The sequence below is a fragment of the Pezoporus flaviventris genome, unplaced genomic scaffold (assembly GCF_033815535.1).
Source record: "Pezoporus flaviventris isolate CSIRO_AGI_PZ_B2104156 unplaced genomic scaffold, CSIRO_AGI_Pfla_v1 ptg000063l, whole genome shotgun sequence".
Classification (NCBI taxonomy): domain Eukaryota; kingdom Metazoa; phylum Chordata; class Aves; order Psittaciformes; family Psittacidae; genus Pezoporus; species Pezoporus flaviventris.
The window spans coordinates 7,460,009-7,514,128 of NW_026892611.1; the positions used below are offsets into that span (position 1 = coordinate 7,460,009).

Below are 54,120 nucleotides of genomic sequence, written 5' to 3' on the forward strand. Positions count from 1 at the left end.
CTGAGGCGCTGGCACAGGGTGCCCAGAGAAGCTGTGGCTGCCCCATCCCTGGCAGTGTTCAAGGCCAGGTTGGACACAGGGGCTTGGAGCAAGCTGCTCTAGTGGAAGGTGTCCCTGCCCGTGGCAGTGGTTGGAGCTGGATGAGCTTTGAGGTCCCTCCCAACCCAACCCAGGCTGTGATGAAAACACGATGGGCACCGACGGGTCCCTTTCCGTGCAGGGCCGCTCTGTGCTGCCGAGGGGCGGGCGCCGGACACGGAGCATCCCCGCTGCCCCCCAAGCTCGGTGCGGTGCGGGGCTGCCCGCGGGAGGCGGCGCTGGGCGCGGGGCGGGGCGGGACGGCGGGCGGAGGCGGGCCCGGTGCGGGCGGAGAGGTGCCGAGGCAGCTCCGTGTGAGCGGCGCCGCGTGTGCCCCCGCCGAGCAGCCGCCGGGCCGGGCCGGGCCGGGGCATGGAGGCGGCGCACAGCCTCCCGGTGCTCGACGTCCTCCGCCGCTTCGGCGTGAGCGAGAGCTGCGGGCTCAGCCCGGAGCAGGTCCGCCGCAGCCGGGAGAAGTACGGCCGCAATGGTTAGTGCGGGACGGCGGGATGGGGCAGCCCGAACGGGACGGTGCGGCGGCTGGGACGTTCCGTCGGGACCGGGAAGAGCCGGGGTGAAGATGGGGCCGGGGGTGCAGAGACTCCCTCCGCGCCCCGGAGGAGCCGTGGGGATGTGCTGTGGGATACCTGTTGATTAGGGGAACGTTTGCCGGCTTAATTCAATTACCGAGTTACCGGCGTATGGGCGGCCGCCGGCGCTGGAAATTAGCGGGGTAGTAATTCCTCTGGCGGAATGGCGGAGGGACACGGGTATGCGGCGAGGGAGAAGAGGGAGAGGTGCCCCCGTTGCCTGTGGGTAAAAGAGGGAAGCCCCAAAATAGAGGCAAGGGGTATTGCGATGGGGGGGGGACACCCCGCTCCCAGCTCGCCATAGCCCTAGCTGGGCCCTGGGTGCTGCTGCGGAAGAGGAAGGGGTGGCAGGGGGAGATAGGATGATGCGATGTGCAGCGGCCTCGCTGCCTGCTCCTCTGCCCCGGGGAGCCCTCCTTGAGCAGCTGGACATCTTCTAGCCTGGATAAGGGCGGCTTTTAACCTCGTGGTTTGCAAGTGCTCAGTGTGCACGGGAGGGACTTACAGGGATGCCTGAACCTACCCAGTCTGATTGCCGTTGGTCAGGCTGTGGCAGGACGTAGTTTTAGGGTGAGTTTGCTCCAGTGCTTTGGGGTAGCAGGTCCTGTCTCAAAGTTGTGCAAGGAGATAAGTGTGTAAACTGTCTCCTGACTTGGAGCTTTTTGCATCTGCTTTTTGTTTGATCCTTAAGGATGAGGCTGAGGAAACCCCGAGCAGATGCTGGCAGGATTGCTGTCTGCATGTTTATTCATTGAGAGGGCTGTGTGGACTCCAAACAAGCCCTGTGAGCATCAGTCCTGTGTGCTGGGCTGTGCTTGGGGTCCCCCTTCCTACCAACACTCCCCATATCAGGTAGTTTATGCTTTGCTTCCTGGGTTGGTGTGGTCAGGACTGCATTTGAAAGCTCTTACCATGGAGCACTCTGCAAAAGGTGTAAGCAATGGAGCATCTACCGTATCTGCCCTTGTATGACCTGGTTTTGGAGGAAGGCAGCTGGGGACCTGTCTCATTAGTAGGGAGGGGAGGGGAGGGGAGGGATCCTTCTGCTTTGGGGGCTGAATGCAAAATGCATCCTTAACAAACAGGTGAGCGGCCTGATTTCAAGGTATAGTTGCTCCCAACATTTCTGCGCCGTCCCTTGGCCCCATGAGAATGTGATGTGTGCTCTGTGCCATGCTGCACCATGTCACCTATGGGCATCACCATTGCGGGGCTCATGGTGGCTTCATCCTTCTGTTTGTCCAAGTGAGTCATCGTCGCTGAGTCAGGCACATTGGCTGCTCGGTGACACTGGGCTCTCCTTGAGGAAGGTGGCTCGAATGTCTGATGTAGGTGGAAAGCAAAGGGTTAACAGTAGCAGTTAAGTTTGTCTTTTTATTTGTCTTCCTTCCTCCATGAAGGCGAGCTCTGTGCTTGGCTCTCTGCAGTTTTGCTTCTCGTAAAGTTCAGTGTTGGGTTTCTTGCAGGCTGTTGATTCGCAAGAGCTTTTGACTTTGGGATGTCCTGTGGCTTTTGCCTTCGAAGCAGAGGTCTGCATCTCCTGCACAGTACACCTCACAGTGATGTGCATGGACATTGAGAGCAGTAACACGGGCAGTGTAACAAGCAGTGAAAATGTGAAGATTTTCTTTTAAGAATTCTGAATTGTTGCAATTTTTGTGCTGTATTTACATTTTTCTCATGGCACGGATGAGATTTCGGCACGTTAGCACAGCTTAAAATCACACAGAATGGGACCCTTTGTGATTTGCTTGGTTTAGAACCTTGACGTTAAGCAAATAGCCTTTTTTTTTCAGCATGGTGAGAACTTGTAGGTTGTGTTGCAGCAGCAGGAGCCAACCTCCTTGGCTGTGCTGGGGTACCTTTGCACGCCCCATGTGGGAGAACTGCTCCAGGGAGCAGTGTGGGGTGGTGAGCTGGGCTTAAAAATGACCTGTATTAAATTGCATTTTAATTTAGGCTTAATTAAACTCCAGCAGCGGAAGTGTGGGGCCGTTCGGTGACACGGTTGAGCTTGTGCAGAAGGGGGAAGAAGATTCTAAGCTTGGGTGGCTTGAAGGGCAGAGCAGCCCTTTGGCTCCAGCTACTTTCATTTTCACAGCCTCCCGTCTTGCATTCATTCATTTCACCTGAAATCAAGCTGCCAGTGTGGTCATGAATCACAATCTAAAATACATCATCCTTCTTAAAATCTGCCTCCTGACATACTTCAGAGCTTCTCTCTGCTGCTTCTTTATTCTATTGATGCATTTTAAATGCTGGAGCAATGAGCTCCAGCATTAAGTGAGAAGCAGCGGCTGTTGGTGTGTTTTATATTAAAAATATATATATTTTAGGGGGTGAGTGTTCTTTTGGAGCCTACGATTGCTTTTTCGGCTCCAGTGCTCGTATTTACATTTGCAGGAGGAAACGGAGAGCAATACTGATTATTTAATATCTCCAATTCGTGGCTTGGCAGCCAAGCAGTGAGATGTAGATTGCTGGACTGGAAGAGGATATTTCTCCTTTTAAGAAGAGCTCGTGTTCCAGTTTCAGCTCTATCATGGCTGTTTTGTTTGCCAAGGAAGCTGGAGAAGCGGCAGAACATTTAGGTCTCACTATGGCAGTTCTTAAAAGGCTTCTGAATCTCCAAAGTCAGTTTTAACTAATAAATGCTTTGGATGCTCCACGTGTGCCAGGCGGGTGCTTCCCTGTACTTCCTCCCATCTGCCAGCACTGAGCTCCACAGGTTGCTTTTACACTACACCACTTCAAACCCACTAAAATACAAAAGCAATAAATGAGCAGGGGGAGCAAGGGGGGGGCAGATATTATTCTTTCTAAACGTAAAACCAGGGGCACAATTTACCCTGAAATGATTCCAGTTTTGCTAAGGAATGACAGATGTAAACAGGAGCTGCCCCATGGATGGTGAAGTGATTTTTCTGTTTTAAATATAGCTCTGATTTCTCTTGTCAATGGATTTCCATGTGTAAATGAGCGTGCATGTCAGGCAGGATATTGCTAGCATTAATGCATGTGCATAATTTTGTTTGCTTTGTCAGTGACCTAAATGGACTGTGAATGTCAGTAGAGTCAAGTGCTCAGCTGTTAGCAGCATAGGGGCCTTTATCTCTTCTTGCATTTCATCTCTCTTTGGACTCCCAGGCAGAAGCCCTGCTGCTGTCTGGGGTTGGAAATGCCACCGGGCTGGATCAGCTCTCCTCCAGGTCTTGCCCATCCTCACCCTTGCTGCTCCTGGGGCTGACCCCAGTGTGGTACTGATGCTCTTCAAACCCTCCTTTGCCTGCCTGCAAGGTGCAGTGGTAGCAGTATTTACGTGGTGGTTGTTTTAAGAGTTACTCAAGCCGGCTTCAACAGGGTGAGCTCAGACCCCATGGGTAGATTGCTTTTCTTTTATAACACACCTCTCCACATCTCCATAAGCTTTATTTCAGGATCTCGGAGCTCTCGTGTGTGTGTTTGCACGCGTGTGTGCCCAAGCCCATGTGGGTGGGCGCAAGAGATATCCCCAAGCCCACATCCAGCCTGTGATGTGTTGCCACCCTCCGGAAACCCACCGAGGCTCATTCCCGAGTTGCTTCTTGCTCTTTGACGCGAGCACACCTCCAAGCCCCTGTTTTGCTAGAAGCAGCAGCAAACCCCACTGATGCATTGTTTATTCCCAGCCTGTACCGGGGGCTGTGTGTCCATGTGCGTGTCCGTGTGTATGCACATCCATCAGCACACGCATGCAGGTGCCCCTGTGTGTACTCTAAGTGGGGCTCGCTGCCGGCAGTTGCTACCCAGCCAAGGTTACGCTCCAGCTCCCTCCTGACAATAAGAAAAGAAAGAAATACAATTTCTCTTCCACGCTGCAATATTTGCGATGCCGGCGAGGAGAGGAAAAGCAGCATTTTGTGACTCATCTAACTCTTCCTCTGCGCATCGCCCACCTTTTCCACCCCCGAAACACACGCTTCGCAGGCTGATTCATAAACATGCTATGTTTTTTTTTTCCCTTCTCCTCCTCCCAGTCCTCTCCCTTAGGAGAAATGCTGAGGCATTAAAACCTTGCGAGCGTCAGATTTAGGGAGAGACGACACCAAATTTTCCCAATTGGCCAAGAGGGAAGTCGGGATGTTCATCCCTGCGGTGTCCTGTGAGGTTACCCGCTTCCCTACCTACCTCCGCAAACTGTGAATGAACAGCAGTGTTCAGAAAGGCTGATCCCTGTGCTTAAAATGCTGCAGGAACCAGGGAGGGGAGATTTCCACGGTGAGGAGAGGCTGGGGCTGTCCTGGTGGGAAAGGTTTTCACACCCATGGCTTGTGGTTTCCCCCCTCTGGCGCAAGTGTTATTTCATTAACACTTTTATTTCGTGGCTGGTTTTAAAGCTGGGGGTGCTGGAGCTGGTGCTACAAAACACTGGTATAGGAGGATGCACTGTGGATGCCCAGAAACTGCTTAGGATGTGCCGTTTCCATAAGGGGGCTGGAGTGGGTCCTCCAAAACCACCATGAGCAGCAAAATACCCCTTTTCCCCCAGGCTAATCTTCCCCAGTGTTTCAGGTGCTGACTTGGCCCTCCCTACTCCAGCAGAGTGGTTTTGGCCAATCTCATGCAGCCCTTGCCATTGCTGTGTAGAAGCACATCTGCTCTTTGCCTTTGCAGTGGCTTTGGTCTTTGTGCCTTTTCTAATCACGGGATCTGATTTGAAGCTGTTGAGTCCTGTTTCCATGGTCATCTTGCCCCAGGGCAGATCTCTGAAATACTGTTGGTGTTTATGTTGCAAGTGAGGGTTTGGGTTTTTTCCTTTTTAAAGCTTCCCCTAAACCCCATTTCTCTTGCCTTGAAAGCAGCACCCAGCGCCTGGGGTTGCTTTTGCTTCCTTCCTACCAAGGGGAATTTTAATTTTTGAGAAGCGGCCAAGTCGCTGCCTTTTCACTTTGCATTTGATCTCCTCCTGCAAAAGGGATGGTGTGAAAGCAGGAGGCTCCTGGCTGCTGCTGCATCACCCCTGTCCCGTGGGTCTGGTCTGTCCCGGCACATCCACAGCCCAGCGAATGCTTTGGCACAGACCCTTGTGGGACCTCCCTGCTGGATGGCCAAAGCTGTGGCGAGAAGCGGGGCTGAGCACATGCAGCTTCAGGCAATGTAAAGCAGGTGGTGGTTGTTTTCTGGTGGTGAGAGCTGCCCTGTGCAGCACTCAAGCTGGGGTGAGCGCAGCTGACCCACACCATCCCCAGTGCTGATTATCAAAAGGCATCAGCAGTGTTGTGGGGCTGGTGGGGTTCCACGCAACCCTGAGATGCTCTCGTTGTCACGGCCCTGAAAAGAGGTGGTTGGATGCTTTTTCATCTGTTCACATCTCTGGAGGAGCCAGCTTTGATTTTTCTTCTACATGTACCTTTTGTAGAGTCAGTTGGGATGTTGATGACCTCCAAAGGTTATTCTTTGTAAGCCATGAACCAGATACAGGGTGTTGCACCCTGTGCATCTCGCCCAGTTGGTCCAGCCCTGCTCCCAGGGAAGCAGCTCCTTGCTGAGAGACACCACTTGTGTCCAGAGCAGCCACAAAATCCTCTTCGTACATCGAGTTCATTGGTGTGTCAGTGGATGCCCCATCCCTGTTAATGTTTCCAGGGCTATTAAAAGGAGCACGAAGAAGTTATGAGCAACACCTAAGCTGTATTGCATGGGGAATTAAGGCGTTAAAAGCAGAATAGCAAACCTCTCTCAGCAGGTAACATCAGTTGCTGACATTGCACAAGGATGCTCTAAACCTCCTGTTTATTTTTCTTCCCTGGGAAAAGCCCATTTGGGCAGCTCTGGCACACAGGGCAGCGCTCCCTGCCCAGCCTGCTGCCTCACTCTGCTAATCACAGCCAGTGATGGTGTGAAGATGAGGACATTGTCTCCTGAGCTGGCTGGTTTGATGTGGGTTAGTTCAGTAACCGGCTGCAAAGCGGTCCAGAGGCGTGTGGGAGTGGGATGGGGACTGGAAGCTGAGCTGCTGGGCTGATGTTTTCCAGGAGCATTGCTGGTTCTTGTGGTCTCAGTTACAGGGTGGAAATATTAAGGCAGGTTATGATTATCAGGAGATGGATTCGGTTTTCTGCTTGCTTTTCGTTTCATCTTTTCTTTCTTTCCCTTCCCTTCCCCTGGTTCTCACGTAGCAATCATGGATGACCTCCCATTGCATCTCAGGTGGGGTGAAGGCAACGAAGGCAGCTCCTCCTGGCCACTTGGTGCACCTCAGGCAGGAGAAACAGCTGATGCTGGGCAGACTGGGAGCACTGGGAAAAGTGGAAGGAATGGATGGAGGAGAGGGGCCTGCAGCTGCTGTGGGTGTGCAGGCAGCAGCAGGACGGGGCTGTCTGGGGCTTAGTCCAACCTGGTGCAATACTAATACCCAGAAAGCACCGACCCCTCAGCCCACCTCCATTTATTGCTGTGCATCTGGTTATTGTTGGTTTTCCTTGTATTGTGAATCACAATCTTTTTTTATCTCTCGGTGTTGGTACTATTGGAGGTAGAAGGTATAACGGTAACGCTCGAGCTGCTCTCTGTGTACCAATTACCTCTCTGGGAAACAGGTAGCAGAGATCTGGGCTGGAAGTGTAGAAGCGTTGAAGAACCAGAGCCAAAAAAGCAATAGAGAAAATTGTGGTTACTTGAGTATTTCCATGACGTGAGTGTGCGCTCAGGCTCCTCAGTGGGTGGTTAACCCCTCGCAGGCAGCTGCCTGCTCCATTGGCATCCAGCAATGACTGCAGAGGTGGTGATGAGCAATGCTGGGACAGGAGATTCATTATTCCTGTTAGGATTAACGCAGTTAATGCTAATGGGTCACCATGGCTTGGTGGGTGACTTGCACCAGTTGACCCAGTCATGTCGTGAAAGGAGGGTCAGATTTGAGTGCAAAGTGTTTCCTCTTTTGCAGAGGTGTTGAATTAATCCTTGCCAGCAGTAAACCTCATGCCTATATCTAGTATTTGCTGGTTTTCTGTGGGAATCTCCCAGGTTTTGAGGTTTGGCTGCTTGTTGTCACTCAGTAGAAGCTTTTTCTCACCCACAGAGGTGCTAGGTCTGTGGTTTGGTAGTGATCCCATCTACCTCCCAGGACATGGTCCGTGCCCATGTGCAGCCTGGTCCAGCACATCCCAAGGCATCAGGCTTCTTCAGGCCATGTGGTGGCATCTCTTTGTGACACCCGTGGTGGCTGTAATCTGAAATGTACATCTTTTTGAAGCCTAAACCTATAGGACCTTTAAATGTAGGTGTCTCGGGTCTGGTCATCAAAATCCTCCTAAAATTTACATCTTCAGCAACCTGCTGGATATGCTGATGTAGGTCCTGGCTTTGTCACCTGTGCTCCCACATGAACCCATCTGAGATTTCTATTTTTATATATGTGTATATATAATACATATATATGTCCCATTTGAGATTATATATATATATGTGTCACATTTGTGGTTGGAGCTAGATGATCTTTAAGGTCCCTTCCAACCCAAGCCATTCTGTGATTATGTATAATATATATGTGTGTCCCGTTTGAGATTATATACAATATATGTATGTGTGTCCCATTTGAGATGATGTATCTCTCTCCTTTGAGATTACTTATATAACTGTATGGGTTTTTTAACCCACACTGACCTTTCCAAGTCACCACGAGCCACCTTTGAATGAAAGACCCCTTTATGGAGGGGAAGGAAAACACAGGCAACAAAAAGCTGGGGGTTTCCCCTTTTGAGAGCTGTCAGTCCCATGCTGACGGGTGAAGGCACTCGAGGGCGAGGGACACGGCAGTGACGGCCCAGCCCAGCCGGTGGCAGGGTCACCGTCACCATCAGAGGTGCGATGTTTTGGGGAGGAAATCCGCTTCTTGCTCTTGCACGTCCCCTGTGCCCCTGGGTTCCTGTCCGTGGTATTTTTGCCTCGGGTGTTTCCTGCTATTTAGCCACTATGTGTATTTTAAACCAGTGTGGGGGGAGGCGGGGAAGGGTTGTGAGTTAATTCAGACCCAAGGGCAGGGCTGTGTGGGGTGGCTGTGGGAGCAGTAGGGCAGCCCCAGCGCCGAGGGGTTTTCTCTCTCCATCCTGATGAAACCACCTCCAGCACAGCCGTGTGGTCCCCAAAGCTACCAGCCATGGTCGTACTGCTCCTAGGAGCTGGGTGCAAAGCTGACCCTTGTGCTGGGGCTGTGTCCTCCTGGGGATAGAGGGCCAAAATGCCGTTCTCCTCCTCGTTTTAGTGGATGCTATCCATGGAGTCCTTGCAGAGTCACCCCCCATGCGAACGCAAGGGCTGCTTTTTATGTGAAATATTTGCTTTATTACACGGGGGTTTGTTGGTTTGGGGTTTTTTTTTCTTCTCGTTTGAAAACAGTTTTTCTTGCGTTTGTTGCTGATAAAAATCAGTTGGGTTTTGGGAGGGGTGTGTGGGTGGGGGAGACTCTCTTCTGCTTCCTTCGCCGTGGGGAGTGAAAGCACAGAGATCCTCGAGCGGAACTCAATTAGCTGAGCAGTGACTCCACGGCCGAATCCCCAGGGATTTGCCCTCTAACACATCTGTCAGCTCAGGTGGAGTTTGCCTGTCCCCAGGCGCCGGGCAGCCGAGGTCGGGATAACCCTCCCCTTACCTGCCTGTTTGCGCTGTTCTGTTTCCATCCTGCAACTTCCAAGTCAACAGAAGGGCTAAAATAAGAAAAATGTGGGGAATGAGTGGAAAACCAAAAATAAACCGGGGTGGCCGAGGCGTGCGGGGTCGGAGACGGGAAGCGATGGAGCTGTGTCCATGGTCTTCTCGCTCCGGGCACTGCTGAGGGTTCCCCTCCAGCCACTGTGTCCTTTGGGGTTTGGCAGGTTTTTGGGGCTTCTGTGTGCTTTAGAGGTCAGGGCCCTTCTGTTGCCAGCAGGTAAATGGAGACCCATTGGAGGAGCAGTAGTGTTTTGATGTGTTCCTCTTTGGAGGATAGTCCTGCAGTGACCTGGGGCTGCTCTGCACCATGGCTCAGGCCTCTTCTGGTGCTCCTTTTGGTTTATAAAAGCCTAATTCAAATGATTCTTCCCTTTTTCACCCTTTTTTGACGTAAATGTATGTAGGTATCTATGTATACACCCATGTATATAAAAGATCTGATTCTTAAATGCAATGTATATAGGTATTGTGTGTATATATATATAGATAGATAATATTCCATCCTTAGACACACACAGAGGTATCATACATAGTTGGAAGGGGATAATGGAAAAAGCCTAGATGAGACTCATGTTTCCAGGGATCTCCATGTATCTCGCTCCAGGAAAGGAGCTGCTTCAGCTGCGCAGACATGTGGGATCCCCAGGGAGTTCATCCATGAACAGTATTAATTGTCCAGCTCGCCCCTTTTTCCTCCAGAAGAACAGATCTGTTCTATCCTACAGAAATTTTTTTCTTCTGATCTAATCTAAACCCAGGGCAGTGTAGCCTTCATTTTCCATGAAAACCCATCCAAGAGGACTGCTGAAAATAGCCTGTGCTCTGAGAACAGATACCAGGAAAAGCAAATGTGTGTGTGGGGGGGGAGCCGGGTCAGCCAGGGCATGGAGTTCTGCACAGGAATTAATAGTATTAATCTCAGTCTGAGCTCGTTGAGTGGAAAAGCAGCTCACTGGCACCCATTGGAGGGTGCACTGCCCTATGGATACGCTGGCTGTGTTTTATCAGCCTGATTTTCTTTACCAGCAGATGGGAGATGGGTTGAGATCTCGCATTCAAACCTTAAATTTCACAAAGGCTTGCTGTGGTGGAGGCATTTCCTCCACAAAACAAACACTCGGGGAAGGAAAATGCAGCCCGCTGCCTCTAGAGCTCTGTTTTTAGGATGGAGTTGGCTCCCTGCAGCCCTGAGCTTGGGGTAGGCTCTTCTTCCAACTCAGCATGCAAAGTTTGGGCTTTCCTGGTCTCTGAATACACAGCAGGTTGTATGCTGTAGCTTGGCTACAGGTGGCAGCAGGATCAATTAAAACATCTCAGTTAAACATATTGATCAAAGCATCAGCTTCTGGAGGGGTGAGAATGGCAGGGAAGGCGTGAAAATGTTGTTTGGATTTAAAAGCAATATGTTGTAGTTCTCTTTTTACATTGATGTTACTGGTTTGGGGCTTTGCTTTTGAGGGCTTTCATCTGGCAACCCCCCATAGGCTGGCTCTTGCAGGTGTCTCAAGAGGTGGGTGCACACCAGTTGCAGTTCAGTCCAAAACCTGCCAAATTGCAAGATGTTGAGCAAAAGGAGTAACAAAGCCAAAAGTTTGCTGGGCTGTGCCAGGGGTGCTGCAGTGAGCCCTTGTCTGGGGGAAAGGAAGGAAGATTTATGCAGTTTAAGACACTGGGGCTACAGCAGGGGGAAGGTAACCCCTTTCTTCCCTGCTTGTTTTCTCCTGGGGTGGTGGGTACTGGGTCTTCTAATGCTGAGAGCCCCTGGACCAGCTAGTCCCTGTGGGGCGATGGAAGAAGTGTCCTCTAGGCAGGGATACTGCCAGCATCTGGGCTGCTGGATGCAGCAACCGGGAGCCTCCCTCACTTTCCATAGCACTTGGCTAGTGGAATAGAATCACAGAATCAACCAGGTTGGAAAAGACCTTCAAGCTTGTGAAGTCCAACCATTCCCCAGCACTGCCAAGGCCACCACTAAACCAGGCTTACAACCTTATCAAAGATGCTTGGCTCAGTATTAACACTCACCAGATCCTCAGGGAGGCAGTTTTGGGGGTTGCTATTCACCACACTGAGCCCCAACAGCCCTTTGCTGCATTGCTGAGCATCATCTCTCCTCCATCCAGGTATAAGCGTCTCCGATGTTGGAAGTGCATCGTAGTCTCATTTTCTTACCTGCCTTTTCAGCCCTAATATTCCCAGTGAGCCAAAACTCTTCCAACCCAGCACAGGGTGGCATTTGGGCATCTCACTTGGCGTGGGGGAGCAGGCTGCTGCAGAGCCCAAAAGGGTGAAAAAGCACTCCTGGGCATTGCTTACCACTGGGGCATCAATGGGAAATGAATTGAAGAAAATAGTTTTAGAGCAATAAAGGAGGAAATAAAATGCTATTCGTAGGGTGAAGGAAGAAGATATACTGAAATTGCAGCGTGTGTCTTGGTTGGGGTTGTGGCATTCTGGCAGAAGGTTCACAAATAGAGCAGAGTCATCCTGTGCCTTTCCTTGGAGTTATGGAAAGGGTCTGCTGGAAGCAGCGATAAGGAAAAGCTAAACCAAAAACCTGAAATAACCCTAATCCTAAAAAAAACCCACCCCGGCTTAAGCTTTATTTTATTCAAGCTCCTGTAGTGGTTTTACTTTTTTTTTCCTTTTCCCAAAACCTGTTACTATTTAAATGCAGATTTTTAGCTTTTCCACCCAGGAGCCAGAGCTGGAAATTCTTTCCACTGCGTTGGTGCAGGAGGGAACAAACCGCTGCTTTTAGTTTGCTCAAGTAATGCATCCCAGCCTGGAGCCATGGGTTTCCTCTGCCCGGCTCCCTCCCACTCCCAAAATGGTCCTGGGGATCTGCTTGGTGCCCATGAGGACAGGGATGGGGGGGGGGGGGGGAAGACCACAATTCCATAGGGATTTCCCCAAAATTTTCCCTATACTTTATCCTTGCAAACACCACGTAGGCACTGGAGCTGCCTGAGAGGTGGCTTCATTTAGGGGGGGGCAAAATCTCCCCTTATTTTCCTAGCCTTAAGAAAAGGAGGTGGGTTATTGCAGGGAGCTGATTTGCTTTTCACCGTGGCATGAGAGGAAGATGCTTCATGGCTCCATGCTAGGACCCCCTGCACCATGGCAGAGGGAAGCTTGTGCTATCCAGTGTTTTGGAGATGAACCGTTTCCAAGAGTAAGGGAAGGGAAGTTTGGGTAGGATGGGCAAGGTTATCCTTACTTACTTCATGCAGCTTCTTGGACCACCAGTCTGATGCCATATTCCCACCTCCATCCCTGTTTCTTTCTACCTGGAGACTGCAGGATGTGGTGGTGGTGGCTTATCCATCAGCATGGGGATGTGCAGATTTTCCAGACAGAAAGAGGTAGCGCAGGGTTGGATTTGCTGAGGGGGCACATCCAGGATAACTGTGTTTCCTAGTCCCTGACCTGCTGAGATAAGCTTTGCTGGCCAGAAAAGGTGCAAATGAGCTTTCCAGCTTCTCCCTTCTGACCACAGCTGTGGGTCGGGTGCTTGAATGTGCCTATTCTCCCCTGGGGCCCTGTCACCATCCTGGAGGGACTGGTGGTGCTAGGTTCTGCTCAATACTGGTGGGTTTGGAAGAGCAGGGTGAGGGTAGGAGAAGCAGTCGGACTGGAGCCTTTTCTGCCACAGGAAGCTTTGAGACCCAAACCAGAAATGTTTGGGGCTGATTTTATTGCCAGCCATTCGCAGCATCTGGGTGCCAGCCAGAAAACGAGTTGGATCATTTCACCCTAAAGCATTGCCTGGAAAACAGCAAGGACATTCCTATCCCTTAAACCTCCGCCAAGCATCCTCCTGTGCTGCCCTGTGAGCCGTTGCCCACCCCAGGCTGCTGCCATCCCCAGCACTTCCTCCTGCCTCAGATTTGCTCATCCTGGGGGGCTGTGGATCCCCCAGCCAGGAGGGGGCACTGGGGTTTGCAATGCACAGGGCAGGGTTCATTCAGGGACAAGTGCTGGGGAGTTGGAAGAGCAGCAAACTGCTGGTGTTTGCGATGGGAGGGGGGCTGTATCTCGTTCCTTTTCTCTTCCTGCTGCCTTCTGAAGCAGCTCTGAGCAGCCGGTGTGTAACCAGAGCTCACCCCGTGTGCAGGAAAAAGCAGCTGTGAGCAGTAAGCAAATAAGGTGCTGGGGGTGGAGGTGCTTCCCCCAACTCACAGCACAGCCAGGGCCACCACTGCCTTCACTCGGGAAGGAGACACAAGTGGGAGAGCACCCGTGGCTTTGGAACCAGCTCCTCGGGGTGATGGAGGATGCAGGAAAGAGCCAGATCCTCCTGGCGTGGGTTGCGGTGCAAAGCAGAGCTTGTCCATGGCCACCTGGCACAAGGCTGTGCTTAGCTCCCCATCTTGGTGCAACAGCACATAGTGTCCGTGGACTCCAGGGTGTCAGGGTAGGCAGAGGGTTAAGACCACCTCAGCCATGCAGAAGTTGAAGCATGTTCTAAAGTCCCTTTAGCTGCATCCCAAAGGTCCCACTCTTCCTGAGCGGAGCAGAGTCCTGCGTGGTTGGAGCTTGGGTGAGATGCAAGGTGCGGGACGGGCTCCAGGGATGTAGCAGTGTTTGGGAAGCTCAGGTGTGAAGCTGTTCATAAAAGCAGAGCTGTGTGGATTAATCTGAGTCCTACACAGCTGAGGCACTTAGATGTGGTTTGTCCTCTGTGACCATCAGGGAGCATTAGCACCGTTAGGCTTTGAGTGTTTGTCATCCCAGATCACACTAAAACACCCGGGATTAGTTTGCAAACGCTGGTTCTTCACAGTTCTGCAGCTCAGGGGCAGGGTGATGAGCAGCTTCATGCCTCCATCCCCAGGCAGGATTTACACCCAGCAGGTGATGTTAAAACAACCTGGAAAAGCCTTTCCTGTTGTGCAGTCTGGCTGTTGCGCAGAGCGCCGGTGATGTGGAGCGGGGCTGGCTGTCAGCAGGGATGAAGCAGAGCAGATATCCCTCCGGGATGGGATCCTTCCAGTGCAGCCGGCCCTGGGAAAGGCAGCCGGTTAAAATAACAGTTTATTCTGCCTGGTGTCGTGTGGGATGATGGAAGGATCCCAGAGCAGCCCTGCCGGGGCTCCTGCTTTATGTCATGGGAGGGGGCTGCTCTCTCAGCTGGGGATGTTCTGGGTTTTTCTTACCCTTTTCGCTACTTACTTGGGCCCTTTTCCCTTCCTGTCATCAGAGTCCAGGAGCTGGCTGTGTCCCTTGTTTTGCCTATCCATTTCCCTTTACCTGCATATGGAAAAAGAAACTAAAGGCAGGGGGGAAAGAAGTAAAATTAGTTTACAACATAAAAAATATGGCTCGAAGGAAGTTATTTGGAGCAGAAAGCTGGGCCCAGGTGTGATGCTCATCATTATCCCCCGCAGTAGGCACCGTGCCATTATCCTTCCCACATCACTTGGTGGCAGAAGTGTCTCCCATAAGGGAAATCTGAATTTATCCTAGGGAAGCTCCTGAAATGCTGGGCAAAACAGGGTTTCGGTGTTCACCCTGCCAGGTATTTGCTGTTGTGGGTCACGCACCGGGTATGAGCAGGGGAGTGTCACCTCGTGCCTCAGTTTCCCCAGAGCAGAGTGGGATGTGATACCTCACTGGAGACGCACCGGCTGCCACAGGGCTGTGCTGGTCTGGGAATTTCTGACCCTGGTTCAGCTGGAGAAACCCAAACATTTCCTTCAAGTGACCCCAGCGCCACCCCGTTGCATGCGATGTGTTTGCTTTGGCCTCCAGCACACGCTCTCCTTGGGGACATGAAGGCTGCGTAGAGCCCGGGGGCAGCAGCCTGCACCTCGCTCCTGGGTGGCACCCGTGTTTATTTACCTTTTCATCCCCTGATTCCCATGCCCTGCCATGCTGCAGGCGCCAGCGCGCGGGCTGCCAGCCCTGTTTGAGTTGGCAGGAGCTGGAGGTGAACCTCCAGCTCAAATAGCCCGACGCCAGCCCTGCGTCTCCCCGGGCTTGTTGCGTGCCCTTAGGGTATCTTGTATCGGTATTTTGCAGCCCAGCTTGGGCCACAGTCACTGGGCCGTGATGGCACAGCGGGGAAAGAGGTCATGATGTGACAAGCTCTGCACGAGCTGTAACTCCTCAGCAGTTCCAGGAGCCTGCTGTGTTTTGTGTCCCTGTGGATCAGTGGAGCCAGGACTGTCGGCACCTCTCCACTCAGTGATCCAGAGGAGATCGCCTCTGGGATCACTGTGGTGGGAGTGGTCCTGTGACATCCAGACACCCATCACCCTGCTGTGGCATCTCTGCTTTCTTGGCTGTGGCTCTCCGAAGCCACGATGCAGAAGAGCAGGAGCAGAGGAACTGCAGATATGTGTCCGCAAGCTGCAGGTCCCACAATGGGGAACTGCTCACTTGGGAAGCTGAAAACTTAAGGAGCAAGAGGGTGGCCCCTTTTTAGGATGCTCTGAGCAACCAGTGTCACTTTCTGCCCTTGGTGGTGTTACTGCATCTGTCTCCTGGCTGTGTTGGGGAGCTTGGGCACAGAGCAGCATGTCTGGGCTGAGCTCTGAGCCATCAGCCAAAGAAAGGGGCCATTCAGGTGCCAGCCAGGAGTTTGTATTTCAGCCTCACTGCTCACTGTGTTATCCCAAAGGAGCTGCAGATTGGGGATCGTCCTGGTTCCCTGTTGCCATAGGACATGGCAGTGCTGCAGCTCAGCAGCACCACCTCTGCTGCCCTCCTCAGTGCCATGCCACGCATCAAACGTGGGTTTTGGTGGGTACTAAACCATTTCATCTCTAGTAAGATTTTGGAAGGAGAGGGAGAGGCTTCAGCCCCAAAACTTCTGGTGAGTTTTGATTGATTCAGATCCAGAAATGTGGGCTTATTGTGACTTTCTGCCTTTTTTTGTCTGGGTATTTGGTGCAGAATGGGCACTAAGCTGCCATGCGAAGGGCAGTGGAAGGAGCCGCTGATGGCAGGGCAGGTGCCTGGTTCTCAGTATACTCAGAATTGTTTTTTTGGGAGGTGCCTGCAGCAGCGTTGATGATGGTTGAGGTTTGGTGACAGCGGTGGCAGTGTCACCGTGCCACCAGTGGTATTTCGTCTGGCTGCCCCGGTGCACGTGTTTCCTCCCGAGCTCACAGAAACCTGTTTTCCCTGCTCTGCAAACAGCATCTCTGTAGCTCTTCATGCACACCCCATGGGGGAGAAGCACTAAGAGGACCACGACATTTTGGGTGGCTCTTGGGGTGGAAAGTCACCCCTGGGCACCCCAAGAGCCAAAGCCTGCAAGGAGCCCCATCCACCTCCGTTGTGGCACCCGTCTGCCTCCAGCCCTCTCACCTCACGTGTTTGCACCCTCAGAGTGGAGCCTGGATGGAAATAGCTGCAGCACATCTCTTCTGCTTTTAATTGTGGTGGCTCTTTGGGCTGGGGAGAGGAAGCTGGGGGTGGAGAGGAGCCGGCTGCAAAAGGGGGAAGAGCCGCTTTCCTTCTGACACGCTCTGTGGGGTGATCTTAACATTGAAGCTGCTCCAGGGTTACACTTACACTTCTCTGCCGTAAGAATAATTATAGGTGTCACGCACTGGTCTGTTTCTCAAGATGCAGGGCATCAGAGTACCCTTATCTAAGAGGTACCTGGGTTTAAAACCACTTGTAGTGAGCGTGTCTGAGCACTGAGAAGCTGGCGCAGTTTGCAGCATAAACACGTTCAGTCTTCTTGTTTTCACCAGTTTGTTCAGTGAAGGTGGGTTTGGGGTTGGGGTTGGTTGTTGGTTGGGTTTTTTTATTGCTCTGAATGAAAACAGACGACGGAAAACAGCCGAGCAGGTTTCACTTCCTGCCCTTGCTCAGGGCTATGTGCTGGGGGTGCTTGGGGACAACCCCACATTTGGTCTAGTGGTGGGGCATCAAGTGTGTTTGCCTTGGGCCAATTCCTGTTGGACTTCAGCTGGTCCCTTATTCCCCCCCAGAAACTCAAGGGTTTAGAGGAGGATCTTGTTGTATAATCACCCCATGGGGTGTAGAAGTAGGTGGCAGACACCAGAGGCTTTGGGACAGCTCTTTGGGAAGGTCTGATTGAAGTTTTCTCTGCTGGGAGGTTTTCTACCCAGACTCACTGGTGCTGGTACCTTGTCACCTCAGTGCTAGGACCCTGCTGTATCCTCTGTGTGCTCTGTGATGCCTTTGAGCCAGAAGCTCAGCACTCCAGAGGGTTTGCTGCTGCATGGCTATGGCTTGAGTTTCTCCAGCAAGCTCTGCTACGCTCAGCAAATCCTGGATTTCCTTTTCTGTCTGCATTTCCCCACCTTGGGCAGCTGGCAGAGGGTTTGGTCTGACCGTGCTCTGTGGGCAGCCAAAGGATTCACCCTGAATGCAGGAACAGTGAGTGCGAGTGAAGATGAGCACCCCTCAGCAGCCAAAACCAGGGGGGTCACTCCTGAGTCCTCCCTGGGTGCAGGACCTTGCAGTCCTTGGCCAGACCTTGTCATGGCAGTGCCAGCACCTCAGTACTGCATGGGTGAGGATGCAGGAGCGATGCCCTAGGTGAGTACTGGGGTTTGTTCATTGCCCAGTGTCCTTGGGACTGTTCAGCACATGTGGCATATGAAGGTCCTGATCATCCATGGGGATGTGGCAGTCTTGGAGAGACAATGGTGGTGGTCAGGAGCTCTTGGGGGTTTTTCAGGTTGTGCAGGTGGTTGGGAGCAGTGTGGATGGAGGCTCTGCACCCACCAGGCTGGATTCAGGAGGATGGCTTGGACCAGCTAAGCATTAGCTTTGGATTTCTTTCCAGGAGCATCGCAGGCTGTAAAGTACAACTGATGAATAGGGAATGTGGTCTGAAAGTTACAGTCCCCAGGGGGTCCCTATTGGCTTTCTGGCAGGGCGTTTTGCAGGATGGTTTGACCACTGTGTCCTGGATTTGGAGAGGGCAGCTCCTGAGGAGTATATTTTAGGCAGGCTGAGTGCAGCAGTGAAAGCTACAGGAGCTGCTTGCAGCAGGGAAATGTGTGGGTGGTGTCGGGAGCATCCAGTGCCGCTTGCTTGGTGTCAGACAGAAGTTTGAGGATGAGCTGTCTTGATGCGGGAACGTGTGTGGAACAAATTGCATTTTGGGGTACTGAATGGACTGCTGGGGCGTGAGGGTTGTTGGTCTGGGCCCAAATCACTAATTTATCTTTTTATTTTATCATTTTCTACTTTGTTTTGCTCGCTGGGCTGTCAATGAAAATGCACAGAGCTCCCTGCAGAAGAAGGTAAGTTGTGGGCTAGAGGTGAAGGTGGGTACATGCTTTGAGTCTGCGTGGAAGGACAAAGAGAAGGGGGTCTGTGGGGTCTTTTGATGTTGGTTTTAATCCCAGAGAAAGCTGGGCTGACAGCAGTAGCTTTCCTGTGATGACAAAGCTGCCAGCTGTGCGTGGAAACACAGAGGATTTAGTTTCTGTAGTTAAAACCAGACACAGTTTACATTGCCAGGGCAATGCCAGAAATGAAGGTGTTTAACAGTAGAGAGAAAAATTCCCCACTGCAGCACTCAACATTCTTACTAGTGCCCACGGGCAGTGGGCACTGGAGCAGCTCTGCTGCGACCAAGGGACGGGCTCCTGTTGGTCTGAGTGGCCTTAGTGGTATAAACCCCTGTGGCCTTGGGTTATTTTGAGCACTGACTGTGCTTGGCTTCGTGTTTTGCCACCAGGAAAGTCCCTCTGGGAGTTGGTGTTGGAGCAGTTTGAAGATCTCCTCGTCCGCATCCTTTTGATGGCAGCTTTTCTGTCCTTCGTAAGTACCCTGGGCTTGGGGTGGGCACCTTCCAGGGCACAAATGGACCCAGGTGGCAGCCAAAGAGCAAAGGAGCTGGAGGAAGGTGCATGGTGGATGAAGGAGATGTAGCAGCAGTGCTGGAGGGTGTTTCGGTGTTGGTACTTGTTTCAGTCACATTGTGGTCCTTCTCTTCTCTTGCCCACCAGATCCTGGCCTGGTTTGAAGAAGGAGAAGAGACCACGACAGCATTTGTGGAGCCTGTTGTCATTATTATGATCCTGATCGCCAATGCTGTGGTGGGTGTGTGGCAGGTAAGCTGTAGCTCCCCTCAGCTGCCCTGCTGGTCTCTGCTCCACATGGCTGAGACACTTCGTTTGAAGGTCTGGTTGCTTCTTGCCATTAGAAACTCATTTTTCCAAGGTTCAGTTCAGCCACTGATGCTCCTCTTCTTGTATATATTCAGCTTAAGGACATTTATTTATCTGCAGTGTGATCTGAGGTGGGTTTGCTGTATGGGGAAAAACATCCAGCTGTAGTGACAGGACAAGGGGTAGCGGGTTAAAACTTAAACAGGGGAAGTTTAGGTTGGATATAAGGAAGAAATTCTTTCCTGTTAGGGTGGTGAGGCACTGGAATGGGTTCCCCAGGGAGGTTGTGAATGCTCCATCCCTGGCAGTGTTCAAGGCCAGGTTGGAGGAAGCCTTGGGTGGCATGGTTTAGTGTGAGGTGTCCCTGCCCATGGCAGGGGGGTTGGAACTGGATGATCTTAAGGTCCTTTCCAACCCTAACTATTCTAGGATTCTATATGGGTGGGATATGCTGCTTCCCAAACCAAGAATGAGAACATCAGTGCCCAAGACCTGGTGCGATTTAAGCCAGTGGGGACCATTTCAGAGCAGCTGAAGAAAACATGGCATTTGCCCCATCCATGGTGCAAATGGGTACCAAAGCCAGGGCCATGGTTTGGGTGCTCTGTCTTTGCAGCAGGTGGGGAAGGAGCCTGGTGCCACCACTGACAGCTCTGCTCCTCCTCCACTTGCAGGAGAGAAACGCCGAGAGTGCCATCGAAGCCTTGAAAGAGTATGAGCCCGAGATGGGGAAGGTGATCCGCGCTGACCGCAGTGGGGTACAGCGAATCCGCGCCCGGGACATTGTCCCTGGGGACATCGTGGAGGTGGCAGGTAGGGTTCCATCACCTTAGGGCACAGGGTGGGATGGGGAGGTAGCACTGAACAGGAGGGCTTTGGTGATGGACACCCTGCGGTCCTTGTGGCAGTGCCATACTGTCCGTGTGCATCTCCTCTGGAGGCATGGCCACCTTGTTGGTGTACACTTGAGATCTTAGTTTCCCTTCAAATGCAGAGAGGTGAAATGAGCTGGGACAAAGCTGGGGCTCATCAGCCTGCTGAGGCTTCGCCCTGAGCATGAGGCAGTAGAGAACAGCAGGAAAGGGAAAAAAAGTGTGTATTTCTGGCAGAGGTTTTGCATCTCGGGGAGGGGGGGGGGTCCCCGTGTTCTAGGAGAACTGGAAGAACATTCAGTGTTCCGCCAAGATTCCCTCTTTCTGGAAGCAGCTCTCCCACGTGCATCCCCCGGACAGGGCTGGTGCTGGGTGCTGCGTGGTGGTGCCAGGCGAGCGCTGCCACCAGCTTGGAGGGGTTTCAGTGCTGCAGGCAGTAGTGCTGGTCCTGCCTGTGTGGGCAGGATTTCTTGGGAATGGGAATTTGTTATTTGGGAAGGGCGAGAGGCAGAGGGGACCAGCTGCAGGGTGTTCCTTTCTAATGGGGTTTTGCATTCAGCAAAGGATGTCTGGGGTCTCCTGCCTGCCCGCAAGACCTAAGGAAGATGCATTTTGCTTATCCCATTTTGTTTGTTCATTAAATGATGCTGTAAATCCCCAGAGCCACAAAACTAATCCTCTCCTTTCCTCCTTGTGGCCTTGCTAGTGGAAACATGCTGCAATCCCTCCTGCGCCCAGCCAGCTCACTGTTATTTATGTCTTCCATTTGGGTTTCAGCTGGAAGATGAACATAAGAATAATGCAGGGAGGATCAAGCACCGGCCAGAGCCTCAGCTGGGCGAGCTGGCAGTGCTCCCAAGCCAGCTCTGGAAATACACTCCAGCTGCTGACCTAGCCTTTAATTAAATTAATTAATTAATAATTGATTAAATTCTGCCATCTTCCCCCAAATTGAGTGCTTGCTGCCTGCCCGCTAGCAGCTGAATACTGCTTTGTAATGGCACAGTCAGCAGCACGACTGGGAGGGAAAGAGCTGAGCTCCCTGGAGGGGCTTGCAAATGATTAGCAAGTTAACTGGGTTTAGGAGGTTCTAGGAAGCGGGGAGGATGCAGTCAGGCTGCCTGATAGGGAAGTGCACCAGGAGCAATAGCTCTGAACATGCAATGACCATGGGGTGACATCCTGGGGACAGAAGGGACAGTGCTCGCAGGAGGGGACTGGCTTCTGCTTGTGCAAAGGCAATAAATTGGGCAGCAGGGAGCGGAAAACCTGCTACACTAAGAGGGGGATGATAGAGCCTTGGTTGCCATGGTCTAGGGTGAGGCATCCCTGCCCTTGGCAGGGGTTTGGAACTAGGTGATCATAAGATCCATGAATTTATGATTCTATGATGGTTGCACGTTGGCGAGCTGTTTAAATCCAGCTCCCAGCTGATTTTTGCTCTTCTGTAACAAGGCAGTCGAGGTGAGCCCTTGTGCAGGTATCTGTATATGGACTAAACCCAGCTGCAGCACCAGCTTTTTTTGCCTTACCCCAAAAGAGCAGGCAGGGCATTGCTGAGGGAGCTCCAGCAGGTGCTGCACCACCTGCCTGCTCCTGCTTTGCTCCAGCAGTGTCTGTTTCCTCTCCTTTCCTTGGCTTCTGGCACAGGGGAGATTTGCCCTGCTCAGGTGATGTGTTCAGTGGCTGGCTGATGGCAGCCTCCAGGTCTGTACAGGAACTCTGTTCTGTGCCATGCAAGCCTTCTGGGATGCTATCCGCTATCCACCCTGGAGCAGAAGGCACTGGTGCCCGATGTTGCAAATCTCCCCTCTGTCAGTTTACAGCCACCCCTCTTGTTTGGTCACCATATTCCTTTGTAAAAAGTCCTTCTCCAGATTTCTGGCATGTATTGAACCTCACAAAGGACCAGCCTCCCTCCTCATCTGCCCATGAGTTGTATTCAAAAGGAGGGGACAAGGACACCTGGCTTTGCTATCCCACTGCCAAGTTCCCCGAGTAGTGGAGCTCTTTGCTCCCATTAAGATGCTCCAAAGTCTGCGTGCATGAAGTGTACATTCTGGGGGCTCTGTGGGTCCCTGTGTTTAACCACTCCCCCCCAAACCCAGCTGCAGTGTGGATCAGGGCAGGTCTGCCCTGACGGCAGATGTTTCACGCCGCATCCCAGCGCGCCGGGATGTGCAGCTGGAATAAGTGGTTGGCGATGGAGCCATGCCAGCCCCATCCCGCTGTGCTCAGGGGTTGTTTTACGAGCCCCGGGAGGAAGTGCTTGTTAAAGTCTGGGATCTGAGACGCTCCTTAGCAGCCAGGCCGGCAGTGTTGTGTAAGGGATGTGAGCGCTCTGAGCCAGGGCTCGCTCTGCATCAGTGTTTCCGAAGCACCGGAGCGCGGTTGTGGCCAGCCGATAAGGGAGCAGGAGGAAGAAACCCAGCGGGGAAAGGAGCTTTAAATGGGTTTTTTTAAGGAAGCACAGGCGTCTGGGAGGGTGGTGATTGGTGGCTGTGAGTTGATGGGGCTGCTTTCACCCGTAACCACCCTGCTGGGCCAGGAGACCCGTGGATGGCTGTTTGTTACGCAGCCAGGAAAGGTCATCCAGTGTCAACGGCTTCCAGTCAGCCCACGGAGCCCTGAAACAGGGTTAAGAGTGATGTCGGGAGGCTCAGGCTGCTCTAAAACTGGGGTGTTTGGGTGTTTTTGCAGGGAAGAGGGAAGATGGAGGGTGCTGTAGGGGTTTTGCAGGGAAGAGGAGAGCTGAGATGTGGTGGGGCCAGCAGTGCAGGGCAGGGGACAGGGCTATGGCTTGGTTTGGGTGCCCCATGCAGAGCTCCTCCTTTGCTACATGTCCTGGCAAACCTGGCTCAAACCACAGCAAGTTTCACTCGGGTGGCAGCTGGGGAAGGTGATGGGCAGGGCTGGGGGCACCTGATGGAGCTGCTCTTGTCTTGTCCTTGTAGTTGGTGACAAGGTGCCAGCGGACATCAGGATCATCGAAATCCGGTCCACCACCCTGCGGGTTGACCAGTCCATCCTCACGGGTACGTGCACGTTTGATGGGGCAGAGGCGGCTGCTGAGCGCAGAGCTTTCCCTCTGGAGCCAGATCTGGGGACTGATCCTGGGCTGAGTGCTTTGCTGGGGTGGGAAATGGGTGGGAGAACAAAATGGGGAGGTCCCAGCATCATGTAAAAACCACGGCATAGGCGAGGTGAGCCTGGTGCTTGGGCATCCCTCCTGCAAAGCACAAAGCATGGAGCTTTCCTGTGCAACACAAGGGAGGAGGTGCTCAGTTCCTGCCCATTCTCCCCCAGTTCAGCCATTGCATGATGACCACTGGTGCACGAGGCCTCATGACTTCAGGGAGAGGTGACAATATTTGGAGCTTTCTTTTCTAAGCAAAAAAAGGCCTCTGGAAAAGCCTGTAAAGCTGATAATCTGTGATAGTTCAGGAATAATCTCTCTCTGCTGTCAAGGAAGGCCAGGAGGTTTGAACTAGATGATCTTTAAGGTCCTTTCCAACTCAAACCATTCTGTGATTTGATGAATGATAAGATGACAAAAAGGGCTTTCCAGTGTTTCAGCCCTCTAGCATGATTTTGGAAATGCATCAAGTTAGGAGATGACAGCAGGGAAGGAAACCAGAAAAACTGTTAAAAATATGAGGAAAGGAGCCCAGTCTCCTCAAAACATGGCTTTGCATTAACTTAGTTCTCCGGGGCAAAAGGAACTGCAAAAAAAAAGGGGAAATCTGCAAAAGACAAAATATAAACCTTCAGTAGAATGGCTTGCATAGAATCCCAGGCTAGTTTGGTTGGAAAGGACCTTAAAGCTCATCCAGTTCCAGTCCCCTGCCATGGGCAGGGATGCCTTCCACTACTGCTCCAGGCCCCATCCAACCTGCCTTGGGGCACCTTTCCCGTTGTGCTGCCCTACAATCCCCATCTGACCTGCGGGCTCCCTGGCACAGGGATGTGGCACCATCCCATTGGGCTGTATAGGAGCTTGTGTCTCCTAGTGCTGTGCACAGCTTGTTTCTGTGCAGCCCTCATCTTCGGAGCACCTTGGCCCAGCTCTGACATCCTCATGACGGATGGTTTGATGGCCAAATGCTGCTTTAGAAAGGCTCAGGGCAAAGGCTGGAGAGGAAACGTGTGGTTCATCTTTCCCTTCTTGTCTTGGCAGGGGAGTCTGTGTCAGTGATCAAGCATGCTGACCCCATCCCTGACCCCCGGGCTGTCAACCAGGACAAGAAGAACATGCTTTTCTCTGTAAGTCCTTTACTCCTGTCCCCACCTCGCCTGTGGTTTTCCAAAGAGCCACCAAGTGAAGAGGGTGATGGAGGTGGGAGATCTCTGAGCAGAGAAAGGGAGTGCATGTATGAGAAAGTCCTAAATCCATAAGAGCAGCCCCAAATACATAAAAATAAGGACCTGCTTTGTTTGGGCTATGACACCCTTAAATGCCTTGGGCAACCACTGTGGGTTTTCCATCGGGTAGGATGCATTATGGGTGGGGAAAAGGTTTGTGGTTGAGCCTGGAGCTATTGCATTTGAGCTTCCTCCTCCCTCATGCTCCTCTCAGACAGCAGTCAGGTCCTCAGGGGGTGAGAGAGCTCTCAGGAGGGATGTCCAGCTGCTTCAGGTTGGGTTTATGTAAAACCCCAGAATGTCTCATTTCCCCTTAACCAAGACCTTATGTTCTCCTTTCACAACAAGCACCCCATTTGCCTGCTCAGGCTGAAAGGTTTCATGCCCACATACCCACTCTGTCCCCTTTCTTCCCTCCCAGGGCACCAACATCGCCGCTGGGAAGGCCGTCGGGGTTGTCATTGCAACAGGAGTGTACACCGAGATCGGGAAGATCCGAAACCAGATGGTGGAGACCGAGCCTGAGAAGACGCCCTTGCAGCAGAAGCTGGATGAGTTCAGCCAGCAGCTCTCCAAAGTGATCTTCCTGGTGTGCATCGCCGTCTGGGTCATCAACGTCAGCCACTTCAGCGACCCGGTCCACGGCGGCTCCTGGTTTCGGGGGGCCATCTACTACTTCAAGATCTCAGTGGCGCTGGCGGTGGCTGCCATCCCTGAGGGCCTCCCCGCTGTCATCACCACCTGCCTGGCGCTGGGCACGCGGCGCATGGCCAAGAAGAATGCCATCGTCCGGAGCCTGCCCTCCGTGGAGACCCTGGGCTGCACCTCCGTCATCTGCTCCGACAAGACCGGCACCCTCACCACCAACCAGATGTCCGTCTGCAGGGTGAGCGCTGGGTGCTCAAGGGTTTGAGGTGCAGGGGGAATGCTCTGTAAGCCCCCAGGCACTCTGCGTTGCTCCATCCCCATCACTGGGGTGTTGGGCTTTGTTGTCCTCACCTGACTTGTTTCATATCGGGACTGTGAAGGTGAGAAGATGGTTTGTAGGAAGCTCTGAGCTTCCTCTCTGCCTGAGCAGGGTCAGTAAGGCTGATGGCTTCTCTTGGCAGGGTTGTTATTTGAAAACTGAGGGACTCTTCATTAGGGACTGTAGTGACAGGACAAGGGGTAACGGGTTAAAACTTAAACAGGGGAAGTTTAGGTTGGATATAAGAAGGAAATTCTTTCCTGTTAGGGTGGTGAGGCACTGGAATGGGTTGCCCAGGGAAGCTGTGAATGCTCCATCCCTGATGGTGTTCAAGGCCAGGTGGGACAAAGCCTCGGGTGGCATGGTTTAGTGTGAGGTGTCCCTGCCCATGGCAGGGGGGTTGGAACTGGATGATCTTAAGGTCCTTTCCAACCCTAACTATTCTATGATTCTACAATTCTAAGTCATTTTTTTGAGCACACCAGGTTGGAGATGCCACGTTGCAGATTTACTTCAGGGCTACCTCTCAGAGAGCATTTCTTCCTGCTGGGCTGTGGAGTTGAGACAGAGCTCCTGGAGATGCCAGCACAATTGGCCTCCTCTGCCCTCTTGCCCATTTCCCCCTGTTTTGACCAAACCAGGGAGAAATTACAAAGCCTGGACCCATGAGATCAAAACTTGTAGGGTCACTGCAGTGCGTGAGTTTGTGACAAAGCTTGCGTAGAAATCCGTGGGTTCAGAGAGGATGGCCATGACCTGGTGAAAAGGTGCTTTGGTTATTGTCCTCTGCTGGTGGAAGGTCTCCCATCAGCAGATGTGTGCAGATGGGCTTGGACTGAAAAGCTCTTCTGGCCAAGGGAGCACTGGAGTTGTTTGGCAAAGAGATTGAAGGCTCCCGGTCTACCAGAGAGCTTTGTTGCTGCCTGCCTGTCTGCATGGAGAGGTGACTTGTTAGGAAAGCCTGGACCATCCAAGTACTTCTCAGTTTCCCCATTAATGCTCAAGTCTCAGGAAAGCTTTTCTTCATGGCCTTGGCATGTCAGTTTTATAGGAGAACCTTGGAAAATGTGTTGCTGTGGGGAAAAATGGACCTGGCCACCATTCCTCCTCTCTGACACTTTGGTAGCGTGGTGGGAAGCTGTGATCGTGCTGCAAGCTGGCCATGGGCTTTGGCCACTGGTTTGCTCAGCACAAAATACAGATGACTGGAAACATCTGATATTCCTCTCCTGTAAATGATTTAAAACGAGACACTGCTGGGATGAGGCAGTGGCCAAGTCGCCCACATGTTCCCACCAGTCCATTTTCTGATCCAGTGATGCAGGGAAGCAAGTAAAGGGTGAGCCCAGTATTTGGGCTCTCTTCAGCTCTGCAGACTGCAGAAGGAGAGGTGGGAGTGACCATGCCTTCTCCAAAACACTTCTTACTGGAGGATCTGCTCCTTGAACTCAGGAAGAAGTGCCATGCCACCATCTCTTGCAGTGTGGCACGACCAGGAGAGGCAACATTAGGAATGCTGAGACAGGGAGAAGGCAGGAGGGGGATGGAGTGGGGCAGTGGCATGCATGAGGGGCTTTAGCATCAGGCGTCATTTGCAGAATGAACTTCAATTAAATTGAAAATGCAGTATATCACCCACCCCATCTCCCCACAGCCCCATTCCAATATCCATGTTATTCACTTGGCTGATTCCTGACTCCCAGGGTGCAGTAGCAAGAGCCGGGCTGGCCCCAGGACACACGGACTTGGCTGTTAATGTTTAACGGAGAGGGATTCCCACGTTGATACCGACAGCACAGGGACTGCTGATGGCTCTGCTGAGCAGTGGGTGGGTAAATATTTGTGCTGTGCTGCTGCCGTGTCCTGGATGTGCTCCTGCCCCAGAAGCTGCTCAGCCACGGGGGTGAAAACCCACAAAAGCCTATTGATAGCCTGGGGAAATGCATTAATTGAGTGTGATTTCATTAACTCACACATTAAATTTGACTGAGCACAGCTGCTCAGCCAGGGTATGGTGCCAAGCAGTGCTTGCCCTCTACACCTCACTGCTGGCATCAGGTCTGTAGAGCTGTAAAGTGACTCTTAAAAGGCTTTAGGTCTGCTTTTAAACCCTCAGCTCTGTTGCTGGATCTGAGTCGCACTCGGTGTCTGGATTTCATAGCTGGGATGCAGCAGAGCCAGCTCAGCAGGGTGCATGTGGATGCCAGGTAGTCTGCAGGGGTGAAACTGTGCCCCCCACACGCCCATGGGCATTATGTGCCCACTGAAGTGCCTTATGCCAGGGCCTCGTCCACCTGGGATGGCCAAAATCTTGGTGCTTTTGCTCTGATCTCAAGTCCACCAGAGGTTACAGCTGTGCAATATCACAGTAAAGCCAAAACCCCAAAACTTATTAGGTCAGATTGAACCTATGGTTTGTGTCACTCACCTTATAGTCAGCTGGGGTCTCTGAGACCACCATCTCACCCAGCCTATGGTGTGGAGCAACCAGGAGCAGCCTTCTCCCGGCTATTAAATAACTATGTGGTTGGGAGTGATGGGAGTCTGGCAGGGGGAGAAGGGGCAGAGAAGCATTGCAGCTTTGCTCTTGCACATTTAAATCACTCTCCTAAAACTTTCAGCACCTTTTATGCATTAGAGCTTCATTTTCCAGGAGCTCGAGGGTGGTGTTTGAAAGTCAGGACCTGAAGCAGAGATGTGAGTGTGGCTGTGGAGGCTTGGGGCTGTTGCTGTGTAGGGCAGAGCAGGACAGGGCTGGAGAGGAGCCTAATGTCTGGGAGAGGGAGGTGATGGTTGGATGCCTCTGAGATGGTGTTTTGGGGAGCATGAGCAGAAAGCGGGTTTATCCTCAATAAACCGTGTAGCAGAGCCTGTATGTGCGAACTCCTGTTCCCAGTGCAGCCGGGGCTGTGTGGGCACTATTTGCTTTTAAATCTCCAGGACACTGCCTTGATTCAGCAGTGCTGTCTGTCTAAACCAGTGCTAATTAATGGGAGACCCTGCTGGGGGTTTCCTAGGGGCTCTGGCAGTTACTGATGGGTGCCGGGGCTGCAGGAGGAAGATGATGCTGATCCGTGGGCTGATTGAGGGGTAAATGACTGCTGATTGCAGCCTCTTGCTATTCCAGACAGCAATCCTCTCTTGTCTGCCTTTTGATGAGTACTTCTTTTGAAGGTACTACAGAAATGTGCAGATGTATCCTTCACATCTCCTTCCCCGCAAGCCTGCAGGCGGTGCATCCATGGGTGCCCTTTGCTATCTAAAAATACACCCAGCAGCGTCTGGCTGTGTGATACAGCACCAGAGCCAGACAAGACTTGTCAGGTGCAATGGTTGAAACCCTTCTGGAGCAGGGGGTGCTTGTAATGGTTTCCTTCCCATCTGTCTCCCTGTTGTGTTAACCCCCCAGATCACCAGCGTGGTTTTAAAACGGTTACGGGGGTGAGCAGAGGGAAGCCGTGGGGTGGTGCTGGCTGGATGCTGGAGCTCATGTTCACCATGGCAATGCAAAAGGTCTCTGTGAGCATCTCTTGTCAGCCTCCGCAAACCAGGCTGCAGCATGCAGCTTTGCCACCTCCTCCTATTGCTCCTGTTACTATTTATGTTATTTCTGTGATGGAAACCTTACCTGCCCTCTTCACAGATTAAGACACAGCTGTTTCCTCTGGACTGCTTCCCCTGCCTGCAAACCTGACCCCTTTTCAGTGCTAAAACACCACTCAAACCCCTGCCAACACCTCTGCAGTGCCCTGGCTGCCCGTCCCCTGCCAGTCACACAAGCTGGGAGCGGGCAGGAAAAGTGCTGTAACCTCTGGTTGCTGTGGGTTACACAGCACCTCTGTTAAAGCAACATGGAAAAATAAAGGGCCTGGAGTGACTTTTATATTTTTTCCTTTTACTTTTTTTTTTTTTTTAACAAGAAAGCTGCTATTGTAAAAGTAGGAATTGTTTTGTAGCCATGAGCGGCTGGAAACAAAGAGGCCCCTATCAGGCCAAACCACCAGTGCCTGGGGTGGATGCTTCCAGGTTTTTCAGTAAATGAGTCTGGGTGGCATTTCTGAGCACAGGAGTCCATTTTCTGATCAAACCAGAAGGTTTTGGCTCTCTGGAAAGCCTGTGACATTGGATGTCTCAAAAAGAGATGAAGGATGCTCAGCCTTTGAACATCGTTTTTGGTGCTGGCTCAAAGTAGGTGCCACACTTCACCTTGGTTTCTGGAATAGTCATCTCAGGGAGGTTTCTGTTGAGGTTCTTCATGCATTCTAGTGGTTGCACCTCCTGCCAGAGGAGCTCAGTGCCTCAACAGAGACATCTGGGACATCTGTTTAGCTCTTGATTTTCTTTGAAACCCTTCAGGAATGCTGAGGGGTCTCCAGGATGGACTCTGGGAAGGCACTGAGGGCACTAGCCTAGCAAATGCAGTATCTGCAATTCTCTGTGCAGCTGTGGGGCCATGGGGAGGTTGCTTTGACCTCAGAAGTATTCACACAGGAGGTGTTTGCTTTGAACCTCCTGCTTTGATTTGCCCAACCCTGTAGAATGTGGAGGTGAGAAAACCCACCAAGGTGTCTTGGTGCTAAACCTGCTGTCAACGTGCTTCACTAAGCTTGACCTTTTTGGTTTGGCTCTAAGCTTGCATCTGGGGATACTGGGCTGCGTGGGGATGTCTCTATGGTGGGGTGCCCTTTTATAGTTAACAATAATTAATAATAACAGTCAATTAAATAAAACACTAATAACACTAAAACTCACTGCGTTAAGGAAATGGCTGGTACCCAGATCTGTGGCATCTCTGGTGCTGAGTGATGCCACCCAATTCCTTCAGCATCTGTTGCTTCTCTCTCCTGGGGAGCATCTCAACCAACCAGAGGAAAATCAGGCTTCCTCCTGGCTGCTCCCGACAGACAATTGCAGCCGGGAAAACGCATTCACCACACCAATTTTATTTATTTATTATGTTACTTTTTGGCCTCAACCTGGGTCATAAATAATGATTAAGCAGAAACAAGCGTCGCCAAAGTGCTGCCTTGGCTGGGGTCAGGCACCGCTCTTGCTCCAGCTGGATGGGCTGTGCTAGGAGGGGGCAATGGGGTCTGGGACAGCTTGGGGAGAGGGGGATTTGTATTGTGGTTTAGGTTTTGGGGGGTTGTTGCTTTCACTGTAGCACTAAGAAACTGGAAGGAAGTTTGAAAGGCAAAACTCACTAAAAATGGAGCATGTGGGACTTGTACTGCTCCCAGGGGCTTTATTACTGAGCTGCCACACTGCCAGTGCCTGGAGCAGAGCTGAGAGCCCAGTAGCATACATGGCAAGCTGGTGGCCAGGAGCTGGGAAGGGGTGGCAGGGGCAGCTGGATGGATCCTGCCCCACAGAGGCTTTCCAGGGCAGCCGGGGCAGGAGTGGAAAGCTGGACCTGGCTCCTTCTCTGCTCCAAGAAAAACACAGCCACCTTCTTAGGAACTGGCTCGGCATCGCTCCTCTCCAGTGGAAAAAAAGAGCTGGAGGAGGTGAACATGTAAAAGGCAGGAGAGAGGTGGAAGGATTCAGGAACAGCCAGGAGCTGGGGGTGACCAGAGAGGGGGCTGAGCCCAGTGCACTGCTGGGATGGTACTGGCTGGTGGGTCTCCATGCTGGGCATATGGGTTATACCAACAGATCACTGCCTGATGCTCTGTCTCCACCTTTCCCTCTTGCAGATGTTCATTATGGAGAAGGTGGAGGGCACCCAGTGCAGCTTGCACGAGTTCAGCATCACCGGCTCCACCTATGCCCCTGAAGGACAGATGTGAGTGTGGGTCCCCTCTGCTTCACGGGTAACACAGGGTAGCCCTGCGTTGGCAGCAGGGTCAGGGGGGAGACAGAAGGGTCAAGCTTGTGCCTATGGCTGGGGAACCCCAGGCTTGCAGTTGCTGGGTGATTGCCCTTTGCTGTGGGTGAAAGCCAAGACAACTGCTTCCCCATCCCTCATGGTTAGTCCCTGCCCAACACAATGTGGAGGGCATGCACCCCATTTCTGCCTGCTGCCCTCCTGCTGCTCAGCAGAGGGGCTCCCACATGCTTGTCTCTCCCTTTGTTCACAATCATAGAATCATAGAATCGTTAGGGTTGGAAAGGACCTTAAGGTCATCCAGTTCCAACCCCCCTGCCGTGGGCAGGGACACCTTATGCTAAATCATATCACCCGAGGCCTCGTCCAGCCTGGCCTTGAACACCATCAGGGATGGAGCATTCACAGCTTCCCTGGGCAACCCATTCCAGTGCCTCAGCACCCTTACAGTAAAGAATTTCTTCCTTATATCCAACCTAAACTTCCCCTGTTTAAGTTTTAACCCGTTACCCCTTGTCCTGTCACTACAGTCTCTAATGAAGAGTCCCTCCCCAGCATCCCTATAGGCCCCCTTCAGATACTGGAAGGCTGCTCTGAGGTCTCCACACAGCCTTCTCTTCTCCAGGCTGAACAGCCCCAACTTCCTCAGCCTGTCTTCATACGGGAGGTGCTCCAGTCCCCTGATCATCATAATATATCATCATGATACAACAAGCCTGATTCTGAAACAGGGAAGATGGCAAGTGTGGGAATAGCGATGAGCGAGGCTTTTCACAGTACGTGCTCATTCTCCAAGTTTCTGAAGCCTGCATGTTTTCAGTATTGGCTGGCAAGTGTTGCCCCTGCTTCAAGCAGGACCCAGGGCCAGCTTGCAAACGGCTGCAAACCCTGGCAGAAAAGCACTCCCCAAACCCCATGGGCTCAGCAGGGACGGCCGAGATGGCTGCTGTGCCCAGACACCATCCTACTGATGTCAGGATGAGTTTTTGAGGGAGATGGGGGCTTTTCCCTGGTGTGTTATTCCACACGTGGGGTTTTCTGCCGTTGAGTTTATTTATTCCCCTCCTTTGAAAGGAGGTGATGCTCCCCAGGGTGAGGAAGGAGGAAGCTCAGCCAGTGGTTGAAGCACTCTTTGCTCCCTTTGCTGTGTGATCCCAGACACATTCTTCACTATGGTCCCTTCTGCTCTGCGGAGCAATGACCCAGGCTCAGACTTAATTTCATGAATATTTATAGAACCAATTTGATCCTTGGCTGGGAATCTTCATTACAAAGTGAGGCAGGACATGAGCTGGTGTCAGTCTGCGCTTCAGTCCAAGGAGGAGGACTGAGGGGATGAACTCTGAAGCTCAGTGTCCCTTTCCTCTGAGACTGCCTGCAGGGAGGCTCCGCGTCTGCAACAATTCCTGTTGCTTTTGAGTTTTGCTTCAGCCCTGTTCTTGTATCATGCATTGAGGGTGATGTGAGGGCTCACTTAAGTGTCCCAGAGAGAACCCCCCCCCCGTTCCCCTAAGGCTGGTGGCACTGAAATGATCGTTTTGCTTTAGCCTGGCCTCAGCATGGCAGATATTACTTGCTTGACCTAGGTTTTGCTCACATCCCTGCACAGCACCCATCCAGCAGCACCTTTGCTGATGCTTTTCCCAGTTCTGTGCAGGCACAGCCGATAATCAGGACGTATTCCCCCATCCCTTCCCAGCAATACCCAGGGGATCACACACAGCAAAAGCCATCCTTGGAATTTCCACCTTCCAAAACATGACAACCTTGGCCAGAGGATCTGCAGGCTCTTCCTTCCACCCCCTGCCTTTCCCGTACCCATGACCAGGGCTGGGCAGCATCCTTTGGGCAGGAGGCAGTGGCTCTGCCCTGCCCGTTGTCAGCCCATTGCAGCTTCTTGTCCCTCAGCAAACAGGGTTTTCAGATTTCCTTGGCCGCTCCCTGTTTTCCGCTCCTGAGCTGTTACAAGGGCTCCAAAATGTTCTTTCCATTGGGAACCAGCAGTGGAATAAACTGATCCTAATAAATGCCTGACAAATTATTTTTCCAGCAAGCAGATGACCTGGCTGGGTTTATGCAGCTTTAACCTGCAGTTACCTCTCCTGGAACTGGGATCATTTGTTGTTTCCCCTAAAAACCACCGCTCCTATTTCTGCCACTGGGCAAGCGGCAGCATCCAGCTTTGCCTGGTGTGTTCAGGGCTGCTCCTTTCCAGCGATGTTTGCGCTCCTTTACATAGCAAAGAGCTGCTATTTAGGAAGCAAAGGCCACAGTCTGCCACTTGCTTGGAAGCAGCCGCAGCGATGCAGCTGTTAAATTTGTCTGCTGCTCTTAAATGCTCCCTTGGGTGCCCTTCAGCTCACCAGAACACAAAGCAGCATCAAGGGGAGGAGAAGGGACTTGCTGCCGGTTCTACAGCTCGCCTGGATCCCCAGCAACTGGAGATCCCCAGGGGAGCGGACATTAACATGGAATTTGAATTCCTTTGCTCCTTTTCTGTCCATCATCTTCATCATCAGCCTTTTGGCAGCCCCTGCTTTCAGGTCTAATGCTGTTTTGGGCTCTTCAGGAGCCCCTGTTTTTCTGGGGCCAATTCTAGAGTTTATTCGCCTCCTCTGATATTTTATTTGCAACTGAGTCCTGCCGTGTTTTGGTAAAGCACAAAATATGAATGCAAGTGTTTATTGCCAAGCCTGAGGCTTTAACGGAGCTCTTTCTCCCACTTATCAGAAAACATTACAAGGGATATATAGGAGAGAGGAGGCCACGGAGATGCTGCGAGGGCTGGAGCAGCTCTGCTCTGGAGCCAGGCTGAGAGAGCTGGGCTGGGGCAGCCTGGAGAAGAGAAGGCTCCTGAAGGGGAGACCTGAGAGCAGCTCCAGTGCCTAAAGAGGCCAACAAGAAACCAGGAGAGGGGCTTTGGACAAGGGATGTAGGGACAGGACAAGGGGAATGGCTTTAACCTGCCAGAGGGGAGACTGAGCTGAGCTCTTAGGCAGAAGCTCTTCCCTGTGAGGGTGCTGAGGCGCTGGCACAGGGTGCCCAGAGAAGCTGTGGCTGCCCCATCCCTGGCAGTGTTCAAGGCCAGGTTGGACACAGGGGCTTGGAGCAAGCTGCTCTAGTGGAAGGTGTCCCTGCCTGTGGCAGCGGGTTGACACTGGGTGAGCTTTCAGGTCCCTTCCAACCCAAACCAGGCTGGGATTCTATGCTCATTTGACCATGCGAGCCGGTGTGAGGTTTGGGTGTTGTTTCCTCCCCGCAGCCTGAAGGACGAGCAGCCGGTGCAGTGCGGGCAGTACGACGGGCTGGTGGAGCTGGCCACCATCTGCGCCCTCTGCAACGACTCCTCGCTGGACTACAACGAGGTGCGGGGGCACTGGGGCAGCGTGGGGGACAGGGGATGCTTTTCCTTGAGCTTTGGGCCACTTTAGGGCAAAGCCAGCGGAGGTGTGTCCTTTGGGATGCCCATCCTTGGCTTCACTTCATTGCAGGGTGATGCTCTGGGAGCCCCAGGGTGGTGCAGTGGGTGGCAGCATCCTTGGTCAGTGCAGCAGGTAGGGGACGTGCTCTAAAGCTTAAGTTTTGGGGTTTTTTTTATGCTTTCTAGTCAAAAAAAGTCTATGAGAAGGTGGGGGAAGCCACTGAAACAGCCCTGACGTGCCTGGTGGAGAAGATGAATGTCTTCAACACTGACATCAGCAAACTGTCCAAGGTGGAGCGAGCCAACGCCTGCAATTCGGTGAGTGGGGTGCAGCCCCTGTGAGCCCCAGTGCTGGGGGACGAGAGGGAGAGGAAGGCTTCGGGACGACTGTTCTTTGAGCATTGCAGTGGTCTAAGGACTGACCTGCCACAGGGTGAAATTCCCTGGCTCACAAGGGGCCTGAGCTGGTTTTGAAGCAGGCAGGGAAATGACCCTGGGGGGTGATGCCAGGGCTGGGGGGCAAATTTGGGTTCACATGGGGCTTTGGACCAGGTGATTCCCAAGGCTCAAACCCAGTCTAGTCCCTGCTCATCTGGGAGAGACCCCCTCGACAATGTCCAGAGCTCTGGAGGCAGAGATTTGGAGTTTTATAGCTCCACAGCAAATCTTTAGGTGTCCAGTTTGCACTGAGCAGTTGTCCTCCACAGCATGAACCAAACCCCTGCCTGAACAAGGCTTGCTCTTTGGAAACACCTATTTCTGATGTGAAAATACCCCGTGCTGGCTTCTCCTGGGCTCAGTGTAAACCACAACGTGGCTGTTCCCTTACTCCAGCTCTCCAGTATCTCCCTGTCCTCCCGGGGAAAACACACTTTATTTTATGTCTGGATTTACTCAGCTTTGGTATCATGCTGTTAGATCTCATAATGTCTTTGCTTGCTCGAAGGAAGGGCTCCCTGTTCTGGCATTTCCTCCCCAGATAGGCCAGAGCAGGTCATAATAAATCCCCTGCCTCCTTTCTGATAAGGGAGATGGAATTTCCTAGCCATATATCAGTCCAGCAGCTGCTTGGTTACGTGTACTCATCACTGCACTGCCTCTCAGGCTGGGGTCGGTCACTGGAGCTTCTTTCCTTACTCTTGTGTTATGCAGTGACAGAACACCCTTCCTTGGAGTTTCCTGGCAGCAATTCTTCACTGCTTCTTGCTTGTGCTCTCAGTGCCTCTGTGATTTGAAATCTCCAATGGGATTTTAGGGTTTCCACAGCAGCTGCTCCCAGGTGTCCTTGCTGATGTGCTGTGTGTGTGCAGTACAGTGGGGACAGCACTGCTTTTATGGGCACAGCACCCACTGTAGTCACTGCACTCATGCCATGTGCTGGGTTTGGCCTTTGGGAGCTGCTTGGTGTTTGCCTGGAACATCCACAGACAGTGCTGGCCTTTTGCATGAACAAATTCACTTCACCCATCTACCTCCCCAGCTCCTGCTCACAGCCTCGCTGCAGTAGGAGCATCCTTTTAACTTTGAACTTGCAAGGTTTTACTTCAAAAGGAGGAGGTTTTTTTGCCCTTTCACTGATGTATTTACACTTAAGTTGCTGTAAAAGTCCTGTTCAAGAAGCTGGTTGTGTCCCTGTCACAAGCAAGACCTTCCTGGCAACAAAATGTAATTGTATAAGCTGTAAGGTTGGCATCAACATCCTCACTACCCTCCCTGGAAAATACTTTGAGCAGGACATCTGGGTCCAATACATCCAATGGCTTTCTTGGGGCGAGACGTGTCCTTCCAGGAGGGGAGCTGTGATGCCATCATGGATGAGAGAAGGAGTCTGGTTGAGGAGGATTGGCTGCTACTGTGCTGAGCATTTGGCTCCTGAAGTATTTAACGAGTAGCGATGGTAGAGCCTGGTTTGTTGGGAGGGTTTGGGAATGTTGAGGTGCAGGAGCCTGTCTGTGGGCACTGCCTGTGCCCATGGGTCCATGTGTTGGGGCAGCCCCTGCTCTGCCATCACCCTGCAAACCTGTAGGTACCGTGTGAGGGAACGATTGTTACTGCTTAGCTGGAAATTAGCATGTCCTGAAATGAGCTTGATTAGAGCCTCAGCTGCTGTTAATGTGATGGATTGTTAGATGGAGAGCACCGGCTGCCGTGTCCCTGTCACATCCCAGCTCAGCCCTGTGCTGTCCCCGCAGGTGATCAAGCAGCTGATGAAGAAGGAATGCACCCTGGAGTTCTCCCGTGACCGCAAGTCCATGTCTGTGTACTGCACACCCACCGGCCCCGGCCACAACTCCACTGGCAGCAAGATGTTTGTCAAGGTATGGGAGCACCCTCAGCACCCTGCAGGATCCTCCTTCCCCATGCGCACCCCAGCAGGATTTTGCCCTTACTGCAATGGGCAGTGATGCTTTGCAGTTTGGCTCCTCCCTTAGCTGTCTGGGGTCCAGGCAGGCTGGTGTGGGCAGGGAGGGGGTGAGTCTTTGCAATAATGGGAGGAGAAAAAAGGAAATAAAGTGATCTAGAGGGAGAAAAAGATGCTGAGTGTGCTGGTGCTGGGGCCAGGGGAGAGCTGCCCCAGTGCAAAACTTGCCTTTATTAAAGGCTTGGACCCTCTGGACACCAGAAATGCCCAGAGGGTGATGTCCAGCTTTCCACTGTAACCAGAAATAAAATAGTGTTTTAAAGGGCATTTTCTTCCCAAGAAGAGATGCAGCAGGAATTTCCCCTGGCTGACTCTGAGAAGATTTGTATATTGTTGTTCCCACTGAGAGATCTTCTGGGTGGGTGAACTCTGTCCTCCAGGTCAGGTCAGGACCCTCCCAAACCACAGCATCTGTGCCCTGGCAGTCCGGGATGAGCTTTTTTAAGAGGAGCAATAGAAGGATTTCAAGTTTGATATTAAAAAGAAACTTGAGGGGGTCCTTTGTAAGGTCAGAAGGGATGGGGTGAGATGCTGTGATGCTAGGGGACAGGCTTTCTTGGATCACAAAGGCATCGCAAGCATCCATTAAGCATTCTGCGGGCAGCAGAGATGCTGTTTTGTCAGCAAAGATTTGTCACCCTGATCCCATCCTGCTCTGAGAGGGGGTCTGTGGTGCGGGAGCATCCTGGGGAGACATGTAGGTTTTGCGGGATCCCCTGCAGAGCAGATCCTGTTGCCTGGGGACCTGATGCAGTGTGCTCGGTCGGAGGCTGCCATCTAGTGCATTGAGCCGCAGCGCCAGGGTCTGCATGCTGGACTTTGGGAGAGATTTCCTTCCCCTTTGCCCAAACTTGGTGCCTTCCCTCCCGCACTCCCTTCGGTGCTGGCAAGAGAAGCTCATCCTCTTGGTTCACTCCTAAGCCCTCCTCCTCTCCCCAGGGTGCCCCGGAGAGCGTGATCGAGCGCTGCACTCATGTCCGTGTGGGCACCACCAAGGTGCCCTTGACAGCCCCGGTGCGGGAGAAGATCCTGGGCAGGATCCGGGACTGGGGCATGGGCATTGACACGCTGCGCTGCCTGGCCCTGGCCACGCACGACTCGCCTGTCCGCAGGGAGACCATGCAGCTGCACGACTCCGCTGCCTTCGTCCACTACGAGGTACGGCATTGGGGGCTTTCTCCAGGAGAATTTTCCCTTATTCCCAAAGATTTCCCACCTCCTTCCAGCTGTCCCAGCAGTGTTTTCCGTCTGGTTTCTCTGGGCAGCAGGCAGTGCAATGGCTCAGCTCTGCTAACGGGTTCAGAGCTCTATTGCAGTTGTCCCAGAGCCAGTGGGAATCAGTCCCAGGGGGTGACTGCTGAGAGGGGCCTGGGAACCACCAAGAGGCACAGGGAGGAGGGGAGTGAAGCAAAACTGTGTGAGGAGTGGCAGCATGGTTGGGATCATCCCATTGCATTGGGTTATAGGGTGCATCCATGCAGCTGTTGGTAGAAACCTCATGAAAGTTTCCTCCCGGGGAAATCCCCATGTCTGGGGTGGTTTCACAGTGGAGAGGGAAGCGGCAGCATCCTGGGAAGGATTAGTGTGGATCTGGGGCTGTTTTCCCTCACCCAGAACAACCTGACCTTTGTGGGCTGCGTGGGGATGCTGGACCCTCCCCGCAAGGAGGTCACCTCCTCCATCGAGATGTGCCGCAAAGCCGGCATCCGTGTCATCATGATCACCGGGGACAACAAGGGCACGGCGGTGGCCATCTGCCGCAGGATCAGCATCTTCTCCGAGACTGAGGACGTGGCTGGCAAAGCCTACACAGGCCGGGAGTTTGATGAGCTGTCTCCCGAGGCGCAGCGGCAGGCGTGTCGCGATGCCCGCTGCTTCGCCCGTGTGGAGCCAGCGCACAAGTCCCGCATCGTCGAGTACCTGCAGTCCTTCCATGAGATCACCGCCATGGTGAGTCCTCCAGGGGCACCCCACCACCTCCTGGGCCCTTCCGCTTTGCCCGGTCCAGTCCTTTGCACTCCATTAATCATGGCTTCGTGCAGACCGGCGATGGTGTCAACGATGCTCCAGCCCTGAAGAAAGCAGAGATTGGCATCGCCATGGGGTCGGGCACCGCCGTTGCCAAGTCAGCCGCGGAGATGGTGCTGTCTGATGACAACTTCTCCACCATCGTGTCAGCTGTCGAGGAGGGCCGGGCTATTTACAACAACATGAAGCAGTTCATCCGCTATCTCATCTCCTCCAACGTCGGGGAAGTCGTTTGGTGAGAGTCCCCCACACTGGGCACCACACCAGGGGGAAAAGGAGCTGGAACAAATGACCTGCAGTCCTGTGCATATCCCCTACTCCTGCCATCGTGTGATGGCCAGAACTAACCCTGGGTACCAAACGGAGCAGCCGTGCCTTGTCTCATTCCCCATGGGCAAGGGGACTTTTCTTCTGTAGTTTTATAGTCATGCCACCTCCCAGGAGCTGGTTAGTTAATCCATTGCCTATTTAAGCCCAGTGTCTGAGATAGGTGCAGATATCTGTGAACAGGCTGTTGCCACCAGGTCACACCACTGCACTTTGCATCGGGTCCTGAGTAGCTGCCCCATCCCTGCCCATCCCTCCCAGTAAACCAGTGCCGTCCTCGGCAACATGGGCACAGCCTTGGGATCACTTGGGCATCCTTCACCCTTTTGTTTCAGGAGGGGTGTTTGTGCTGGGAACTGGAACCCACGTAGCCATGGGGATATAAGTGGTTGGGTTTTAACTGCAAAGCAAACTTTAATAGCAACAGGAACAGCTTTTAGCTGCAAAATTCAGTCCTGGACTTCTGGTTCCTGACTCAGGGGCTGCGGGCTCATCTGCAGGGCTTTGGGTGAATATTGAGTTTGGGGTATTTGGATCCAGTGTAGCTGCTTCCTCTCCCCTTACACAACACAGACACTTTCTCTGGCTCGTCTAATCTGGCATGTCTGGTTTTTATCCTGCAGCATCTTCCTTACAGCCATCCTGGGCCTCCCTGAGGCCCTCATCCCCGTGCAGCTGCTGTGGGTGAACCTGGTGACGGATGGGCTGCCAGCCACTGCACTGGGCTTCAACCCCCCCGACCTGGACATCATGGACAAGCAGCCTCGCAACCCCAAGGAGCCCCTCATCAGCGGCTGGCTCTTCTTCCGCTACCTGGCTGTGGGAGGTGAGCCCCTGTGGGCACCGTGAGCAGAGGATGAGGATGGGCACGGGGTGCCATGGGGCAGGGGGCCCCTCGCTGGGTGCTGGGGGTAAGGGTGTCTCTCTTGGCTGCAGTGTACGTGGGCCTGGCCACAGTGGGCGCAGCGACTTGGTGGTTCCTGTACGACGCTGAGGGACCACAGGTCTCCTTCCATCAGCTGGTGAGTTGGGAGGGGAATGGGCTGACCTGTTGAGCAGATGGGTGAGGGCATGGGTTCAGGCGTTGGGATATTTCCTCCACCTTTCTTCCATGGTTGCGCAACGCTCACAGATTCCTGTTGGAAAAGACAAAAAATAAAAGCAAATTCTCTCCCTCAGGCTCGATTCCACCCTTGCTCTTGCCAGTGACCAGCATGGTGGGCAAAACAATTCAAACAAGCTGAAAATAGCTCCTGTAGCTGATCCCACATTGAAAAGGATTGATTTTTCATTACTGTAGGTCCAAACAAGATGGTGTGAAAGCGGGTGCCATCACAACAGCATGCAATGGAAGATGTATTTTTGGTGGAGACGTGTGTGTGCTCAAACACTTATTAACTGCCCATGAAAATCCCTAAGCCCCTACCTAGCCATAACCCTATAGCCCCAACCACAGCAGAAGCTGGCTCACTTTAGGCAGTTCTATCAGTTGCTCTGCACTGTGGGATATTTAACAGCAACCCTCATAATGAAGGTTCATCATGTGCCCCCAACCAGTCGACGTGTTCCTCCTCTTTCCTGCCTTCCCTATGCTGCTGCTCTGCAGTGTATTTACCAGCTGTTTCCTGTGCCGACAGAGGAACTTCATGAGGTGCACTGAGGACAACCCCATCTTTGAAGGAATTGACTGTGAGATCTTTGAGTCCCGATACCCGACCACGATGGCTCTGTCTGTGCTGGTGACAATCGAAATGTGCAACGCTCTGAACAGGTAGTGTGGCCACAGGGTTGCTCTGAACGTGCTGGGCATGACCCATTTAGTGCAGGTCCTCTTTGAGCACCTGTTGGTAAACTGGAGGCTTTGCTTTGACTCAAAAGAGCCACTTGGAGCATCCTCACAGGGGTACCCTGGGTTTGCTGTAGATAAGCTCCTCCAAGGCAGCGTGCTGTTGCTGACAATGGTTGAGGAAGGACTGGATCCACATCTATTAGTGGTTTGAGTCTGTTAATGACCGGTCCTAATCCATGCATGGCTGGTTGTGTTGGGATTTGTGTCCAGATCCAGTTCACAGAAAAGCCTGAAAAGGGACAGTCTGGAAAAGAAGGGCTATAGTGTACAGCCTTGCACCTTGGGGAGCAATGGGAACACCCAGCTTGGGCAGGAGCGGGAGGTTGCTGGGGTTAACCCTGTCCCCTTGCTTTCACAGTGTCTCTGAGAACCAGTCACTGCTGCGGATGCCACCATGGCTCAACATCTGGCTGCTGGGAGCCATCGTCATGTCCATGGCTCTGCACTTCCTCATCCTCTACGTCAAGCCCATGCCTGTGAGTGTCTTCTGCAACCTTTGTGCACAGCCCGGAGGCTCCTGCTGTTGGGCTAGGACAGCTCTGGAGCAATCTTTGGGGCTGGAAGCTTCTGGGATGGTTGTCCCCAGCACACACCCTCAGGACCAGGTCATGAACCAACATGAGGAGTGGGAATCATCTTGCCCCAGAGAGCTTTTACCCTAAGTCAGAAGCTCTCTGTATAGGTAATGTAAAGGGGTGCAAATACCTCCAGAAGGTGGTTCAGCCTCTTCCAGAGGCATCACCCCCTTTGCAGTCCAAGGCTGGTGATGCCTTGGTTGATGCCTGAGGGTGCTTAAGATGAAGCGTGTCACTGTGCCCAGGCGGTTGCATTGTCTGTTATGCCCTGCTGAGCCGCTGTGAGCACATGAACATACAGTCCTAGCTTGTTCCTCACTTTACCCATCTGCAGGAGAGGCCATTTTTGATTCATCTCTTGGCCAAGAGCCACCTTGGGATCATGACAGACCTCGAAGAAATCCTGCTTTTTGGGTTGTCTGGATCCTCTGTCCTTGTAATCCCTCCTAGAGAGGAATGACCCCCTCTCAGCCTGTGCCATACAACAACCTGACCCTTAACTAAAAACCCCCACCTCCTTCCCTACTGACATGTGCAATCCTTTGCATCTTGCAGCTCATCTTCCAGGTAACCCCCCTGAGCTGGCCACAGTGGGTGGTTGTAATGAAAATCTCCCTGCCTGTTATCCTGCTGGATGAAGGACTCAAGTACCTTTCCCGCAACCACCTGGATGGTGAGCATGGTCTGCAGCACACTGGGTTATGCTTTGCTTGGGGTTCGTGGTGACTTCATGCTTACCTCTTCTGCTCGTGTGGTGTCTGCTACTGCATATTCATCTCCCTTTGCTGTGAAAAAGGGACTTCTTCTCTTACCCCCTTTCCTGCCTGGCAGAGCAGTTGGTACTTACATCAGCTTGAAATACTCCCTTAGGAGCTGGAGCACTAGATAAATCTGCCATGTGTGTTTATTCAGCTCCTCTTGAAACTGGGAACTGATCCCTTCAAACAACAAATCAAACACAGGTTTCTAACAGGAATCCCTCCTTCCCTCCCCCAGCCTTCCGCCATCCTTGTCTTGTGTTTGCTACTTCTATGTTAAGATCAGTTGAGAACTTAACACCTTATAAACTGGTTTTAATGGAGCTGCCCTTTGCCAGCACCTCAGGATTCAGCCCATGGCATGCACAGAGGAGAAGCAGCTCCTGTGACGCAGGGGCAGCGGTTCCTGTGTGCTCCCAGGCTCCGCGCTTTAAATCACAGCATGTGCTTGGGCAGCCCTCCAAAGAGATGGTATCATCTCTCATCCCTTGCAAAAGATGTTGCTGTAGGTAATATCTCGGTGCTCTTTCCCCTCTCCAGAGGGGAATAAAACAGGTTTTATTCATTCTTTAGGGTATGCTTACCCTGACAGTGATAGCAGGGAGAAGAAGGGCAGGAGAAACACTGCCCTTGCACGGGGAAGATGCAGTGGCTCTGGAAGGCAGATGAATAACCTGATGGACTAGATGTCCGGCCACAGCATCACCTTGCTCAAACCTTTTTCACCCCCTAGCAAACCTCTTTTTTTACCTTCACCCTTTAATAATGAGCCAGGAAAACTGTGCAAAGCCACTCTTGCCTTTCAGGGCTGAAGGCAGGTCCATCCAGCCCTGGCAGGGAGGGATATGGGGCATTGTAAGAGCTCTGTTTGGTGTCTCATGGAGCAGAACCATGCAAAAAGTTGGAAATACGGGATGGGGAATTACTGCAAGTAGGAGATGATTGTAAACTGGCCACCACCCTTCCCATCAGTGGGCCACAGCTCACATCAGCCTTCCTTTCTGTGGCAAGCTGGTGCATAACTGCAGTGATTGCTCAGAGGAGCCTTCGCTGAGACGTGGAGGTGCAACTGTCACAGACTGAGGTGTTTTGCATCACCCAGGTCTGGTTTATCATGTGATTACCAGCCTTTAGCAACAACTTCATGGCACTGCTCTGGGCTGGGGTGTAGGAGAACTGCTTAATTCCTGGCTGTTGCATCCCATGCATGCCCCCAGTGTTTGCTTCACCATCTGTGATCTGGGGATGAGTCTTTCTCCCACACTTTGCATTTGTCTATAAAAACTCAGTGTTGTTGGAGGACGGGCTTTTCTTTGGCTCTGCCAGCACAGCTTGAGCACAGCGGGGTTTCTGGCAGGCAGATGATCCTTTCTGGTCCCATAATATGAGCTCACTGTTTCCTCCTCTGATACCATGTTCCCAGCATGAGCTGCCCTCATCCCCATGGCCATGATGCCGCTGATTCTCACAGGTCGCTCTGTATCTCATCCAGCAAAGGTTTCCCGTGCAGCTATTCAATCATGGCTAAGGGCAAAATGACATTTAAAGCATCACATTTGAAAGAAATAATTGAAATCTGCATCTGCCAAATTCCTCTGGGCTTTGAAAAGCAAACAGAAAACAAGGTCCAAAAGCCACTTTTAAGTGTGGTGTTGTGATTTTTTTTTTGCCAGGCATTCTCAGGACAGTAAGACACAAGTGGAGCGGGGAGCACCAGTTGAAAACCTGCAGGACTTCAGAGCAAGGGTTGGCTTTCTTATGTGTTCATCCCTGAGTGCTGTATCCCTGTGCTTCCTCCAAAGTCTTGCTTATGTATGGTGGGAATCTGCTTGGAACGTGGGTGAATGTGGCTTGGAAAACCAGCAAATACCAGAACCCAGGGACCCTGTACCCAGACAGGATCTCCTTTCCCTCCATGGTTTGCCTCAAAATAAGGTCTAAAAAGCCCATGAAGCAGCTTGATCCTATGGCAGTTTTGCCCAGGGGCCAGGCACCCACTTGGTGTCCGCAAGGCAATGCTTGGGGTTGGTCCTCCACGTGGGACCTTCTGAGGGATGGCCAAGGGTGTTCAGTTGAGGGATGCCAATGTATAGCTGTGAGCTGTGCTGATTCAGGTTTTGCATGGAAAAGTTTCTCCTTTGATCAGATTTAGATAAGTTGTGTTTCCATTGTGCTGGATTTTCATTGTCCTTGAAGTGGCAGAAAGCTGCGGCTCTTCAGTTTTCACCCTGGTCTCAGTGCTTTACATTCCTCTCCCCATCACCCCAGTCATTTCCAGCCTCTTATCTTGCATGCTTTGCATGTATTGCTGCCTTCATCCATCTCTGGCCACTCTGAGGTTTCTGCTGTCTTAGTTTTGGGACACAATGTGAGTGTGGAACAGCAGTTGAAAGGGCATGGCTGAACTAGGCTGGCTCAGTGCAAGCCACAGATGTTCTGGTCAGGAGCATGGAGATGTTCTCCAGGGGTCTGTCACACATGCTGGCAGGCTCAGAAGGGCTGACCCCCCTCAAGGACCTCTTGCACTAATACTTCTAACATTTGTCATGCTCTGTGCATTGAAATGTGTTGTTCCTTCTGAGCCCCATGGTGTGCAGGAGGCAGGTTTCCAGGCATCTGTGCCAAGACCTTGCATGAGTCTCTTTTCTGAGTGGTTCTCAAAAGATGCCAAACCCACACAAGACACTGAGCTAACGCCGGTGCTTGTGTATCTACATGCACCATCAGCCTGCTGCCATGGCCACCCCACTCCCCTCCTTCCTTCCTGCACCATCCCTGGTCCTCCTCATCTTCACCATCTCAGAGCAAACCCATCACAGGCATCAGTGGTGGCACTCTGGTATCTTCACTTGTTTTCAGGCCCTGCCTGGCTCCTTGGACTTCACCGTCCTTACCTGTGCCATGGGAAAAGCAGGGGCACGACAAGAAGCAGATGCTTCCTGCCACACAACTGCCTGGGCAGCAGCAGTGTCCCTGAAAATGGGGTTTTGATGCAGAGTCGTTGTCAGCTTTATGCTGTAACCTCCTCCCAGAGGAGGGCAGCTGGCAGCGGTGGCTGTATGGTGACAGCTGCATCCCGCTCCCTGCCAAGGCCAGCTGGGGCTCCGCATCCCTCCGGGACAGCCCACAATGTGCAGGGACCACAGTCTGTGTGTCCCATCACAAAACCCCTTCAGCACATAGAGAAGAGGAACTGCTCCCCTTCATCTGCCCCACGCACCACACCTGGGGATGAGAGCACCCCCCAAAACTCCCATGGGAGTGCAGTGCTGCAGCCACCCGCTTTCCCTGCGCCAGAGGCAGGCGCATCCCTCTTCCCGGAGCGGCAGAGAGCCGCAGCCTGTGGCCATGGCCTGCCCTTGTAGGGTAATCTCTGCGTGGAGCTACCTTGGCTGGGTGCTGGCGTCAGGGGAGGAATGCGTCCCCATGGGCCAAGTCGTTTGCTTGAGCTATGGGATGCTCGGAAGGAGAGTGGCAGCTGCACCTTTCAGTGCTGGAATCTCCCCAGGCAGGATCATACAGCTCTGCTGCCTTGCTTTTTTACTATTCTTCGTGTTTTCCCCTCGCTCCTGTGTTTTGTATGTGTGCCACGCTTTAGAAATGGGAGAGGGAAGGTGTTGGAGTTGCTGCCCTGGTATTGCGAAGGGATGGCAGGAGGATTTCCCTTTTGGTCCTCTCCCAGGGTCTGGGCTGAGCCCTGGTGCTGTGGGGCAGATGTGCAGTTCTCAGAGCTATGAGGGCTGCAGCATTTCCTTTGGAGGGCAGTGATCCAGGCTGGTGGCTGGAGCCTGAATCCCTTCAGCATCGCGTTCTACAGGAACCTGTTAAGAGGGTCAAAGGCAATAAGGAAAAACCTCCCCAAAAGCCTTGTCTGTCCCTGTGGGGAGCAGATTCTGTAGCACATGAGCTTGTGTTGTTGGGTTGCAAGTTTTCAAGAGCTGAAGGGCTGTGACACCCCTGAGAATTTGATGTGAGGTAGGGTTCAGGTGGATCACAACCATCTGCGACCATCACAGCCGTCTGCAACCATCACACCTGCAAATGGGTCCCCGCATCCCCGATACTCTCGTCACCAGTGTGTGGAGACGAGAGCCACACTGGCATGTAGGGACCTGCGTCCTATTAAAGCTCCAGGGGTGCCAGTTCTCATGGAAAGACCCAACTTCCTCTGTGCCAGGGCATGCTTAGAGGCATGAGAGTGACATTCTGAAGAGCATCTACTGTGGTTAAAGGCTCGCTGTTGGTGCTGGAGCTGTGTCCCCATCCTGCCCCTGCCCACCATACAGCACAGCCACAGTGTGAGCTCTCAGGGAAGCAAATAACCACCTGCCTGTCACCAGGTGGGGACTGTTCAGCTCCTGGAGTTGCTAAAGAGACACCCTTCAACACAGAGGAGATTAATTTTGATGACTGCAGTGAGGTTTAATACACTGTGGTCGCCAGCATCCCTGCGACCAAATAGCATCCAGAGGGATGCAACCGTTGCAGCAATCAGTTCTATCTCAGGACACGAGGGCTGTGCTCTCCAGCCAGCACTGGAAGGAGACTTTGGCTGAAGTTGCACAAAAGCTGTTTTCCCTCTTCTCTCTGCCCTGTTATTTATTAATTCCCCTGGAAGCCTGTTGGCATCAGGCTTGGCAGCAGGCGTGGAGCCTCGCTGGTAACCCCAGGCAGGACCCCTATTTATCAAGAGCACAGTAAAGGCGCTGCTCTGCGAGATGTGTTTGGTGATGTGTGCAGTGATGAAAGACAGAGAAATATGGTCGAAAGATTCATGATAAGTGATTTTTTTTCTAACTCTTCTCAGAAAGTGCTGCCTTGTGGGTATTTTTTAAAGGAAAAAAGTCTATTCCGGGCAGACAGAGCTGCCCACAGGGTCTTTCCCAGTCCTGGGCTGAAGAGTAGCCACTGCGTCAGGGCAGGGGACACTGCTGTCAACTGCTTGAAAACTGCAGATCTAATTGGTGCGAGTCAAGCCCTGGCAGGGATTTCAGAGCTGCTCACACTGAGCTCAAGCTGAGCACTGTAGCTTTCCTTCCGGCCATGTGTTGGTTGTTGCCTTCTATCCATCAGTAGGGTGGGAGAAGAGAGGAGGGCAGCCCTGAGGCTGGGACAGTGAGTGACACAAGGAGATTGGTCCTTGCTAGTTCTTCTGCAGATATATATGGATGTAAATACATCTAAAATATATCTACTGGGTGTAAGTGGTGCTAGCCCATGGAACAGTATCCATCTATCCTGCTGCAGTAGGGATTGGTGGTGGGATGCAGTGAGCTTCCCCCTCTCTGCACTGCTTGCTTCCCTGGGTGCTGCCTGATGCTCTTGTTAGGAGCAGTACGAGGGATCTCTGCCTGCTCTCCTTCCTGCTGTTCCTCCCTGCCTGGCTCTGACCCGTCCCTCTTCCTGCCTTCATAAGTGTGCCAAGCCCTTCCTCACCTGGGGACTGGCATCCTCCTCCTTGTGCAGCCCAAGCAGGTGGGGCAGCTCATAGAGATGGGATGCCAGCTCCCTTCTGGGACCAACCTTAATAACAAAACGAGGGAGCCGGGTTGGTTTTGAAGCCTTACCGATACTTTTTCTCCTTTTCTCGTTGTCCTTCACTTTAGGAGAAGAGCACAAGAAATGAACGACACGAAGGAAACGCTCCTCACTAAAGGATCCCTCGCTTGTAACTCGGACTGAAGCCTTGCATGTGTGCCCCTCGCTAGAGACCAGCAGGACATGCATGTGTCCGACTACCAGACAAATGCGGGTGAATCGTCGAAAAGAAAAATCCTGATTTTGTTTTGTTCTGTAGCTTTCTTTTTCCTGTACATAGGAGTGCAGTTACTGGGCAGCTGGTGTAGGGTTTGGGGACGGAGCTGTGCAGACCTGGGTCATCATAACACGGTTCCTTGGGAGTTTGTTCCTGCAGAATTTGAGGCCCTCTTTCCAATTCTCACCCTGCTGCGGTGAGCTCAGGCCGAGGTGCCCTTCATGGGAGATTGAGGGGGGAACCCGGGGTTTTAGGTGATACACTGAGTGTGGATGGGAGGCTGCATCCCCCATCGGGGTGGCATGCAGAAGGGCAGCTCCTGGAGTTGGGAAGGGTAGGGCAGGGAGGCGAGATGGCCATGGGTTGGGATCACTGCCCCTCGATGGTGTCCGTGGTGTCGGTGGGTGCTGTGTTCAGCTCCAGTGGCCACAGTGCCTGCAGGCTGCAGCAGGTCCACATCACTTCGCAGTGTGACCAGTGGTGGTGTGGATCTCGTGGACGTGTGTGTTTCTATGTCGAGATAGGGTGCATGTCTTGGAAGGTGAAGTTTTCCCTATTTATCACGCTGTCCTGTTTGATCCCTGTGTTGTAGAAAGCCCCACACCTTCTCAGGCTTATCTGACACCAAAGCATGATGTAGTCTTGTCTATTCTCCCCTGTCCAGCATCTTGTGAGATCCCAGCTGCACTGTTTAAACTGTAGCCCTCTTTCTCATAGGGGCAATTATTTAAAGCAAGGCATGTTCCATCCCTGGAAGTGTTCAAGACCAGGCTGGACAGGGCCTTGAGCTACCTAGTCTAGTATGAGGTGTCTCTGCCCATGGCAGGGGGTTGGAACTGGGTGATCTTAAGGTCCTTTCCAACCCAAACCATTCTATGATGCTATGGGGATGACTGACTGTGCATTCCTCATGTCTACTGCTTCCTCCTGGTCATATTTTCTTTCCTCAGATGATTTTTAACTGTTTCCTTAGCAGGAGTAGTGCTTAAATCCTTAGGAGCACATCTATGAGTTCTTGTTCTCTGCTTTTGGAAAGCATCCCTGTCTTGCACAGGGCATCCTTGACACCAGTGATCCGCCTTCGAGACAGGAATGAATGTATGCTTGTACATAATGTAGTTCTTCTCTGTGAGCAGTGTTTGTCATGGCATCCCTTTTTATAAGGCACCGACTATATTTTATCCTCTCGGGGCTTCTCTGCAGCAGGAGCGACACAGGCTGCAGTGAGAGTTTGTGGATCAGGAATGGATTTTGGGATCCAGTAAGTTGATCTTTCTCCATTGAGCTGGAGAAAGAGATAGTGGGGAGCTGATAGCTGAGAAGCTGATAGTGGGTGATTTCTTCTCCAGATCTCCAAATCTTCCCTTCTGTTTTCCTGATGTTCCCTTATGATCTGTCCTGATGATATTTAGTTAGCCAGACCCTTTCCTTTCTCTTAATTCCAGCAGCAGCACTAGAGCCAGGGTTTTACATAGCATTTGGCTCCTTTGCTGTTGGCTTTTTTCTTTCACTTTTTGCCTCTTGAGAGCTTCCAGTGCTTTGCTGTTCCTCTTTCACTTGGGCAAGAGCTACTTTTCCTCTGTACAGTAGGTGCCAAATATCATCCCTCCTTTCCTTTCTCCATCACCAGCATTGAAGATGAGCAGAGCCCCCAGACCAATGGGAATGTACAGAATTGTTATACTACTGAGCTGATTTTATTGTACAGAAAACCTTGCATGAAATGTCGTTACTGTATTTAATATATAATGTATTCAAGGAATTTTAATATGGAGCTCTTTAAAAAGATCTTTATAGATACTCTGTGGTTAGAAGATTGTTGCTGATTTTTAATATTATTATACTTTGTCTTGAAGAAAGTTTTATTTTTCAAATGTGTTCTGTCTAATGGATTTAATTGGTGATCCCATGGGGCTACCAGTTCCTCCTTAAAGATTTCCACCATGGATGAGACTCACCCTGGTGCAGAGAACCAGGGCATGACCCAGGTACTGATTAAACCTTCAAAACAGGGCTTTAGTAAGACTAAGGCTATAGATGTGTGATTTGCCCTTCCCCACAAGGGTGGAATTCACCTTTTTAGAGCATGTCTGTGCAGGGAAAGAACCAGTGGGAATTTAAACCAGTACCAACTCAGTGACTTCAGAACAAATTGCTTCTGTGTTTCCCTGAGGCTGAAAACCAGTTTGGGAGTGGCTGGACTGGATTCAGAGCATCCCAGCCCCATTCATAGGGTCCTGCAGGGCTTTCAGGTGCCCATTGGCATCTCCCTGGGATATGGTGGTCTCAGTCCATTGTGCCTGCAGGGACTTGCTTGGTCCATCTCTTCTGTATTGCACCTCCTGAGTTACACCGGTTTCCCTGGGCTTAAGGTCTTGTGTAGGATTATTAATTTTACCCAAGCATGTATTTGTGTGGAGGAGTTCCTTGTGTAAAGGTCCCCCTAATAAATACTGAGTAATGGATGGGAGTCTCTAATACAAAGAAACCTAAAAGGGGAAACAAAAATGAAACAAGAGTTCTGCTTCAGAGCAGAGATGAAAGAGTGAAATCCTAACTTGCTTACACATTCCTGCTGGTAACTTTTGTGTGCTCTCACCTGACAGCAGAGAGCTGGAGGAATCGGGCATCCTTCTGAACCCGCTAACAGAGCAGCCATTTGAAGAGATGCTGAGTTTGTTACCTTGTTGTTGGCAGAGATGCCAAGCTGCTGCTGTTTTGTCGTTGATGGAGGTGCCAGGCTGCTGCAAGCCTGGGCAGCGTCAGTCTCTTGGTGCAGTCGTTGGGTTCCAATGGTGAGTTCCCAAACCCCAAGCCATCGCTGGCAAGCAACCAGAGCTGTGTCCCAGCCAAAGGCTGCTTCTTTCCAGCAGCAAACTGCATTTGCCTGTGTATTGTAAAATACCTGGGAAATAGTGCAGGAAACCTCTGCTAAGGCTCAGGAGGCATCCCCCTTGCTAACAGGGAGCATTTTGACACATCCCCATTTCCCATTCGGAAGGGTTGACCACATCTCTCTTTTCCCCCCGTCCTTTAATTACTTGGAATACAGTTTCACTCCATACTTTTTGATTACAGAGGCTTATAGTTCAAGTACTTTAATGAAATAGGAAAATAGATCTAATTGTTTTCCCTTTATGCTTCAATGAAGGGTCAGGATAAATCACGGAGTAGTTATTTATTGCATGTATGCCACCAGCAGCATGCTGGGCTATTTTACAGGCTGGAGCATGTTCTTGTGCAGACTTGGAGATCCCAGAGCTGAGACCATTGCTTTGGGATCAGGTCTTGTGTCTTACCAAGGCATCTGACTGTGTGCAATACAAGGGACATAAACACTGGGTGGCTGTTTTGCCCAAGAGCTAGTTAAAGCAGCTTAGAGACAAAGCCTCCAGGACCCTTGCTTTTTTTACACCAGAGTTTAGGAATTACTTCCTTTTTAGTCTTATTTTGATAGTGCTGCCTGGAATATTCAAAGTTTTTAAACAAAACTTAGGGTTTTCCAACAAGACCTTTAGCATTGATGGGCTGTTGTGACACATCCTCCGCATGCAAGAAGCAGCAATGCAAGATGCATGGTGGAGGACACACCATGATGGCAGCGTGTGGTTGTCCGTGTGCACTTTAAACTCCTTTCTCAGGGGCTAGGCACTGTGCTGGGTTACAGCCAAGGCAGGAAGCAATGGTCCCATGTCCCTGGGTCAGCTTTGGGCAGCAGCAGTGGAAAGTCTTTTGTGCTGTTTTGGGACATCATGTCATTGTGGCCAGTCACTGGATGAGCTTTTCTCCCTGTGTGATCCTATCAGGAGGCACATTGGGAAAGGGAAAAAAGAGATGCTCCTCAGAGCAAAACAGTGTTGCATCCTATGTTTTGTTTCTCTCATGTGGCCACTGCACAGCTCAGGGTCTGGATGAGGTTTTTTATGTGTATGTTTCAGACTTTGGCACTGTGAAGTTGTTGTATGTGTGTTTCTGATGTTCTGCTCAGCCAAGGCTGGATGGTACCACCAGGCACTGGAGAAGTCAGGAGGGGCTGGGGGACTTCATTCCTTAAGAGGATCAAATCTGGCACTGAGCCGGAGTCTCTGCTCACAGTGTGGATGGCAGAAGTAGCCAGAGGAGCAACAGGAAAGCTCAGCAGCAATTTTGGGTCACTCTTTTGCAGGTCAGGTTGATAGTGCTGATTCCCAGGTGAGTCCTGCTCCACCAAAACTCATCAAAGAATTGCTGTGCAAGGGCTCAGGCTAATGCTGTCCCGACTGGTGGAGATGTTCCTGAGGTTCAGTGACCGGGGCATCACATCAAACACACAGGGGTCCCCAGTGCCAGCTCCTAAGACTTGTGATTTTTGGTCCATACCTTGTATAAATGACGCCAGAGATTCAGTTGTCCCTGTTCAGTCCTACCTGGCCTTTTCCCCCCACGCTTCTGAAGTGGCAATTTCTGGCAGGGCTTCTCCCTGGAGAGGAGACAGCCCATCCTTTGGGGATGAAGGAGAAAGGCTTCACCCTGTGCAGAGGCTGCGTGGCACAGTTCGGGTTAGGGTTTGCAGGGCTGCAGTGAGGAAGGCAAATTGTGCTCCACGGACCTGTCCTGTTGGTGTCATTCAGCTTTCGGTATGAGAGGGGCATTAAATGAGCCTGAATCTGTGTGAGCCTGGAGTGATGAGGACATGGGTACCGCTGGCTGGTGTCCGATGTGGGTCAGTTTGGGTGCTTGGGACCAAGAGGAGGTCCTTAGCTGCCAGTGGCCTTGGTCTGGGAATACGCTGAATTTATATATGTGAGATGCCTGAACAGCCAAATCTAGAAATCTCTGAGTTTGTGCTTCGTAGCGAAAGGTAAATCATTGTGTCTTGGGGATGGGGTGGGAGGGTGTTATTTGAGGGGTGAAACTGAAAGAAACAGCTTTCCTATTTTATTACACGAGAGATATTTTTCCACTAAATTACCACTTCCTAAACTGTGTCCTGTGTCCGACTGTAAATACCCAGGTGTGCCATGAAGGCGTGGGAAGGTTCCTCGTGGTCACATCCGTACGATCCACTCTGTTCACACAATATCGGGCTGATTTGTTTTATACTCATAAAATTACAGAAATAAAAGCAATTTTACTGGACGTCTCTGGGGGTTTATGTTGGGTTTTCTTTGTTGTTTTATGAATTATTTGGTTTTTGCCTTTCTTTGTGGCCCATTTGGGGGACGTTTGGGAGCCCATGGAGCTGTACGGGAGTGCCTGAGGGCATTCTTCAGCCGTAAAAGGAGCTGTGCTCACCAGAACAGGATTTCTTGTGGCTTTTCAGAGCAGCCAAACTAGAAATGGAGCTGAGCTTGTCTCTGGCATGGGACAAAGGCGAAATGGAAGGAGTGGCATGATATGACTGTTGGGAATTCTTTAAAGTACCAGCTAATTTGCTCTCAGGGCACAAGAATACAAATAACAGTGCTAATTTTGACTGGATCCAGAATAGTCCTCACCTTATCTCCCCCAGC

At 52.0% G+C, this 54,120-nt stretch overlaps 1 protein-coding gene across 3 annotated transcripts; it reads left to right on the forward strand.

Annotated features, from left to right (window-relative positions):
• Positions 1-346: 346 nt before the first annotated feature.
• On the forward strand, positions 347-53,746 carry ATP2A3 (ATPase sarcoplasmic/endoplasmic reticulum Ca2+ transporting 3). Of its 3 annotated transcripts, none has more exons than XM_061470388.1 (22): positions 347-568; positions 18,575-18,592; positions 19,033-19,115; positions 19,304-19,408; positions 20,140-20,278; positions 23,292-23,372; positions 24,515-24,600; positions 25,121-25,585; positions 31,363-31,451; positions 34,756-34,858; positions 35,101-35,232; positions 37,107-37,232; positions 38,276-38,494; positions 38,951-39,286; positions 39,379-39,599; positions 40,315-40,517; positions 40,628-40,713; positions 41,329-41,462; positions 41,899-42,016; positions 42,671-42,788; positions 44,547-44,619; positions 48,480-53,746. In XM_061470388.1, the coding sequence occupies exons 1-22, from the start codon at positions 451-453 to the stop codon at positions 48,553-48,555; spliced, it is 3,129 nt and encodes a 1,042-aa protein (XP_061326372.1). In that variant the 5' UTR covers positions 347-450; the 3' UTR covers positions 48,556-53,746. The 3 variants fall into 3 exon arrangements, with proteins under 3 accessions (XP_061326372.1, XP_061326374.1, XP_061326373.1); XM_061470389.1 differs by lacking the exon at positions 347-568 and adding an exon at positions 18,390-18,453; XM_061470390.1 differs by lacking the exon at positions 44,547-44,619.
• Positions 53,747-54,120: the final 374 nt, after the last annotated feature.

Coding starts and splice junctions, on each gene's coding strand:
- ATP2A3 (XM_061470388.1), top strand. CDS start 451: ATGGAGGCGGCGCACAGCCTCCCGGTGCTCGACGTCCTCCGCCGCTTC. Junction 24,601..25,120: donor AGAAGAACATGCTTTTCTCT/GTAAGTCCTTTA, acceptor CTTCCCTCCCAG/GGCACCAACATCGCCGCTGG. Junction 34,859..35,100: donor CCTCGCTGGACTACAACGAG/GTGCGGGGGCAC, acceptor TATGCTTTCTAG/TCAAAAAAAGTCTATGAGAA.